Source organism: Odocoileus virginianus, chromosome 5 (genome assembly GCF_023699985.2).
Source record: "Odocoileus virginianus isolate 20LAN1187 ecotype Illinois chromosome 5, Ovbor_1.2, whole genome shotgun sequence".
NCBI classification, from domain to species: domain Eukaryota; kingdom Metazoa; phylum Chordata; class Mammalia; order Artiodactyla; family Cervidae; genus Odocoileus; species Odocoileus virginianus.
The window spans coordinates 40285198-40357286 of NC_069678.1; the positions used below are offsets into that span (position 1 = coordinate 40285198).

General features: G+C 40.5%; 1 protein-coding gene and 1 pseudogene across 1 annotated transcript; both read right to left on the bottom strand.

Moving 5' to 3' along the window:
- Nucleotides 1-23914: 23914 nt before the first annotated feature.
- Nucleotides 23915-53884, bottom strand: CLCA4 (chloride channel accessory 4). Its single transcript, XM_020877242.2, has 14 exons — nucleotides 53726-53884; nucleotides 48442-48582; nucleotides 48154-48301; nucleotides 43768-43876; nucleotides 41534-41714; nucleotides 40982-41200; nucleotides 38243-38470; nucleotides 32255-32432; nucleotides 30892-30998; nucleotides 29969-30184; nucleotides 28787-29054; nucleotides 25802-25972; nucleotides 24670-24906; nucleotides 23915-24330 (listed from the first exon to the last, which is right to left on the bottom strand). The coding sequence occupies exons 1-14, from the start codon at nucleotides 53882-53884 to the stop codon at nucleotides 23915-23917; spliced, it is 2778 nt and encodes a 925-aa protein (XP_020732901.2).
- Nucleotides 53885-54532: 648 nt separating this feature from the next.
- LOC110127164 (PHD finger protein 10 pseudogene) lies at nucleotides 54533-56055 on the bottom strand (annotated as a pseudogene).
- Between the last annotated feature and the right edge of the window lie 16034 nt (nucleotides 56056-72089).

Consider the following 72089-nt stretch of genomic DNA (forward strand, 5'->3'; position numbering starts at 1 on the left):
CAGAACAGACTTTTGGACTCTGTGGGAAAAGGCGAGGGTGGGATGTTTAGAGAGAACAGTATGTATATTTATCTATAGTGAAACAGATCACCAGCCCAGGTGGGATGCATGAGACAAGTGCTCGGGCCTGGTGCACTGGGAAGACCCAGAGGAATCAGGTGGAGAGGGAGGTGGGAGGGGGGATCGGGATGGGGAATACATGTAACTCCATGGCTGATTCATGTCAATGTATGACAAAACCCACTGCAATGTGGTGAAGTAATTAGCCTCTAATTAGCAACTAATAAAAAAAAGTAATAATAAAATAAAATCCTGTGTTGCCATGATGACACCTGGTTCCACCTGAACTTAACTTTTCTCAAACCTTGAGCTAATCAATGTGTTTTTCTTATGGAAATGTTTTTCTTAAGCTGTGTTAATGAACTATGTATTTACCCTAGATTCTATCTTTCTTCAAGTCAGTTTAACCTAAGACTCAGAACCAACTTGACAAACCAGTATGTTTTACTCATATAAATGTTCTCTTAAGCTGTGTTTATGAGACTGTATCTCTGCTTGCAAACCCACCTTTCTTCAAGATTGATATCAATTGTTTTATGGCTCTGAATGACTCCCATTGTGCCAATGTTATCTCAAAATGCATGTTGTGGGTGTGGGGCCTGGTGCCACTCTCTGAGTTCTGAGACATTTCCTTTCTCTTATTAGCAGCCTGCTGGTAGGTATATAACTTCCTGCTAAAGACTAGCGGCGGGGGGTGGAGGTGGGGGGGATCTTTCTGCCCCCTTCTGATGTCTATGTCAGAAGTTTTCTCTATCTCTTTTATACTTTAATAAAACTTTATTACACAGAAGCTCTGAGCAATCAAGTCTTGTCACTGGCCCCGGATTGAATTCCTCTCCTCAGGAGGCCAAGAATGCCAGTGTGTTTCATAGCTCAGCAACAACCTTCCAGTTTAGTTCAGTTGTCACTCAGTCGTGTCCAACTATTTGTGACCCCATGGACTGCAGAATGCCAGGCTTTCCTGTCCATCACCAACTCCTGGAGTTTACTCAAACTCATGTCCACTGAGTTGGTGATACCATCCAACTATCTCATCCTCTGTCTTCCCCTTCTTCTCCTGCCTTCAATCTTTCCCAGCATCAGAGTTTCTTCAAATGAGTCAGCTCTTTGCATCATGTGGCCAAAGTATTGGAATTTCAGCTTCAACATCAGTCCTTCCAATGAACACCCAGGACTGATTTCCTTTAGGATGGATTGGTTGGATTTCCTTGCAGCCCAAGGGACTCTCAAGAGTCTTTTCCAACACTACAGTTCAAAAGCATCAATTCTTTGGTGCTCAGCTTTCTTTATAATCCAACTCTCACATCCATCCATGACCACTGGAAAAACCACAGCCTTGACTAGATGGACCTTTGTTGGCACTGTAATGTCTCTACTTTTTAATATGTTGCCTATGTTGGTCATAACTTTTCTTCCAAGGAGTAAGTGTCTTTTTATTTCATGGCTGCAATCACCATCTGCAGTGATTTTGGAGCCCACAAAATAAAGTCAGTCACTATTTCCACTGTTTCCCCATCTATTTCCCATGAAGTGATGGGACCGGATGCCAGGATCTTAGTTTCCTGAATATTGAGCTTTAAGCTGACTTTTTCACTCTCCTCTTTCACTTTCATCAAGAGGCTCTTTAGTTCTTCTTCACTTTCTGCCATAAGGGTGGTGTCACCTGCATATCTGAGGTTGATATTTCTCCCAGCAATCTTGATTCCAGCTTGTGCTTCCTCCAGCCCAGCGTTTCTCATGATGTACTCTGCATATAGGTTAATAAGCAGGGAGACAATATATAGCCTTGACGTAGTCCTTTTCCTATTTGGAACCAGTCTGTTGTTCCATGCCCAGTTCTAACTGTTGCTTCCTGACCTGCATACAGGTTTCTCAAGAGGCAGGTCGGGTGGTCTGGTATGCCCATCTCTTTCAGAATTTTTCACAGTTTATTGTGATCTACACAGTCAAAGGTTTGGCATAGTCAATAAAGCAGAAATAGACGTTTTTCTAGAACTCTCTTGCTTTTTTGATGATCCAACAGATGTTGGCAATTTGATCCCTGGTTCCTCTGCCTTTTCTAAAACCAGCTTGAGTATCTGGAACAATATGGTTCATATATTGTTGAAGTCTGGTTTGGAGAATTTTGAACATTACTTTGCTGGCATGTGAGATGAGTGCAATTGTGTGGTAGTTTGAGCATTCTTTGGCTTTGCCTTTCTCAGGGATTGGGATGAAAACTGACCTCTTCCAATTGGACACAAAATAAGGAGTGCTCTACTCCTGCAAGAGGGTGAGGCAGCCAAGAAAGTTTGTAGGGTGGGATTTTAAAAGAAAGACATGATCAGAAGGCAGAAAAAGGAGCCTGAGGATGGTAGGGTTAGAAATGCAGAAGGATGAGGGATTATGGTGTTCCTGATAAACACCCAGAGATATAAAATCATGTGGAATTTTGGGAAGGCTGAAAGTCTGACAGATTAAAAATGTGAGATCACTGGGATGATACAATAAGAGATAAGGAAGTGGAGGCAAGAGCCCCATTGGCAGGCCTGGCACCAACCGATTTGATAAATATTTTGGTGCTTTTGTGTTAAATATCTTCCTGGCAAAAGTGATATATAGTCGCTGCCTTTGTGGCATGAAACTATTTTAAAATTAGCTTGAGAGCTATTTTGGTTTTGTGCATTACTTTGGGGGCAATGTGGTAGACATATTAGGGAGGGTAGAATGCAGATAATTTATTTTTGTGTATGGTGTTAAAGAATATTCTAATTTCATTTTTTACATGCAGCTGTCTAGTTTTCTCAGCACCATTTATTGAACAGATGGTATTTTTTCTATTGGATAGTTTGGTTTTTTTTCCAGAGCTTTTGGCCATTTTATTTTTTGCTTTATTTATTTTTACTTGAAGGATAATTGCTTACAGTTTTGAATTGGTGTTTCCCAAACATTGGGCTTCCTTTGTGGCTCAGCTAGTAAAGAATCCACCTGAAATGCCAGAGACCTGGGTTTGATCCCTTGGTTGGGAAGATCCCCTGGAGAAGGGAAAGACTACCCTTTCAACAGAAAATTGGTTTAAAGATTTACTGAACATGGCCCTGCCCATGAGAACAAGACACAGTTTCCCCCATAGTCTGTCTCTCCCATCAGGAAGCTTCCATAAGCCTCTTATTCTTATCGATCAGAGGGCAGACAGAATGAAATCACAATCACTTAAAACTAATGAAACTGATCACACAGACCAAAGTCCCATCTAACTCAATGAAACTATGAGCCATGCTGTGTAGGGTTACTCAAGACAGATGGGTCATGATGGAGAATTCTGACAAAGTGTGGTCCACTGGAGAAGGGAATGGGAAACCACTTCATATTCTTGCCTTGAGAACCCCATGTTCGGTATGAAGAGGCAAAAAGATATGACACTGGGAGATGAACTCCTCAGGTCAGTAGGTGCCCAATATGCTACTGGAAAAGAGTGGAGGAAAAAAACTCCAGAAAGAATGAAGACAGAGGCAAAGCAAAAACAACACCCACTGGTCTTGGAAGTAAAATCCAATGCTGTCAAGAACAATATTGCATAGGTACCTGGAATGTTAGGTCCTTGAATCAAGGCAAATTGGAAGTGGTCAAACAGGAGATGGCAAGAGTGAACGTCAACATTTTAGGAAACTGTGAGGTGAAATGGACTGGAATGGGTGAATTTAATTCAGATGACCATTATATCCACTACTGTGGGCAAGAATCCCTTAGAAGAAATGGAGTAGCCCTCATAGTCAACGCAAGAGTCCAAAATGCAGTACTTGGGTGCAATCTCAAAAATGATAGATGATCTCTGTTCATTTCCAAGGCAAACCATTCAACATCACAGTAATCCAAGTCTATGCCCCAACCAGTAATGTGAAGAAGGTGAAACTGAACATCTCCATGAAGACCCAAGAGAGCTTCTAGAACTAACACCCAAAAAAGATGTCCTTTTCGTCATAGGGGACTGGAATGCAAAAGTAGGAAGTCAGGAAAACCTGGAGTAACAGGCAAGTTTGGCCTTGGAGTACAAGATGAAGTAGGGAAAGGCTAACAGAGTTTTGCCAAGAGAATGCACTGGTCATAGCTAACACCCTCTTCCTACAACACAAGAGACGACTCTACACATGGACATCACTAGATGATCAATACTGAAATCAGAATGATTATATTCTTTGCAGCTGAAGATGGAGAAGTTCTATACAGTCAGAAAAAACAAGACTGGGAGCTGACTGTGGCTCAGATCATGGACTCCTTATTGAAAAATTCAGACTTAAATTGAAGAAAGTAGGGAAAAACACTAGACCATTCAGGTATGATCTAAATAAAATCCCTTATGATTATACAGTGGAAATGACAAATAGATTCAAGGGACTAGATCTGATAGACAGAGTGCCTGAAAAACTATGAACAGAGGTTTGTGACATTTTGCAGGAGACAGTGATCAAGACCATCCCAAGAAAAAGAAGTGCAAAAAACCAAAATGGCTGTCTGAGGAGGCGTTACAAATCTCTGTGAAAAGAAAAGAAGCAAAAGGCAAAGGAGAAAAGGAAAGATATACCCATCTGAATACAAAGTTCCAAAGAATAGCAAGGAGAGATAAGAAAGCCTTCCTCATGATCAGTGTTATAGAAATAACTCTGATGCTGGGAAAGGTTGAAGGCAGGAGAAGGGGATGACAGTCGATGAGATGGTTGGATGGCATCACTGGTTCGATGGACATGAATTTGAACAAGCTCCAGGGTTTTATGATGAACAGGGAAGCCTGGTATGCTGCAGTCCATGGAGTCACAAAGAGTCAGACATGGCTGAGCAACTGAACTAAACTGAACTGAACTACCAAACATTAAGCAGCCATAGGTTTACCCATATCCCCTTCCACTTGAACATCTGTCCCACCACACTCCTCTAGGTTGTTATCAAGCCCCAGTTTGAGTTCCCTGAGTCATAAAGCAAATTCCTGTTGGTTGTCTATTTTATATATGGTAATGTATGTTTTCATGTTGCTTTTCCATGCCTCCCAACCTCTCCTTCTCCCTCAACCAGCCATGTCCATAATTCTGTTCTCTATGTGTGTGCAATTGGATAGTTTTAAGATGCCGTCTTTGTTGTAGGGTAATTGAGCATAGGTAGGTGAGTTTATCTCTGGGCTTTCTTTCCTGTTCCATTGATCTGTATTTCTGTTTTTGGTTAACACCATATACAAAAATAAACTCAAAATGAATTAAAGGGCTGTATGTAGAACTGGATGCTATAAATCTCTTAGAGGAACCATAGAACATTCTTTGGCATAAATTGCAACAATTGATTTTAGGAGCAGTCTCCTCCTGTAATGGAAATAAAAATAGACAAATGAGACCTAATTAAACTCAAAAACTTTTGCCCAGTGAAGGAACCATAAACAGATTGAAAAGAAATCCCACAGAAGGGGAGAAAATATTTGCAAATGATGAGACCGACAAGGGTTTAATCTGTAAAATTTACAAATGGATCATGAGGCTCAATATAAAAAAACACAAACAACCCAACTAAAAATAGACAGAAGACCTATAGACATTTCTCCAAAGAAGACATAAAGATAGCCAAGAGGCACATCTAAATATTCTTAACATTGCTAATTACTAGAGAAATGCAAGTCAAATGTAATATCAAACACATTGTCAAATATCAATAAGATATTACCTCACACCAGTCAGAGTGGCCATCATCAAAAAATCTACAAACAATAAATTCTGGAGAGAGTGTTCTCTTCTGGCGAAATATGAATTGGTATAGCCACCATGGGGAATCTCCAAAGTATGGAGATTCCTTAAAAAACTAAAAATAGAGCTATCATATAATCTAGCAATCTACTCCTTAGAATATATCCAGAGAAAAAGGTGGTTCAAAAGATTCCATGAACTCCAGGTTTCATTGTAGTGCTGTTTACAATAGTCAGGACATGGAAGTAACTTACCTACATGTCCCCTGAGAGATGTATGGATAAAGAAGATGTGATACATATATACAATGGAATATTTCTCAAGCATTAGAAAGAGTGAAATAATGCCATTTACAGCAACATGGGTGGACCTAGAGAGTATCATCCTAAATGTGGTAAGTAAGAGAAAGATAAATATATGATATAGCTTATATGTGAAATCTGAAAATCTGATACAAATGAAATTACTTACAAAACAGAAACAGACTCACAGAGTTAAAAAAAGGAATTTATGATTGCCGGGGGTAAGGATGAGTTGAGGAGAGAGATAGATTGGGAGTTTGGGATTGACATGTATACACTACTGTATTTAAAATAGAAAACCAACAAGGACACTCTATAGCACAGGGAATTCTGCACAATATTCTGTAATATCCTAAATGGGAAAAGATTGAAAAAGAATAGATGCATGTAAAATGTGTAACTGAATCATTTTTCTGTATGCTTGGAACTAACACAATATTGTAAATCAGTTTTGGTCCAGTGTTGGGGTCCTTTAATGGACTGGAACCTGGTGGTCTGGAGTTCATGATAAGAAAATGAAAGAAGGAAGGAGGCTAATATTCCCTGGGTTACACAGCCAGCCTTCACGTTCCAGGGAATCAGCCAGAAATAGAGAGATAGTGAGAGAGAGAGAGAAGAACACGGGGACCCAAGTCTCTGGTGGAGCAAGGGTGCCTTATTGAATTCTGTAAGAGTATATATACTGTAAAACAAGGTAGCTTCTTCAGATAAAGATCAAGAGACCAGAATTTACAAGTTACCAAGGAAGCAAGGAGCAATAGAGGCCATAACGCCAAAAGGTGATCCATATAAAAAGAGGGTCGTAAATAATCACTTTCACCAAATGGAAAAGCTAATGAAGGAAATCCTATAAAATCATCCCATCTCTTTGATCTCCATCCTGGGAGCAGCTTGCCTGCTCCTCTCGCCCCTGACAGGGACTAATAAGGAACAGAGGGCTCAAGAGAAAGAGGAAACAGCACACAGGAATCCTCTTGTTAAACATTCCCTGACAGTCCAGTACAAAATTAAATTGAAAAAGATAGAGACAAGGTAGGGAGCATCTGCACCCAGGAGATGATGATGGATGCTGAACTGAGGCAGCATCACTGATGGTGAGATGGGGAGAGACAAAGATGAGATGGGGAGATGTCTGTGACAGGACCTGTTAACTGATGGGAGGCAAAATGTGAGGAAATTGGCAGGTCAAGGTTTGGCTTGCTGGTCTCCAATTTGAATGCCTGGGTGGTAAGATATTTCTTTCTCTGAGAAAAAGAAGTTCAGATGGAGGTGTGGGTGAAGATAATATTTAAGTTTTATGGAATTGTTTCATTTCCTTATCAAAATTGACAAACCTTTATCCAGAAAGCTCTCTAAACTACCCACATTTTAAATGTTGTCTTAAAATGTGTGTTTGTGAGTATGTGTGTATGTGTGACGATCATGGTGTGGGAGCAAAAGTTGGAGATGGAATTGCCATTCAATAGCAGGATTTCCTCTGATGGCTTTAGCCCTTGACTTTAGATTCTCTGGAATCTGGAGAGCCCTGTTTTCTTTCCTAGGAAAAAAAGTTTGATTAAAGGTCAAAATATATTTGAGAAACTGCTCTGTATGAATTTACATTTGGAGAAAAGCACCAGATTTTGATCGTTGCTACTTCTAAGTCCAATCTGATATTCAAATTATGGAATGAGTGATGGTGCTACTTCCATATCACAACATTGTTACTTTTCAGTTTCTCATATGCCTCTGTCACAATTTTGTGTAAATGCCCTCCTTTATTTCTTATACTGTGTGAGGACAGATAGCAGGAAACATAGTGTTTAGCACTTTGCTTATATTCCCCTTGAGGTCAGACATACCACAAATTAATGTGTGGGTCATCACATAGTTTTTAAAAGAACATAGAGCACTGGGATCATAATTCATATAGTTGTTTTGCAAAAAGTGTTACTTGAATTGAGGTATAATGGGCTATTGTAGTACTAAAGCTATAGGACCGCTTAATGGTGCATTTACAACCTTTCACAAAGACTACATATTTTTCATGTGTCAGTCCTATGTGGTGAACGAGGCCACCACATGACAACCCTGAGATTGTGCTTTGCTAAACTCCAGTAAGGCCATTAACATATGATTTAAATGGATCCCTTTGGAGTCATATATGTGATGGTCCTAGATAAGAATTGAGATTATAAGGAAACAGAAGACAGAAATAGAGGGAAATGGAGCCAATCCAAGGGATGAAGCCATGCTCAGCACCAGAAGTAGTGGGCAATGCTAGGAAGGCTCACTGGAAATGAAGACAAGGACTTGTCAGGAAATCCAGCATAGAAAATGACTGGACCTATGCCTGCAGAAGGAAGAATGGATGATGATGAGGAGAACACAAATCTTATCTACGGGGGGCGGAGGAAGGAAGTGGAAGACAGTAGGAGTTTGGTGTCCAGAAAGTTGTCTGTATATCAATTGCTTTGTCACCATAATTTTGTACAACAATATTGTTGACTATGATCACTATGAAATCAATTTATTGAGTGGTATTATCTCTTTACCATCTGAGCCATATCTCTTTGGTGTATAAGCCTGGAAGAATATTGTTCTTCCATGTCTACAATGAACTGTGCTCCAGAGCTCTCCTATTTGATTGGGTACCAATGTCTCTTACTTACTTACTTACAAGACACTCTAATTCCATTGTATGCATGTGTGCATGTGTGTGTGTGTGCAAGTGTGTGTGTGTGTATGTGTGTGTGTTAGTCGCTCAGTTGTATCCAACTCTTTGCAACCCCATGGACTATAGCCTGCCAGGCTTCTCTGTCCATGAAATTCTCCAGGCAAAAATACTGGAGTAGGTAGCCATTCCCTTCTCCAGGGGATCTTCCTGACCCACTGATTGAACCCTGGTCTCCCTCATTCCAGGCAGATTCTATACTGTCCAGGCAGATTCTATACTGTCTGAGATATCAGGGAAGACCAAATTCCATTAGTATTATCAATTTTGGCTCTCATGTTTAGTTTGATGGTTAAATCCCAATCCTATTCAGATATGCCTACACTTGAGTTGGATTTCCCGGGTAGCTCAGATTGTAAAGAATCTGCCTGCAATGCAGGATACCCGGGTTCGATCCCTGGGTCAATAAGATCCCCTGGAGAAGGGAATGGTAACCCAATCCATTATTCTTGCCTGGAGAATTCCATGGACAGAGGAGCCTGGCAGGCTACAGTCCATGGGGTCACAAACAGTCGGACACGACTGAGTTACTAGCACTTCATACTTGAATTGCAGCTTTCCTCTTTCTCTTCCTCTAATTCAAGCCAGACTTATGGCTATGACTTAAAGTAGGGGAGGATGGAGTATAATACCTCAGTCTGTATATCTTCTCCCTTTTCCTAGAGGTATTCTGCTTGGATCTTGGTGAGGATGAATAGGAGAGGCCTCCTCATGAGCCTGTCCCACTATTGTGTAGTTTCAGATGTCACTCAGTGGTAGGTGTTCCAAATGTTCCCTAGCAGTTTCTTTGATGGGTCCTATAAAGCTCTTCTCTTTATACAGTCTCTTGACAGGGAGATCCCAAGTGGATTAAGCCCAGTCACAATCTGCAATTCTACTCTAAGAAACTCTATACTCCTTGATGTATCAAACATGCACAAAATACTTGATGCCTTCCACTTTCTCTCTCCTGTTCATTTCTTCCATGTCAGCAGCATCAGGAACTCTGCCCTTCCAGAGGCTCAACAATGTTGATGTTAGTGGATTACCCTCCTGACTTATGTGGCTTCCTGAGATTTACACTTCGTTCAGGAGTGTCTTTTCAGAACACTGCATTCTCCAGAAGGACAACCTCTTTCTCTCTTTCCTTATCTTCTTGTATTGGGCAGTGTTTAGAGTAGTAGAATTAGTGGGTGATCGTCATGTTTGGCTGACTTAGTACCTTTCACTTTCTGTAAGAAGATGTGGCTTGCTGTATTCTAAGTTTGTAATCTGGTGTACATTGATAATTTTTGTTCTCTGTTTGGGGCCTGCATAGTTGATTTTTGGAAATGATATCCCGATGGGTAGTAAATACTCCCTTGTTCTTATAGTGAAGGTCATATTGTGGGCAAAACCTTGTGCTCCTAAAAATCTGAATATGAATGGAAGGTCAGTGGTGTCAATAGTGAGGATTTTACTTGCTTGGAGCCTTGATAAGTATCATGAGAGATACAATTACTGATGAAACCTCAGACCACTTTGAAAACATAATTATTTGTGTCTTGTGATTTGTTTAATATCTATCTTTCTGTGAGACTCTAACCTCCATGAAGACTCAGGGTAGTATTTTCATTCACCATTCTACTCACAACATTTAGCTGCAAAGTGTTGATAAATAGGAATTTAATATCCTGGCTGACTGACTGACGAGCAATTTGCCCTCAGTGCTGAGATACCTGAATTTAGGGTATGGCAGTACAAACCTGCTTAGCATGAGAGCTGCTATGAATTGAACCCTAAGTATGTGCAGAAATGAGGCTGAGGACTGCCATTATCTTGAGATTTATACAACACTTGCGGGAGACCTGGGTTTGATCAGTGGGTTGGGAAGATCCCTTGGAGAAGGGAATGGCCACCCATTCCAGTATTCTGGCCTGGAGAATTCCATGGACAAAGGAGCCTGGCAGGTTATAGTCTATGGGATTGCAAAGAGTTGGGCATGCCTCAACAACTTTCCCTTTCACTTTTCTGAGGGTGGATATTAGTATTTTCACAGATTTTTACAGATGAGAAAATTAAAGCATAGTTTCTGTTGCTTTTATATCAATCTCTAATTACAAAGAACTTTTAAAGTTTTATTTTTTATCAGTTCATTATGTAGAGAGAGTTTAAAATATAAAATAGCTCTGAAACATTAAAAAAAAAAATCTTACAATTGTAGTACAGATTAAATCTCTTTGGACCACATATTACTTTTCCCAATTTCTACTCCTTTTCTCAGCTCTACTTCCAAGTTAAAATCTTGAAAGAATTGTGTGCATACAGTTTCTGGATTTATTCACTTCCTGTTTTTCTTAAGCAAGATTTCTCTTATTAAGGTCACTAATAACTGTGTTGTTATATTCATCGACCACATTTTAGCATTAATCAGAAGTGCTTGAATGCTTCTTCCTTCTTGAATCATTCTTATCTTTTCTTGATCTCACACACTTGAGTTTCTCAACTGTATTCATAAGCTCTTTCTCCCTGCCGCCCGCCCCCCCCCCACCCCCAGCAGTTTATGCTTTTCTATTCAATGTCAAAACTATTTGTGTCATTTGGAAATTGATAATATTTCTTAATTGTTTATTACTGAATAACAAGGTTTATTACTGAATTTGCAAAGAAACAATACAAATGGTTTACAGAATATGGACATAAATATATTAGTGGGCTCAGTACAACATGCCTCCACAGTTCCTCATGGGAGTGGGCCAGAAATTCTGCAGTCCATGAAGCTGTTTTGGAGGGAGTAATCTCCCAGGTCACAGGAGCTCAGAGCTTCCTGTTTCCTTCCGTTTTCTTATTACATTAAGGACAGGGTACACTTACTACCACGTAAGGAAATTCCTTGCTGTGCTACAGATCATCATTACATACTTCCCTATTTGAATTTGCTTTGCTGAGGCCACTTGGAGAAAATAGAAGTACATTTCACAGAAACTGTGTGGTTTGGGTTAGAGTGTTATGCCCGCTGTCCGAATCCCCCAGCAGGAAAAGAGAAGACCTCCATGACAATGCAACACGCAAAGGAAGGGAAATTTATTGCTGACTCGAGCCAGGGCCCCTGCTGCATACAACGCAGTGGTGCAAAGTCAGAGAGCCCTGAGCCCCAGTTTCCACGCACATTTATAGGGTGCTCGATTTCAAACATAAGCAGTGGGTAGTGGGCACAAGCAGATTGGTTACATGTTTGCAAAGCAATTTTATTGGTACAAACTTTTGCACGCGCGGGACTTTCCAGGGAAACTTCCCGGAGGTTTACTGGGAGCGTACTGATTAGCTGGTCTCTGGTGGCCTGTTGAGGGCAGATAATTACCCTACCCTTGGAAGAAAATGAAACTTAGGCCTACTCTTAGTTCAGGGCACCTGTCATGGTGCTAGTCTTGACAGTCTCACATTTCCCTCTGTCTTATTGTTCCTGTAGAGGAATCTTTCTCTTCACCGTCTTGGGCCACTGGATGATATTGCTGTCTCAACACCATAATCTGAATGGTGTTTATATGTTCTTTAATAAATGACACTAGCCGGTTTAAGATACAAGGGCCAAATGTCAGCATCAATATCAACACTATGAGTGGGCCCAGGAGGGTGGAGACCAAGGTGGTCAGCCATGGGGAGTGTTGAAACCAAGATTCAAACCAGCCCTGTTGGGCCTCTCGTTCCCTCTTTCACTGTGCAAGTCCCTCTCTTACTTTTGCCATAGGTTCTCTAACCACTCCTGTGTGGTCTGCATAGAAACAACATTCTTCTCCCAGAGCAGTGCAGACCCCACCCTGTTGGAGAAAGATTAAGTCTAACCCTCTCCTATTTTGCAATACCACTTCAGATAAGGATGTCAAAGACTTTTCTAAGTGACTAATTGATTCTTCTGTGCGGACTGTGTCTTCATCTATAGCGGCCCGCAGGGAGGAGAGCCCTTGGCCCTGCAAAGATAATGAAGCTATTCCTGTCCCTGCTCCTGCCAGTCCGAGGCTGAACAGGGCTGCCACAGTGATTGCACTAATCGGCTCTCGTTTCTGTCTTAGTACTTTCTGGTCCCAATGTGAGTACATTACCTCCTCAGAATGATATAGGATCTTTGGCATCACAGTCAGAATTCTTGGCTCGGGTTAAAAACCTTCATATTTAAACATGGTGTTAGCCCCATGTGTGAACAAACCCACCATCCCCCGACTTCTGGCACTAGCCAATTTTTGCCAGGTAAGCTGATATTACCAATAGTCTGAGCACAAAGAGAGGTCTTATCCCTTGGTACTGTGCCCAAACAGACCCCCTGTCCCCATACCTCTTCCATCGTGAGGCCTATCTCACCCTCTTCCCACCGGCATTGAGGGAGATTGGGGTCTGAAGACAAGCTGTAGGAGACATTGAGGCCTACGGCCTCATGGGGGGGGGGGGGGGGGGGGCGGAGGTTCTAACAGAGCCAGCAGGATTGGGTCGCATTTGGGTCAGTGTGGTTTAGAGCCATAAAAGTGGCATTTACTATGGCCCATGGGGGGTCTTGAGTTACTGAGCTAGCAGTTACGGTTAGATGGCCCGGGGTGTTTGTCAGATTACCTCCAGTGCCTGGGGTAGAGGAGGTGCTGTTTGACCTCGGCGGTTCTGGCCCAGAGGTGGTCGTCTTAGGGGTCGTCTTGTGCCCCGGTGCCGTTTTGACCAGGTTGGGACCCAGACTATGTACCTGTACCGGCTCAATCACCTGTTTAATGGTCAAGAGCTCTCCTGGGTAAGAAGCCACATGAAGCTGTAAGCCCCAAGTTAGCCCTGCGGTCCAGCGGCTTTCCTTTTTTGCTCGGTCCTGGTTGAACTGTACCCGTACAAAAGGCCCTTGGTGTTTAGAATCACTAAAGGTGAATGTAACTAAATCTCTGTTCCCGACATCCCACCTCCGGGGCCCATCACACGAAGTTACACAGCCCCAGCTTGCACAGTAATAGCTTTCCATACCCCCACAAGTTTTCCAGTTACCTCTAATGTTGCCTGGGCAAGTGAAAAACCCAGGAAGGTCCCCCACTCCATAAGTGTGGGCGTATGCGTCCCCCATATGTCCACCCAGGCTTCCATATAGCGGAGTGTGTAGCCCGACCTGGCGTACAAAGAGTCTCCTGAGGTTAAAGTACTGGTCTGGCCACCAGGTGTTGAGAGGGTGGATTCCTGAGGTTTCGTTGATTACCTCGTGGGTCTGTCCGTCGCTGAGCTTCCAGGTGATCTTGAATGGTTGGTGTGGGTTGGATATTCCTGGGTTGATGAGAATTGCCACCGGTAGGAGACTCAGGAGGCCTCTCATCGGACGAGTTTCAGTTTCAAAGGATTTGACGGGTGAGGACTTGCCTTCCATTCTGTTCGCGCTCTTTCCTGTTCCTCCGGAGTAGCTTGCCGCACGTGATTGCAGTGAACCCAGGGTCCGATCCTGTCAACCTTAACGGCAGTAGGGGTGGTAAGGAGAACAACATAAGGGCCTTTCCATCTAGGTTCTAATACTTTAGATTGGTGCTGTTTTACCCAAACCCAGTCTCCTGGGCCAATATTATGTGCGGGGATGGCCACCTTGCTTTGACCCTCATGTATCTCTCGAGTCAATTTCCAAACATGGTTATGCACCTTACTTAATGCCATCAGAGTTTGCTGGAATTGTCCCAAAGTAGGGGGTGGCAGGCACTTTCCCTTGAAAATAGGACACACAGGAGGGGGTCTTCCATACAGAATTTCAGAAGGGGTAAGATTCAGCTTATAAGGGGTGTTACACGCCGGAAAGAGTGCGAAGGGAAGGAGGGTCACCCAGTCCCCGCCAGTCTCTATTGCCAACTTTGTCAAAGTTTCTTTTAGGGTCCGATTCATTCTCTCAACCTGTCCTGAGCTCTGGGGATTATATTCACAATGTAATTTCCATTTTATCCCCAGAGCTTGGGCCAGCCCTTGTACAATCTGACTCACAAAGGCAGGTCCATTATCAGAGTCCATAGTCACTGGCCTTACCGCAGTGAAATCTATCTCCCAGTGTTGCCCTGGCTCTTCCCCTTGGTACCTCGTTCCCATGTGCTGCTTTTTTCCTGTCCTCATCACCTAGCACGCTTTGCAAGCCTGGATTATCTCTCATACAGTTGCATTTTGTCGAGTGAACCTCAGGCAGGCTGTCTGGAGAAGTGTTAAGGTCTTTTTCTCTCCCAGGTGTGTAGTTGTGTGCAGGTGTTCACACAAGTGACGACTCAGGGTGGCAGGCAATATCAGGTTGTTGTTTTGGTGTCAGTACCATCCATCTTTGTCATCCTTCTGGAGGGTGGTATCCTCGTTGATCCAGGTGAGATCAGGGAGGGAATATTCGGGAATTGGTGGCAAGGCCCCCATACCAGGAGGTGGAAGTCCCATGGCTAATATGGGGGGGCCATAGTCCCGGCCAGCCGCTTCTCGAGCGGCCGCATCAGCAGCACGATTTCCCCGTGCCTTAGGGTCTTCTCCTTTCTGGTGACCTGGTACATGTACCATTGCTACTGCCCAGGGCAGTTGGACAGCTTCCAGGAGCCTGCGAATCTCGGGCAGATTTTTGACTTCCTTTCCCTCAGCTGTCCGAAATCCCCTTTCTTGGTATATGGGACCTTGAATATGGGCAATGCTGAAAGCATATCGGCTGTCAGTGAAAATGGTGACTCTCTTCCCTTTGGCTTGCTCCAAGGCCTGTATTAGGGTAATTAATTCTGCTTTTTGCGCAGAAGTGTTTGGGGGAAGTGTCTTAGCCCATATCGTCTGTCCTGAATCATCATCTATGGCGGCTCCCACCTTCCTTTGCCCATCTTTTACATAACTGCTCCCATTGGTGAACCATACTAGCTCACTGTTGTTTAGGGGTACATCAGTTAAGTCTTTTCGTGCCGCCAGGGCCTCAGCCAGTATCTCACTGCAATCACGGAGAGGGTGGTCTTTCTCTGGGTTAGGTAGGAGCGTGGCTGGATTCAGGAAGCAAGGGGTCTGAAAACGCACCCGTGGGGCATTAAGCAGCAAGGCCTGGTAATGTGTCAAGTGGGCAATGGAGATCCACTTACCCAGTGGCTGCTTTAAAACCCCTTCAATGGCGTGGGGGGTGTAAACCAAAAGTTGCTGTCCATACGTCAACTTGTCAGCCTCGCAGATGAGGAGGGCAGTGGCTGCAATGACGCGAAGGCAAGGGGGCCACCCAGCTGCCACTGGGTCTAATCGCTTCAAAAGATATGCCACCGACCGCTTCCATGGTCCCCATTGTTGCATCAAGACCCCCTTTCCTATTCCTTGCTTTTCATCTACAAACAGCTGAAATGGCTTATTTGGGTTAGGCAGGGCAAGGGCTGGGGCTTCTAGTAGGGCCCGTCTGAGTGTCTGGAAAGCCTGCTTCATTGGCTCAGTCCAAGTCCAGTTTGGGGTCTCTTTACTTCCCTCATACAAGGGCCGGGCCTTCTCAGAAGACCCCAGGATCCACAGTCTGCAATACCCAATAGTCCCCAGAAACTCTCTCATCTGGTGGGAGGTCTTGGGCTCTGGTATCTGCAATATTTTCCTCATGGCCTGAGTTATCCACCTTTTCCCCTGCCTGATCTTATACCCCTTATATATAGGTATAAGATTGCAAATTGCCGGGCTATTTGCATCTTCTTTGCCCTAGCACGATACTCTAAGGCGCCTAGAGTCTGTAAGAGGTCACCGGTGGCACGGCTGCATGCCTCCTCTGTAGTTCCAGCCAACATAAGGTCATCTACATATTGCAGCAGGATGACCTCTGGGTGGCGAGTCCGATATTTGTAGAGGTCCTCACTCAAAGCCTCATTAAGTCCTCACAAGGTAGGGGAGTTCTTGAACCCCTGTGGGAGGCGGGTCCAAGTTAATTGTACTACTCTTTGGCCTTCCCCCTCAGTCCGTTCAAAGGCAAATATCTCCTGGCTCTGGGCCACCAGAGGTAGGCTGAAAAAAGCATCTTTCAAGTCCAGCACAGTGTACCAAGTGTACTCAGGCAGTAAGCTGCTCAGGAGGGTATACGGGTTAGGAACAGTAGGGTCTATGTCACTCACCCGCTTGTTGACTTCTTGCAGGTCTTGGTCAGGTCTGTAATCTGTCCCCCCTGGCTTCTTCACTGGCAGTAGGGGGGTGTTCCAAGGGGATTGGCACCGCTTGAGAATTCCGGCATCCATGAGCCGTTGAATGTGGGGAGTGATCCCCCACCGAGCTTCCTGGCTCATAGGGTACTATCTCACCCTCACAGGAATTGCCTCGGCCTTTAGCTTGATGACGATTAGATGTCTCTGTTTGGCCAGTCCCATTCCTGCCATTTCTGCCCAGGCCAATGGGTATTTCTGCACCCACGGTTGTACATCTGGTGTTATGACCTCTGAGGGTTTAGGCACAAAAAGTCTGTATTCATCTCTTAAGGCTAGGGATAAGACATGTATCGGCTGTCCAAGTCCATCCATGACTGACATTCCCCCAGGGTCAAAATGGATCTGAGCATTAACTTTAGTCAACAAGTCTCTTCCAAGTAGAGGGGCTGGGCATTCTGGTATCACCAAAAACGAATGGGACACCTGGTGGGTCCCCAGATTTACTTTCCGTTCTGTGGTCCAACAATATCTTTTTGTCCCCGTGGCTCCTTGCACTAAGCTGGTTTTCTTAGACATTGGTCCCAGTGTTTTATTTAAAACAGAGTGTTGGGCGCCAGTATCTACCATGAAGCCAACGGGTTTCCCCTCCACGTGTATGATTACCCAGGACTCGGGGAGGGGTGCCAAGTCTTGACTCCCCTAGTCACTGTCTTCCCCCGCATATAGAACTCGAGTTCCAGGGGAGATTCTCTCTCTTTGGGTCGTTCCTCTCCTCGGGTCCCTCTTAGGGCACTCGTTTTTCCAATGCCCCTGTTCTTTGCAGTAGGAGCACTGATCCTTCTTTAGGGCCTGCCTTTTTGGTTTCTCTTTTTCTCCCGTCTGGGGGTTTCGAGGCTCCCTCAATTCTGTTCTGGCCTTCAACCCTGCAAAAAGAATCTGGGCTAGCTCCCTCTGGTTCTTCCAGTTTTCCTTCGCCCTATGTTCCCTATTTTCCTTCCTGATCTTCTCAGCTAATTCCCTTTCCTCCCGTCGAATTCGCTCTTCCCTTTCTTCTGGGGTCTCTCTATTATTAAATACCTTTTCAGCTGCTTTCAGTAAATCTTGTATTGTCTGTTCTCCCAATCCCTCTATCTTTTGTAATTTCCTCCTAATATCTGGGTCTGCCTGATTTACAAACGCTAACAGAACTGCAGCATGTGACTCCTCAGCCTGGGGGTCCATATTGTATATTGCCTGAAAGCTTCCATCAGCCTCTCTAGGAAGGCTGCCGGGCTCTCAGTGGGCTCTTGCCTTACTAAATTTACCTTCGCCAGATTTGTTGGCTTCCTAGCTGCGGCCCGCAGGCCAGCCATTAGAGTCTGGCGGTACACTCAGAGACGCTCCCTACCTTCCACTCGCTCAAAATCCCAGTTAGGCCGCAACAGAGGAAACCCCTCGTCCACGAGATGAGGCTGGGCGGTTGGTCTCCCATCGACCCCCGGGACCCGTTTCCGTGCCTCTGCCAGGATTCGCTCCCGTTCTTCTGTGGTGAAGAGCACCTGCAACAGCTGTTGACAATCATCCCAGTGGGGTTGTGAGTGAACAAAATGGAATCTAAGAGGTGAATGAGGCCTTGGGGTTTCTCTGAGAAAGGAGGGTTCTGGGTTTTCCAACTGTACAGGTTACTCGTGGAAAAGTGCCAGTACTGATATGTTCGCTCTCCGTCTGCATTAGCTGGTCCCACTCAGATGGGGAGCACCTGAACAGTGGATGAGGGTAACTCTGGGTCCCCAGGGTCTTGTCCACCCCTATCACCCCATCACTCCTAATTCTCCTCCGGGTCCCCAATGCGGGTCCCCCCCTCATGGTCAATTCCCGCGGGCCCTCCCAACCCTCTTGATTCCCCCCGGGGGAGTTCCTCCCCTCAGAGGGAATTGCAATGGGGGGGGGGGGGCATACGGCGGAGGCCTTATCCCTGTTTCTAAATCTATCAGGTTCAGATAAGGTGATTCCTGAAGGACTGGTTTTGGGTCCTCTTTCTTTTTAGTTTCTTCCAGGGGGGTCTCCATCACCAGGACCTGTGAATTAGAAGAACTAGGAAGTTTGTGAACGAAAGGTTTTAACCATTTGGGCAGATTTTCCACCAGATCCCGCCAGACCATGACATAAGGAACCTGATCTGGATGGCCCCAGGGATCAGGAGCCATAATCCTTTTTTTTACAGCCTGTATAATGGCCGGTTGAAAGGTCCCTTCCGGAGGCCATCCAACTTGGAAGGCAGGCCACTCTGCAGAGCAAAAGATTATTAATTTACTTTTCTTGACTAGCAAAGACAAGTTATGTGCCCTGGCCCTGACATCTGAGAAATGGTCAGTCATGAGAGAGAGAGTGGGGTAGATTCCCCCTGACCCATGGCTAGAGTGTAAATGGTAGGGAAGAGAGAAGAAGTCACTGAGAACAGCCACCAAAAATCCTACCGGGAGTGGTGGCGACCAAGAGGTTGGGCTTATGGTATGCTTTTGGTACTGTTTATGTGCCTGTTGTTGCACAGAAGTTTTCTTGCTGGGGGCGGGCACCCTAGAGGTTTCTAGCCCGTTCCGTGACCCCCTTATCCTCTCAAGGGAGTCTTCAAGTGGCAGGCGCCCTAATGGCCTTTAAGTGCCTGTCCCGTGCCCACACAAGGAATTTTAGGCCACGTCCTTAGTTAGGGATGTTGAAAGAGAATTTCACCTGATCGGGCTGCCGTTACTGAGGCTCACTTATTGTAAGGCCTTCAGAGCCCACCAGAGTGTAGCCCTGGCTGGGACTCATCAGTTGCCCCCACAACTGTTCGCCTGTTCACTGAAACTCTTGAAGAGAGTAGGAGTCGAAGGCAGATCAGAGAAGAAGGGGAGAAGGAGAATAAGTCAGAAGAGAGAGTAGAGAACGATACACCAGAAGACAATGAGACCAGAGACAATGCCGGCACACACACAAACACGGAGGGGTGTAGACAAACACACAGAGACAAATGTCGGCCGACAACACAGCGCTGGGTTTTTGGGCCCCCTGAGTCCTCTTGCCTCCTGGTACAAGGTTCACCTTACCGAATGGCATCCACTGCTCACCAGACTCGGGATCAGGAGAGGAACTCTCCTTCCCTCAGAGCCGGCTGCCTTCCAGCACACTCACTGGCTGCGGTCCTGCGCCGGCTGGAACGTCCAATCCGTTCCCCCTTTATAGAAAGCTTTCTCCTGTGCCAGATACCTTCCTGCTTCTCAGCAGGGCCTCGGATTTACACTGGACTTTCCTGTCCTGCCTGAGCACCAGTGCTATATCTATCCTTCCCCTCTGTCCTGGAAGTGTTATCTTTCCCTGGTCAAGGGATCCCGGACAAGCCCCCAAATGTTATGCCCTCTGTCTGCATCCCCCAGCAGGAAAAGAGACCTCCATGACAATGCAACACGCAAAGGAAGGGAAATTTATTGCTGACTCGAGCCAGGGCCCCTGCTGCAAACAAAGCAGTGGTGCAAAGTCAGAGAGCCCCGAGCCCCAGTTTCCACGCACATTTATAGGGTGCTCGATTTCAAACATAAGCAGTGGGTAGTGGGCACAAGCGGATTGGTTACATGTTTGCAAAGCAATTTTATTGGTACAAACTTTCGCGTGCGCGGGACTTTCCGGGGAACATTCCCGGAGGTTTACTGGGCGCGTACTGATTAGCTGGTCTCTGGTGGCCTGTTGAGGGCAGATAATTACCCTACCCTCGGAAGAAACTGAAACTTAGGCCTACTCTTAGTTCAGGGCGCCTGTCATGGTTCTAGTCTTGACAGTCTCACAAGAGTTGGTGACAAGAGACATTTGCTTGAAAGTTCAAAGGTCTAAAAGAGCTGCCATAACTATCTGAAGCTGGGGTGATAGGAGGCAATAAGAAAGATGGAAATGGGCTAGTGTCCTTACTCTTTCCCTACTCCATGTGCAACTCCTCTTCTTTAATGCTGGCTTTGCTGACCTATCATGATCCCAGACCCACAATGAGATACTTGGCAACTGTCTTACAGGGGTGGTAGAGGAGCAGAGGCAATAGACTTCTACAGCAAACAACAAACTTCTACGGTTCCATGCTAGTTCCTGGCCTTGCTTAACTTCCAACACCCAATGCCAAGAGCTAACTCCAGGGTTTCAGGGAGGTTTGTTATTAATATTTATATATTTTTTTCTGATTCTACAGTTTTTTGTTCAGTTCTTTAGTGTCCCAGTTAATCCCTATAATAAATTCTCAATTCCATAATGTTAACAGTGGTTCTGATACCCAGATGGAACACCGACTAATACTGTTATTGGTTGTTTCAGTAATTTAGATTTATGGAACAAACTAGTTGAAAACTTGGTGGCTAAAACAACTACCTATTTATCTCCTCCATGATTGTGTTGGCTTACTGATCTTAAAGGGGAGATTCTTTTGCTAGTTATGCTTGAAGTCTAATGACTGCAAATAGAATAATCTTGAGGTATGACTGGGAAGCAGGGATAGTTAGGTCTCTTTCATTCTCTGTATAGTCTTGGAACCTCTGTAGTGATCTCTGTCACTATAACTGAATTTTGTAAATGACAGTTATCAAGAACACAAAAATGTTGTGTCCATCATTTCTGCTGCTTTCTAATTGTTAAATAAGTCACTGGGGCCATCCTATACCCTAATGTGGGAGGCAACTACATAAGGCCATGAACAATAGGAGCTGTGGCTCTTTGGAAATCCTTTTGGAGACTAGCAACCATACTTTACTGTTAAATCTATAGCAGTCCTGACTCACTTCATAGTTACTTTGAACTGTGCTATTCTGAGTTCCATTTTATGCTAGTGTCATCAGACACTGTGGTTTGGGTCTGGCCATTTACCCATGCTGTATTAGGTCACTCTGACCTGTAACATCAGCCAACACCAAGTAGCATGCATTATAACATGGGAAAGTGGTTCTCTCAGCTGAGATGGTAAATGGATGGTAAATGGATACCATCTCTTGGTCCTATAGCTTGGACTGACCTCTCCAGGTGGGTCATTAGCTTGTGACACTGCCAGCTGCCCATCTTTAGGGACAGCAGCCAGTTGGATGGCTGCTGGGTGGTTTTTCTCTTCAGGAATCCTGTAGTCATTTGAACCTTTGTGGTTGGTAATGGGCTACTCTTCCCCACTTACGGCTGCCTCTCTTCCTTTACTGGGATAGCGTAGAATTTTTTCCTGCAGCTAGATTTCCTACCAGATGGTAATGGCCCCAAGGTTTCATTTCTATACCTGGTACATTTTATAAATAAATGATTAGATCATAACAATGCTATAGGAATGTAATGGAAATCCCATGTAGAGACTTTATACTGCAGATTTTCTCACTAGGTTAGCCTGTACTATAGTCAGGGCTAGCTTTGTGGGGTGAGACTTGTACATTTGCATGGTGTCTCATGCTTGGACACATGTCCAAGTACTTGGTTTAATGCTTTGCTGTTACCATCTTGAAATCCTTATAAATTATCAAGCAGGAGCTCTTCATTTTCATTTTTTACTGAGTCCTATAAATTTTGTAGCTTATTAAGAATATAAAAATGGTAATCATTCTGTTATTTTTCTGATTCTTACCAATTCATATTCAGTTACTGATGTAGTTCTGGAAATAGATCTAAATCAAAGCCTGACCTGAAAGTGGAGAGTCTTCAACTGAGACTCATCAGAGCAAAGCTGTTGCCCCAGAGAATCAGGAAGAGTACTAACCAGGCTGGTAGGCTTTGCCTCCAGGGCTACTGGGTTGATAGGTTGGAAGGACATAGGGAAAGTCTGGCTATTTCACATTATTTCTGTCACTATTAGAGAATTTCAGGCTTTTATTCCCCTCCTGGTAAAAAGTCAGTTGTCTTATGCTAGCCCCTTTGGAGAAGGAAAAGGCAACTCACTCCAGTATTTTTGTCTGGAGAATCCCATGGACAGAGGAGCCTGGTGGACTACTATAGTTCATGGGGTCGCAAAGAGTTGGATATGACAGAGCAACTAACACTTCCACTTTCAACCCCTTTCCTACATTTTCTCCATGTCCACCTCTATGTATATAGCTTCCAGCAATGCTTGAGTAGGTGCCAGTCCACCAGAGGAATTAAATGTGCTAATAGACCTTCTACCTCAATAGCACAGTCCCCAAATGCCCTACTACACAGCTTGTTTTCCAATGAATGCTATAAGAGTAAAACCAACATTTCTAGTTATCAGGCATCCCCCACTTATTTCCTTTCCCCTAGCTTCTTTAATATTATCTTACATATCAATGAAGTACAGTAAACATGCCCTTATTTATATTGTATATACTATTTTATTGTTGGAGAAGACTCTTGAGAGTCCCTTGGACTGCAAGGAGATCCAATCAGTCCATCTTAAAGGAAACCAGTCCTGAATATTCACTGGGAAGACTGATGCTGAAGTTGAAACTCCAGTACTTTGGCCACTGATGCAAAAGACTGATTCGTTTGAAAAGACCCTGATGCTGGGAAAGATTGGAGGTGGGAGGAGAAGGGGATGACAGAGGCTGAGATGGTTGGATGGCATCACTGACTGAATGGACCTGAATTTGAGTAAACTCCAGGAGTTGGTGATGGACAGGGAGACCTGGCTTGTTGCAGTCCGTGGGGTTGCAAAGAGTTAGACATGACTGAGCAACTGAACTGAACTGATACAAGTATATAATTAAAGACCTTCAGTGAATACAATAAAATCAATTTATACCAAAAAATACTGAGACCAAATTATTTCTTGAAAATATTGTTTATTTGCCGCCTTACATTTGTATTTTGACCACTCCAGTAGACAGTTTTAACTTCTCAATGAAATTTGAGTTTTTATAGAGAACTTTTGTGTCAGATAATATGTAACCAGGTATGAATATGAAAAAGATCTTTATCACCTTTTGATAAATTAATAAATAAAAATTGTTTAATTTAATGCTGATTTACAATTTTTCAAATATCTCTGCATGTTTATATTTAGTCAAAGGGTCCCTTGTAAAACTTAAAATTATCTTCACACATGATAAATTTAAAAATTCTGAAACATCCTTTAATTTTGTTGTTGATATATTCTTAAAACCCTGTTCTAGGTCTGCTAGGATTTCTTCTCTTGTTTAAGATATAAATGGTGATGCTTAAAATCAGACTAACAATTACCACAGAGCCAACCACTAACAACACCAAGGCAGAAATGCTGAGTCCGGACTTAGGGGGATTTTTATCAGGAATGTAATCTTCTTGAGGAACAAACAAAGCTACTTGCACAATGTTGGATACTTTTGATGTCAAATTGCTTTTATCCACACTTTGAATGGCAATGAAAATGTGGGTTTCATTTTCTTCTGAGATATTTCCTGGTTTGAACGTGAAGGTTTCCTTGGAGTTGGCCTCATTTGGTAACAGAGCAGTAGTGTTTACTTGCAGAGCATCATCAAAATTATCCCTTAAGTCCAGGATGCTTTCACTTATTCTTATGATATATTCTTGAACTAAGAGAAAAAGTTATATGTAGTTTAGAATCTAGAGCATACCATATGAAATCTTTTTTCATTCTCCTCTGAAATGCTGTTAGTCATGCCAAAGTTATGCTCACATCCAGAGCATTATTTATTTTCCCATAAAAGCTGGATTCTGATTTTTAAACTCTGTAAATGATACATGGCAGGTTATAATGTGCCACATTTGATGATACATAACATGAGATTATAAAATTAATACTTCACTGAGCTATTAATTATAAATTATTTTCCTCTCACACACCCTTAGACACTTGCTTTTGCAACAAGCAACTTAAACTTAATCAACAGTGAATGACACATAGTCCTTACCTTTTCCAACATCAAAATCATCTCCTGGTGCTGTCCACGTTAGACTGATCTCATCCTCATGTGATGTGGCCTCAAGATCTGTGATTTGACTTGGCGGGAAAAGGTCAAGGGATGAGGGAGACTGTGGGACATTGGAAACCACAAATGCACCTCCTGTTGCTGTTCTGGTGAAACTCTCCACATTTGTCTGAGTGTCCTCATCATTTTCAGGTCTTGATGGATTCCTTTCAATGTTGCCTGCATTACAAATTCCTGGTATTTAATGGACAAATCTGCACTAATATTTTCAGAACTAACTGAATTGTATTTCTTATCCTACATTCCCCCCCGCCCCTTTTTTTCCATATACACAGTTTCATTTTATTAATTTTGATTACAAGATCATAAGGATGCAGTTGGTAGAATTCTTTCTTTAGCACCCTGACCAGAGTATTGTAGGGTAGAATTGGATAATAAATTGCTTTGGAATTAAGACTGTCCTGAGTGGAAATATTGTTATATAGTTAATATATGCTTTAAAAATAAAGGAATTGCTTTATTTCTTAAATTACCTTTAAGATGGGAATAAATCTGGGGGAATTTCTACTGGTTCCCTTTCAGTCACTTGTGTCAGGTTTCACACTTCCTCCCTGTTGCAAGTGCTAGTGAATACTATTCAGATTATATTGCAACAGAAAGCCCCTAGAAAGGTGACATAAGGGACAAAACAAAGGAAAGCGAACAAAAATGCATTCTTATTATTTGTCATCGCTTTCCTCTACACATTTTTTCTGTACTTTGCAAATAAAAGCATATGTAATCAGATGGATAAATTCTAATTGGTTTCTAGTTAAGTACATAACATATTAGCCTCTTTACTTCATCCTGAACTGAAAATGTGGCAAATTTTTGTTGATATAGGTCAGATGCTCCAAACAAATATAATAATGGCTGGCTTTCATTGAAATGTCTATACCAAAGACACTGTACCAAAGCTTAGGTTAATTTGGAGGCAAACTGTCATATGACTGAGAATTCATTCCAGAAATGGGAGAAGCCATACTCTGAAGTTATAAAATATTTGTAGCCTTAATCATACAAACTCACAATTATTCAAGCCACCATTGAGTTTCAGATATTATGAAGTACTCACCATCTACTACCCAGCCTGGTATGTATGCAGCTCTATTCAGTGGATGCCTTAAGCTCCTTGTGACAGTATTTTCTCCTCCATGAGCCCGTACTTTTAAGTTATACATGCCATTTTCTTTATAAGTTGTAAAGTATCTAGAGTAGACTCCATCATTCTTGAAAGAATCAGCACCTTGTTAAGGAAGTGAAGGAATAAATTATTAATGTAAAGAAAATGAAAAACTTAAGTATTTTCTAAGTCAAGTGTATGGGCTTTATAAACATATTGCTTTTATAGATCTCCCTATTTTGTGATTGACCCCTTCGGGAATATTTCCATTTTGCTCTGTCAACCAGTATCTCGTTGGATGGATATCCTTGTGGTACTGTGTTTGTGTGTGTACATATGCATGCATACTAAGTCACTTTAGTCATGTCAGACTCTGCAACCCTGTAGACTATAGCCTACCAATGTCCTCTGTCTATGGGATTCTTCAGGCAAGCATACTGGGGTGGGTTTCCATGCCCTCCTCCAGGAGATTTTCCTGACCCAGGGATCAAACCTGAGCCTCTTATGTCTCCTGCACTGGCAGGTGGGCTCTTTACCACTGGTGCCATCTGGGAAGCCCGTGTGTGTGTGTGTGTGTGTGTGTGTGTGTGTGTGTGTATTATTTTTGTTGTGATTGTTGTTCAGTCACTAAGTTGTGTTTGACTTTTTGTGACCCCATGAACTGCAGCACGCCAAGCCTTCTTGTCCTCTGCTATCTCCCAGAGTTTGCTGAAATTCATGTCCATTGAGTCAATGGTGCTATCTAACCATCTAATCTTCAGCCTTCTCCTTTTGCCTTCAGTCTTTCCCAGCATCAGGGTCTTTTCTAATGAATCAGCTCTTTGCATCAGGTGACCAAAGTATTAGAGCTTCAGCAACAGTCCTTCCAATGAATATTCAGGGTTTATTTCCTTTAGGATTGAATGGTTTAATATCCTTGCTGTTCAAGGGACTCTCAAGAGTCTTCTTCAGCATCACAGTGCAAAAACATCAATTCTTTGGCACTCAGCCTTCTTTGTGGTCCAACTTTTACATCTGTACATGACTACTGGAAAAACCATAGCTTTGACTATTCAGACCTTTGTCAGCAAAGTGATGTCTCTGCTTTTTAATATGCTGCCTAGGTTTGTCATAGCTTTTCTTCCAAGGAGCAAGAGTTTTTTTAATTTAATGGCTGCAATCACTGCAGTGATTTTGGAGACCAAGAAAATAAAATCTTTCACTGCTTCCATTTTTTACCTTTCTATTTGTAATAATATATTATTACATAGACATACTGGTATATATACTGATACCTATGCATGTGTATTTAATGCCTTCATTTTATGAACTCATATGAAGATAATCATAGCATTCTTCTTACCATTTCTCAGCTAGATAGTCTGTTTGCAGCTCATGCTTTAAGCACAATTATGTTGTCTCTCTCTCCGAATCAAAGGATCCCCACTAAAGAAATATTTTCTTTGCATACGATTGAATTCTCATTGCTATCACCTACAAATTACTTATTTTAACTTATCTTCAATCTCTAATTTTTCATTTTAATCCCAACCACTTATACTATGATCGATTAATTTTCTGGTCTAACAGTGGAAAACCCCATCTATTTTTAGAATAAAGGTTTAGGAGAGCTTAGGAATACTGTATCATAAGGATATTTCTTCATATCACCACTACTAGAGAGTTTTGTTAACTTGCAAACACATTTCTTGGGAGGGTTAGGACTCTAAGAGAGAGATTCTTAAAATGAAATCCTTAGACCAACAGCATCTGCATTTCTCTGGGTCATATTAGGAATGAAAGTTTTTCCAGTGTTCCCATTCTGTGTTATGAAACAAGCTCTTCAGGAGTTTTGCTTTTATGTTAAAATTTGAGAATCCCTGCTCCAAGTCATTGTTAATTACCACTGCTTTCTTAGGTAAAGTCATTCTTAATCACCTATGCTTTCTTAGGGAAAGGTGTCCCAAATTATTTGAGTTTTATTTGAGAAATTTTATTTCTCCTTGAGAAATGAAACAAGATATAGGAGTTTTGATGTAGCATGGAAGGGGTTGGGAGAAAGAGAGTCACAGGATACTTTAAGAAAATATTGTTATATTAGATGAAGGCACTGATAAAGCAAAGACTTTTGCCTTCTAAACTTTTCACAGGGCCAACTCTAGTTGATGATAGGTTATAAGCTGGCTGATTTAACTGCACTGAAAAGAAGCTAATTGAAAATTCTGACAACTTAGAAGTTTACTGAGATAGTCATTTCTTTACTAAATGACCTCTCTCAAGAAGTTTTAGTTCCCAGAATAATTCAGAATTGGGAAAAGGTTTTAAAATACGGTACCACTCACCCATGCAGACCAAGGAGATATTGAGTGATCAACACTCTATTTTGATACCTTCCAGTCAGATCTGGTATCTGATGATGACCCCGTGATGTCCCCTTCTCTCTGATGGCTTCCTTGGTCCAGCTTCCTTTGGTCTCAATTCCCAAGATTATATGTGAACTTTTATCCAGCTGTTGGGAATTTCTCATGACTGTCATCCCCTCCCTGCCAGGGACCCAAATTGTACTGCTTCATTCCATACAACTACTTGTGTTTCACTGTCTCTGGCCAGACTTTCTTGATTATATACCCCCAAGAATCACTTATTCAGAATTCTTGATGCTGTCCTCAATCTCAGCAATGACACTATCCTATTTATTGGAAGACATTGGTTGTCTAAATGAGAGATAGAACAATAATGACAGTAAATAAAATTCATTGAGTGCTCTACCATCTGTGAGACACTGGCAAATCACTTTGGAGTTGTTACCTGGATAGATTTTCACCCTGGTCCAGTTGTGCATCCACAATCTGCATCAATTTTCTGATGCCTGTCCCTCTGCCCCACACTTCCTCAGGGACTCATAACATATCCTGAGGTATGAAAATTTAGACTGGTTCAGAGAAATCTGTGATTTACCTGCACCATTATCCAAAAGTTCCAAAACTTCTGTTTCTCCAAATTTCGATTCAATGAAAGCAGTCACATTGGCTCCAAGAATGGGTAAATACCCTTGTACAATTTCTGCATAAACAATCAGTGGGTTGGGATAGCTGTTTGTATCTTTATTCATTTTAGCATTCACTGTGATTGGAGGCACAAAAGAGTTTGCTGCCCGAGAATTTACTGTTATAGTCAATGTTTCTTGGCTTGCTTTTGCTTGAATGTTGTAAGTCCACACACCCACCTAAAAATGCAATAAAAATGGAGTAAGTATCCAACAGCAAGCTATTTTCTGTTTTCCATTATCTAACTCTAAACTATTAAGCGTGTTACTTAAATAAACAGTTTTGAGAGCTTTAAGAGTTTTGAGGGTAAAGAGGTAAGAGTTGAGGCAGTTTGGAAAGAATATCCTATTATCATGCCTGGTATCCAAAGTTTATGAAATCTCCATTGCTAAAAATAAGTTTTGGAAAGTTTGCCTTGATCTTGGACTTATCCTCAGATCTCAGAGTCTACAGGCTCTATGACCTGGTGAAAAGTGAAAGTGAAAGTCACTCAGTGGTGTCTGACTCTTTGTGACCCCACAGACAATAGTCTGTGGAATTCTCTAGGCCACAATATTGGAGTGGGTAGCCTTTCCCTTCTCTAGGGAGTCTTCCCAACCCAGGGATCAAACCCAGGTCTCCTACATTGCAGATGGATTCTTTATCTGCTGAGCCACAAGAGAAGCCTAAGAATACTGGAGAGGGTAGCCTATCCCTTCTCCAGCAGATCTTCCCGAGCCAGGAATCAAACTGGGGTCTCCTGCATTGTAGGCGGATTCTTTACCAACCGAGTTATCAGGGAAGCTCTCCTATGACCTGGTAGTACTAAGAAATAGCTCTGTAGCTATCTACACAGCAAGCTGCATAGACTTACTATATTGTCTCCTCAAAGTTATCCTTAGCCTACTTATTTTTTTCCCTTCTCTTGCTTTCTTCTAAATGCTTAAGTTCTTTTTTTTTTCCTCTGTCACCAAAATTTTCAGGACCATACAGTCATACCAAGTACATTCTACTTTATCTTAGAAATGATACAAGTATTGGCATTCATATTTATGATATCAAATGATGTATTTTCACCTGTAAAATTTGGGAGGTCTAAAAATGAATTGCTTACCTTTGTAGTTCCTGGAATATTGAGATAGGCCATTTTGGAAGCTGAATCCACTATGAAAGTCCCCATTGATATTCCACTGGGATCAAAGAGATAAATAGAGGGAAGTTGCTGGTTCCACGTGATGAGAAAGAATGTGTCCTTTCCCACAGTGCTATCAATTATTACAGTGCCATTCATCCAGTCATTACTGTTGAGTTTTAATCCCTTGCTTTCAAGCTGTTTAAACATATAAAAAATTAATAACTGTAGAAGACAGTAATTTTATGCTTTTTTCCTGTTTTACATATTTTTAAATTTCTGCCTTGAGAACAAACTTAAATATGGCATACCACCTTAGGCTTGCAATCTCTTTGAAAGCTAATTGAGATGTGACAGTTGTCAGTCAGAAAGTGTGGAAATATAGCTACTGAGGAGAGAACAGGGTATAATAAAAGCATTAGAGCAGGACAATAGGATTTACAGTTGGAGATATGGCCCTGGGAGATTATTTTCCCAGTTGTTTTGGTGAGCACCTACACTAGGATTTAGCATTAAAGTGGAAACTACTTCTGAGAAAATTAGTTCTCTCTCTCTCTGTGTGTGTGTGTGTGTGTGTGTGTGTGTGTGCATGTATTGCCCTCAGTTTACCATTTTCTTGATGACTTAAAATAAAGTGCTCTTTGTGACCCCATGGACTATAGCCCTACAGTCTGCTCTGTGCATGGAATTCTCCAGGCAAGAATACTGGAATGGATTGCCATTTCCTCCTCCAGGGGATCTTCCCCACCCAGGGATCCACCCAGCATCTCCTAAATTGGCAGGCAGATTCTTAACCACTGAGCCAACTGGTGATGATATAGAACTCAAAACTTGTAACAACCAGATTATTTTTCTTGGTTAGGTCTAAATCCAAACATAAATACTCAAGGACCAAGAACTCTGACCTGAAGAGGTTGCTGGGAGGCATCGATGTTCCCTGATGCAAGGGCCGCAAAAGCATCAATAAGGCCATTGTTCTGGCCTTCATCAGAAGCATAAACATATATTCCTCCTAAAATGTAAATACATTAACTAGGTTGCTTTTCAGAAAATAAGTGCTTTTCACATTTTAGTGATTAAGACGATATCAGGGTAAACAAAACCATAGTTTCAGTATGTATTGTAAAAATAAACCCAAATCGGATAGGTATAAAGATTATCTCTGAAATGTTACCTTAAAAATGTCATAACTGGGAGGTAAGCTACCTTTAAACTCCACTAATAGAAATCTTTCTGACTTAAATGCATCAACTAACTAAAGAATATGAAAGGAGATGCTCTAACTTCATGAACTAAAGCTCACAGGATCACATAACCTTTAGGAAAATTATTCACTTTAGTGATTATTTAAGATACATTCTAACCGTATCAGCTTTCAAGTTTTCCTGCCAGAGTAGATCAGAATCAGAAAGGTTAAAGAGATTTCATATTGAAGCACCCTGACGAAATTTGGCAATGAGCAGATAAAAAAATGGTAAGTAATAGAGACAAGTTTAAAAACAATACTTTTGGAGGGATATTTAGGACAGAAATACTTTACAATGGCTATAAAATTACTTCAAAATGATGGGAGTTTGTACAATTAAGCATTAAAAAGCAAGTGTTTGGTAACATTAGAGGTCAATTCAATACAATAATTGATTTTTATAATGCTATAAATTATGTATTCTCTACTATGTTTAAGAAGGCACTGAACACATGTAGTCCATTTTCTTCACATGTCTCTGTCTGTAAGATAATAGCTGTTTTATGTTTAATCTAGAAACCTTGTTATTACTAAATTTATAGCCTGAGCTTCTGTTAAACCCATCCTTAACTTCCAGTCTATTATCTAGTCTCACGTATTTCTCACTATCCTTCAATATGGCTTCCATTGTTACCCCAACATGCTTTATATTCTCTGTCATCCTTTTTCTTCCAGAGAAAGCAAACAAATTGATAAATGTCTAGCTCCTCATCTCTCATGTCTTGTTTCCCTGACTCTATTCAATGCTGAGAGAATCAATGACTCCATCTGCTCACATGGTGTTTGACATCTATGTATGTCTCTTGGTATGGAGGAGTGTTATCTGACTATGCTTTTCTGATTAGCAGTGTTATTTGTCTCTCGGGTCAACTGGACTATTGGCACCTTGAGATCATGTCTGGTTTAACTCTGATCTCAAGCTCCTGGCACAGCACCTGCAGAGTAGGAGCTTAAGAGAACTTGTTGAATTGTCAGCCTCTACATTTATGTATTGCTATCAAAGGATGTATGTCATATTTTACCTGTTGCAGCTGTCATCTCTCTGACTTCTGGTGCAGCATCTGGTCCAAGAGCAATAAAATGAATGATGGCCCCATTCTGTTTCACTTCCTCAATACAAGTCTTTGCAGTGTTATCCTCCCCGTCTGTCAGCAGCACTATTTCAGATCCATCTATTTGGAAGTTAACGTTTCTAATTGCCTACAAATATAACCAGAGCATTATTACAGGTGATTCTAGGTCAACTAGGCCTGAAAGAGATTAGGATAAAAATGGACATAGAAAATAGTGTGCAGAAAAGAGGAGACAGCTTCATTTTTAAATCAAAGGCTCTGTAATCACAATGCTGAGGGAATTTAAACAGGACTTTTTATTCTGTCCACCCACTGTAGGAAATGTTTGCTCAGATGAAATTGTGTGGGAGTAGCGGTATGGAAAATCCTACTTGAGTTCAATGACTATGACATCACACTCTATGGCACTCAGGAAAACCAGACATCAAGCATATAATGGCATTAAATATTCTTCTGCTTCTTTGGTTCTGTATGAAGCTAGATGTATTAAGAGTTCACCTCAACATTTTTAAAAAAGCTGTTGGTCCCAAATTAGGGTATCCTCAGTATGCTAATAAACAAAAGATATGGAAAGTTCTACACAGGTTAAAAATCTTGTTATATAATTTTTAATTAATCTCTAATAGTAACAAGAACATAACTAAGCATATTAACGGTGCTAAGAGAATATAAGAGTTGACTCATTGGAAAAGACCCTGATGCTGGGAGGGATTGGGGGCAAGAGGAGAAGGGGATGACAGAGGATGAGATGGATAGATGGCATCACCGACTCGATGGACATGAGTTTGAGTAAACTCTGGGAGTTGGTGATGGACAGGGAGGCCTGGTGTGCTGCGATTCATGGGGTTGCAAAGAGTCGGACATGACTGAGCGACTGAACTGAACTGAACTGAACTGAAGAGAATATATGACTTGCTGATAATGTGTCCTATTTATGGCTTGAACCATTTCCTATAAAGCTAAACAGTTTGAAATACAGAATTTTGAATCTAGGCACCCATAAGAAAGGATAAAGAGAATTTATCTCAGGAAGGAAACTATTTCATCTTCTTTGACAGCTTTATTGGAAGTGACTTCTTGACACATCATTTTGAGAAACCGAGTCCAGTCCAAGAGGAGAAAAAATGATGGGCTATCGGTGGTTTTCCTGAACTTATAGGGGAGATGTGTATAGGTTTACAAAGAAGGGTTTACAATGTAAAAAGTCTTACTAATGCTGGTGTCAGGATACAATGTGACCAGTCTTGTTTCAATTTTTGCAGGTTTTGAGGCAAAGAATGACTGTTATATATATTTTCAGTTCAGTCAGTTCAGTTGCTCAGTTGTGTCAGACTCTTTGTGACCCCATGGACTATAGCACACCAGGCTTCCCTGTCCATCACTAACTCTTGGAGCTTATGTCCATCAAGTCGGTGATATCATCCAACCATCTCATCCTCTGTTGTCCCCTTCTCCCGCCTTCAATCTTTCCCAGCATCAGGGTCTTTTCAGTTCTTCCCATCAGGTGGCCAAAGTGTTGGAGCTTCAGCATCAGCGTCAGTCCTTCCAATTAATATTCAGGACAGATTTCCTTTAGGATTAACTGGTTTGATCTCCTTGAAGTCCAAGGGACTTCAATTCTTAAGTGCTTAACTTTCTTTATAGTCCAACTCTCTCATCCATAAATGACTACTGGAAAACCATAGCTTTGACTAGATGGACCTTCTTTGGAAAAGTAATGTCTCGGCTTTTTAATATGCTGTCTAGGTTAGTTATAGCTTTTCTTCCAAGGAGCAAGCGTCTTTTAATTTCATGGCTGCAGTCACCATCTGCAGTGATTTTGGAGCCCCCAAATATAAAGTCTCTCACTGTTTCCATTGTTTCCCTATTTACTTGCCATGGAGCAATGGGACCAGATGCCATGGTCTGAATATATATTTTTAATATATGTGAAATGGCTCAATGTACACTAGAACCAAATTAAAATTTAGGAAATGCTTTCAGGTATTATAGCATTTATACAGCATCCCCATCACATCCCCCCTACACATTTGGGAACAAATGAAGATTCAAAGATGAAGCAGAGTTCTCTGTCCTTCATGTCTCCCTTGTATTATTTTATTCACTGAACACTTGCAGTGTGTTATTCACTGTACTGACTTCTGAGGATTCAGCAGGAACTACATGGATTTTGTATTCATGGAAATAATTACACTTAAAGATATTTATTGGGAGTTGGGTGAGAGACTGGGGAAATATAGAGATGACCGGCAAAGGCAAAACTAATATATTCAATAAAAAGAAATTATAATATTATAATGCTACCATTTACTGAAATTTGCTGTGAATTAAATGTGTTTTACACATTTTGTAATTTAATCCAACTCCAAAATCCCAACCTGTCTCTAGATTACTACTCTACTACCAGTCTTAATCCTTACATTTTATTTGATAAAGGGTAACAAGAGTCATCTTTGCAAACTATGAATTAATTATGTCTTTTATGGCACTCAATATGCCAGCAAATTTGGAAAACTCAGTAGTGGCCACAGGACTGGAAAAGGTCAGTTTTCATTCCAATCCTAAAGAAAGGCAATCCCAAAGAATGCTCAAACTACCACACAATTGCACTCATCTCACACGCTAGTAAAGTAATGCTCAAAATTCTCCAAGCCAGGCTTCAGCAATACGTGAACCGTGAACTTCCAGATGTTCAAGCTGGTTTTAGAAAAGGCAGAGGAACCAGAGATCAAATTGCCAACATCCACTGGATCATCGAAAAAGCAAGAGAGTTCCAGAAAAACATCTATTTCTGCTTCATTGACTATGCCAAAGCCTTTGACTGTGTTGGTCACAATAAACTGTGGAAAATTCTGAAGGAGATGGGAATACCAGACCACCTGACCCACCTCTTGAGAAACCTATATGCAGGTCAGGAAGCAACAGTTAGAACTGGACATGGACCAACAGACTGGTTCCAAATAGGAAAAGGAGTACGTCAAGGCTGTATATTGTCACCCTGCTTATTTAACTTATATGCAGAGTACATCATGAGAAATGCTGCGCTGGAAGAAGCACAAGCTGGAATCAAGATTTCTGGGAGAAATATCAATAACCTCAGATATGCAGATGATACCACCCTTATGGCAGAAAGTGAAGAGGAACTAAAAAGCCTCTTGATGAAAGTGAAAGAGGAGAGTGAAAAAGTTGGCTTAAATGTCAACATTCAGAAAACTAATATCATGGCATCCAGTCCCATCACTTCATGGTAAATAAATGGGGAAACAGTGGCTGACTTTATTTTTTGGGGCTCCAAAATCACTGCAGATGATGACTGCAGCCATGAAATTCAAAGACACTTACTCCTTGGAAGGAAAGTTATGACCAACCTAGAGAGCATATTAAAAAGCAGAGACATTACTTTGCCAACAAAGGTTCATCTGGTCAAGGCTATGGTTTTTCCAGTGGTCATGTATGGATGTGAGAGTTGGACTGTGAAGAAAGATGAGCACAGAAGAGTTGATACTTTTGAACTGTGGTGTTGGAAAAGACTCTTGAGAGTCCCTTGGACTGCAAGGAGATCCAACCAGTCCATCCTAAAGGAGATCAGTCCTGGGTGTTCATTGGAAGGACTGATGCTGAAGCTGAAACTCCAATACTTTGGCCACCTCATGTGAAGAGTTGACTCATTGGAAAAGACCCTGATGCTGGGAGGGATTGGGGGCAGGAGGAGAAGGGGACGACAGAGGATGAGATGGCTGGATGGCATCACTGACTCGATGGACATGAGTTTGAGTAAACTCTGGGAGTTTGTGATGGACAAGGAGGCCTGGCATGCTGCAATTCATGGGGTCACAAAGAGTCAGATATGACTGAGCGACTGAACTGAACTGAACTGAACTGAACCAGAGTCATCTTCCCAAAATATGAATTAATTATGTCTTTTGTGCTTAAAGCCCTTCTGTTGTATTTAAAATACAAACCTCATCATATTTTTTTGAGGATTTGAAGAATATCACCATTTTCTACCTGGCAATTACATTTCATTCCCCTTACTTGCCAAATTCCAGTGTCACTGGCTTCTATTATTTCTTAAATAATTCAGTTTTTGTTCACCTCATTCCCAAGGGACTTTGCCCTTTTCTTTCTACCTGAATGATTGGCTCCTTCTCATCCTTCAAATCTTAGCTTAGCCATCACCCTTCAGATAGATCCTCTCTTCTAAAGTAGGCTTTGTCCCTCTTTTCCCTCTTACTTAATCACATCATATTTGTTTGGTCACTTCACAAGACTATCTCTACAACCTTCAATTAAAAAAAATTATTGATACATTTATCTGTTCCCCAATAAATGAACATGTGAGATTTTCTTCTTACATAAATATGTGTTAATAAATTATCATATATTATGGTTACTCCCTACAGTAAATATGTATTGAATAAATTAAACATGAACAACCCTACAGACTAACATTCATACTCAATTTTATTGATGAGGTAATTAAAAGCTAGTGAGGTGAGGAATGCTTAGGGTAAGAAATCTGGTAAGTGATCATTGGAGTATGAACCCAGACTTCATGCTAGAAAACTATACTAAAATGCCATTAATTCATAAAAGAGGGACATTCGATAGAGTTGGAAGTATCAGGAAAAGCTGCATGAAGAAGCAAGGATTTTGAAGAATGGATAAAATTTTGGCATTCAAAGACAAAAAAGAAGCATTTTAGACTGGGGAATTACATGTATGGAGGCTGTTAGTACATAGGGGCTTGGAGAACAATGTGTGCAGTAAATTGGTTGAGGCATAGAGTATTAGTACGGGAGAAGTGAATAAAAAGGTTGGCAAGAGAGGTGAGGGCAAGTTTATTATAGAATGAAAAGCTTTTAAATAACATCACACTGAGGAATTCAGACTTTATCTTATGGACTGTGAAGGGACACATTTTCTAAGCAGGAAAATGATGCAATTGATATTAATTTTGAGCTCAAGATGACCATTTGGATAAAAATAAGATTTGTAATAATAATTAATGTGAATTATATGTTTACTATGTAGTATAATGACTATTTTCCTAAGTACAAACATGTATCATTTTGCTTAAGTCTCATAATAATCCTATGAGTTAAGAGTTCTTATTTTCCTATATTTTATACATAAGGCATTGGAGGCTAATTTCCAAGGAGGCTGAAGACTGTGCCTAGATCACATGGCTAGTAAGTAGTATAGCCAGTACTCTGATGATGTCACAACTCATGTTATGACCAGTATTCCTTACCCTAAGTATGATTAACAGTTCTTGCTACATCTGGAACTTTGACAGATAAACATTAGTTTCCCTAACTGAATATAACAGAAGCTAAAATGAGGATTGCTTTGAAGGAGAATCATGCCATATAACTTGCTTCATTGCTTAAAATTGGATGACTCTTGCTGCTCAAGCCCTCTTATTTAATTAACATTCCTTGAGCACTGACTGCTGTTGCTGCTGCTAAGTCGCTTCAGTCGTGTCCGACTCTGTGCGACCCCATAGATAGCAGCCCACCAGGCTCCCCCGTCCCTGGGATTCTCCAGGCAAGAACACTGGAGTGGGTTGCCATTTCCTTCTCCAATGCATGAAAGTGAAAAGTGAAAGTGAAGTCGCTCAGTCATGTCCGACTCTTAGCGACCCCATGGACCGCAGCCTACCAGGCTCCTCCATCCATGAGATTTTCCAGGCAAGAGTACTGGAGTGGGGTGACATTATATGACAAAGTCTCTGACCTCATTGGGCTTACATTACACTCCAGTGAAACTCTAATAGTCATTTATTTACCCATTACTTTGCTCATTGATCTCTTTTAATGAACAATGGAAAAGTGGATTCTGTTATGTTAAAACTAGGGAGCAAGTATGAAGAGCATCACTTAACATAAAAATGTTCTAGTAATAAACAAAGTATATTTGAAGTATGATTTTCACCTGAAATCCTGATTTAATTCCACTGCAGATGGAAGTTCCTCCGCTAGCAACTGTAGGTAAACTTTCCAAGAGCTTTCTTCTTTCACTGCTGCTTATGATTTGGATTGGATTACTTTTGATGGAGGCAGAACTATCAAAGTGCACCATCCCCACCCAAGATCCATTTTCGACAATCTGCAGCAGGAAATGTTGAGCCGCTTGGTTCATTCGATTTAGACGATGAGAAGCCTGAATAAAAATGGTAATAAAAACAAGTAATTTTTGACAGGAAAGTAATAGAAGATCACATAAAATGAGTGAACAGACTTTGTTGTTAAAGGTTTTCTATCAATAGTAATTGATGTTATAAAAAAAAGCACATTTTTTTCAATTGATAAAATTAAAAATACAGTTTTGTTTATTGTGTAATACATGGGGGTTTGGTTGCTAAGTTGTGTTCAACTCTTTTGCAACTCCATGAACTGTAGCCTGCCAGACTCTTCTGTCCATGGGATTCTCCAGGAAAGAACACTGGAGTGGTTTGCCATTTCCTTCTCCAGGGGATCTTCCTAACCCAGGGACTGAACCCGCATCTCTTGTATTGCAGGCGATCTCCTGCATTACAGGTGGATTCTTTACCCTCTGAGCCACCTGGGAAGCCTTATGTAATACATATGTATTGTATATTAAGGAACCTGGGTTTTTAACTAGAGCTGATTCTTGACTTCTAAGCACCTCAATTAGAGGTATAGAGTACTGTGGAGGTTGGGTTGGAATTGGAGGGTGATGACTCAAATGTTACAGACTGCCTGATTACACCTGGGATCCTCTGTTCTGGTGGTATCAAGATGAAACTACTCCCCAGGTCCCATAATATCAATATCAAACCAGATCATCATGGACTCCAACTAGAGACTGAAATCTCTCTATCCCCTGGCCACCTGACTAACCAAAAGATGAAATTTACTGTAAATCCCACCTCACCCATTTCTGCTTCTACACCTAACCACACCCCACCACATTTCCACTAATGGATTAACTGTAATTGGTTCTTTGGTAACTGATTAGGATTCAAGTCCTTATTTTCTAGGTGAATACCCTGGGATGTACACCTTTTCATGCACTGGTCTTGTCCAGTTCCTCAGTACCAATTGAACTGTGGCACCTGTTCCCAACACATGCCCAAATTTCCCTCTGGACTGCCTAGAAACAAATCACAGTGAGGAACTTCTTCTATAATACATCCCCGTCTTAGAGGGTTGTGTCTGCCATTTTGCTTTACCTCTAAACTTGACTATGCCTGCCTTCTGTCTAGGGAAAACTGCTCATCTTCTCTCCCAATTAAGAATCTCATGTCTCCCCAGGGACTCTTCCTAAAACACTGTTATGTGGTGAGGTCTAGCACTCTGATGCTCTTTCTGAAACCTTGTAGTACTGTGGATTATTTCAGCCAGCTATATCACCCTCTGCCATTTCCACTAACTAAGCAACCCCGATTTGTTGAATGCATTATTCCTAATCTTCAGCATGCTTTATTCTGCTTCAAATGTGCCATCCTTTTGACACATTCCATCTGCTCATTTATAGTTCATTCATTTCAACAATTATTTATTGAATGCCTACATGTGATAAACCATATTCTAGACAAAAGGACACAAAGATGAATAAGACTACTTTAAGTCCTAGAAGACCTGGTTCCTAGATAAGATGGTTTCAAGTCTGAGAGGTATTCATAGAACAGTGGGAGAAAAATGTGTAATTTCAATGTAATATATAGTAATGAGGGGAACCCTGATGATTCAGCAGGTAAAGAATTTGCCTGCAATGCATGAGACACAGGAGACATGGGTTCAATCCCTAGGTCAAGAAGATCCCTTAGAGGAGAAAATGGCACTCCAGTATTCTTGCCTGGAAAAGCCCATGGACGAAGGATTCAGTTCATGGGGTCACAAAGAGTCAGACATGACTGAGTGACTAAACACGCACCCAGGTCCCTGTGAAAGAACTACAGAAATGCCCTTAGCCCAGCCTGGAAGACCAGCCCATGTCCTAGACAAAGTGGATACCTATGCCAAATATTGAAATATATTTCAGGATTAAATCATGATGGGGAAGAGAGTGAAAATTTTTTTTATTCATCTATGAACTTTTCAAGGATATGGATCTCTATTCCTAAAGCCTAGTACCAGCCTAGTACCATTCTCTTAATATGGTAGAAGGAATGAATGACTGAATCTGGCCATATCTTCTTTATAGTGATACTTTTTGTCTGTGTCTTTGAGCATAAGGAGGTCATTCCTATAGAGAGTTTAAATAAGAGAAACATGTTAAGAATCCTCCTGGTTGATCGTGTTCCTTGATTTGGAATATAGTTTGGAAGCTCTGAATCAACTCTTTCTTCATGCCTGTCAAGTATTTTCAATAGATAAAGGGAGTAAGATTAGGAAATAATTACACATTTCAATCTCCAGTTCTGATCCTGGAACAAAAGTTTTACTAAAGACTTAAAAGTTCTCCTCAATAAACTCTCCATTTTCTGGGAAAGAAAATTCTTTGATTAGGTCCTTCTAACTCTTATCATCATCCTTCTTTCATTGTAATGTTCATTGCCCCTCTTGAGGTCAAAATCACAGGAGGTGACAGTAGTTATGCCACCATACATTTTAGAAGAACCCAGGTGCAGGGAGCAGTCAGAATGTTCTTAGACATTCAGTCACTGCCCTGTCCCTACATCCAGGAAAAATGGGTCCATGAACTCACCGCCATGCTTCCAGACTTGTCAAGTACTAAGCACACAATTCTCTCACTGATCTTTAGCAATGAGAAGACAGGTGGCGGGGGTGGTGCCATCATAGCCGTTGTGTTTTTAAAATCCTCAGAATTGCTGATCACCTCCCATGTGCTTCTATAATTGCACATTTTGTTTTGTAGATTTGGAGCTTCTCGGTTATGGGTTTTTTCATTACAGAATTCAGTGACCTAAAAGGTTAATATTATAAAATAAAAAAAATTATATGAGGTGAATTTAAAAACTCACTAACAGATCTGAAAATATTAAAAACCTTTTCTTTAAAAATGCTTATTGAATGAAATATGATTCAAGGGAGGAAACGTTTTAGTAAGGCAAATTTTCAATAATAATAGGTAACACTACTTGAGTGCTTACTATGTGCCAGCCAGTGTTCAAAGAATTCTATAATATTACATCTAATCCCTCAGGTCACCTTTAGATAACTTATAAACATGATAACAAGTCCTCTGATTATAAGTGTATCAACACAAACTAAAGTAATGATTGATTGGTATACTTACAGAATCAATACCTTGCATAAACATTATGGATGTCTTTTCAGTTTGATCTTTATCAGGGAAGAATTGACAGTCTTTTTCATACAACTTTGTCTTGGAATCCATTCTGCATTCCCTATTTGTTACACAGCTGTCTCCTTGACATATATACACTTTATTTAAACCAGTAATACCTGAGGAACACCTGAAAATATGTGACAGTTAGTCTTTGAGGCCATCTGATCATTAAAATTTTTATAAAATATTAAGTGGTCTTCTTGTCAAGGTTGTTAATCATGATCTTTATCATTATTTTTGTCTTATTTGTATACCACACACATCCTATTTTGACAGCAAAGTTTAAGGGTTCCCACCAGGTAGCTTATCTATTTTACAAGAAATTTTTGAAGGAAATTTGAAGTAGAATCTCCTATCTATGCAAAGGGTGAGTCCTCTGGAATTAAATCTTCTGTTGTCCCACTTATACTAGTGACTGTAGGCTCCCCTTTTCCAAACATCTCTCCCAGTAACCTTGTGATGGTAAATACATTGCAGGAATCTGGAAAAGGCATCTTGTGAAATCATTTACTCTTGGTACCACTTTAGCCTAAGACTTTTTGTGTATTCCTCACTCAAAGAAATTTTCTTCAAAAGAATGAAATGTTGCATAGCTACAAGTGTTTTGATTATTCAAGGAGCATTTTTATGCAAAGTGAAATGTGGCTAGAAGGAAAGACTGGGGTTCTGCCAAGGCCAGTAAAGAATAGTAGAGGAATTTTAGACATATGTCTTACTGCATGGAATTTGCAGCAAGTGACAGTGATTGCAGCAAATATGTTGTAATGTTAGTGTAGCTCATCTTTTCAGTGTGTTCCAATCCAAATTAAAGAAACAAAGACTAGATTTTATTCAGTAATTTCGTAAGTCTTCTAAATATGTCTATGCCTCTATTGCCCCCAAATTCAGCAAACTTAATAGCATTACCTATGTTAACAACTGATAACTCAATTGGCAAAGAATCCACCTGCAATGCAGGAGACCCTGGTTCAATTCCTGGATCGGGAAGATCCAGTGGAGAAGGGATGGCCTACCCACTACAGTCTTCTTGGGTTTCCCCTGTGGCTCAGCTGGTAAAGAATCCGCCTGCAATGCGGGAGACCTGGGTTAGGTCCCTGGGTCGGAAAGATCCCCTGGAGAAGGGAGAGGCTACCCACTCCAGTATTCTGGACGGGAGAATTCCATGGACAAGTCAGACATGACTGAGCAGCTTTTACTTTCACATGTTAACAACCATGATGAATAGTCTGTAGCAGAGACTAGGATTTTAGGGGAATATGACCTAAACAAAGAACTTCCCAAGTGGCACTAGTGGTAAAGAACCCGCCTGCCAAAGCAGGAGACATAAGAGACACGGATTCTATCCCTGGATTGGGAAGATCCCCTAGAGAAAGAAGGGCACGACAACACATTCCAGTATTCTTCGCTGGAGAATCCCATGGACAGAGGAACCTGGCAAGCTACCGTCCATAGTCTGGCAAAGGGTTGAACACAACTGAAGCGACTTAACATGCATGCATGATCTAAACAAATGTTATCAACATAATCATCTTTGAAATATGCATCCTAAAAGTTGTTGCTATGGTGCTGAGGAAGAATCTTCACTGAAATTTGTACATTTTTTAATAAGTCCCCATTCCCAGCAGGGCATCTAAGGTTGATTAAGCAGCTGGCACCCAATTTTATATTTATTACCCCACATATTCTGTTCTCTTGATCTCATAATTGAGAGGATTGTCTATTGTTAAGTGTGATGCTTCACAGATATTTTAATGTAAACTTTATTAATCTCAAGAAATTTCTCCTTGGCTCTTTGAAGCTGGTTGATTTCCTACTCAATTGGCATTCTCCACTACTTATTTTTTCATTCTTTTGTAGCGCGAATAATTTTTACCTCCTAGAACGTAGTACAACCCTTTACATAGAGCCTTAACTTCAGCAAAAATAAGTTCTGGCAGCTACCGTAGAGAAGTATAAAAATAAATCAACTTGACCGCCAGATGCTCTTGAATCTATGTGTATTTTAAATGGACAACCAGTTTCTTGAAGGCATATTTTCTTAAAAAACCAAAAAGCTCTGTTTTGTGATATGGCATTCATAATCTGCGTTGGGACAAAAACGAAAGAAAGGCTTTTAAAAAAATCAGTCTAAGGAAAGTAAGTTACTGCCAGCAGTAATTTAAAAGTGTAAATATTCATGCCTTGTTGCTTCAATTTTCTTTGACTTTGCCCTGTAGAAAGGCTCATCATCGTTGTACTCATCAAACACTCCCCAGCGGAGATGGGCCCACTCGTGGACAAGCAGTCTACCTGTGGGAAAATATTTCAAATCCATGATTATATTTTAAGTGACATAACTTGTCCCTCATATTTTAATAAAAAATTTAAAGTCCAGAATATTTAAATAGCTGCTAGCATTTGTATTTTGTTTCTAAAACACATATTGCATTATATTTCATTGCATTAATTATCTCGTTTCAGCATATTATTTTTTATTCCACATCTGTTAAGTCAACAAACCATTTACTATGTATATGCTGTGGGCAGAACAGTTTGAACTCTGAGTTTTGGTTCTTGGGGGGTCAAAAAGTCTTAGATATTACTGTGGTTTTTATCCCTACAAAAGTTACTTCTACCATAGCATAAACATATATAAAACACATCTATGGTATTAAAATTTCATGAAGGCACAACTAATTTAAAAATGTCTACATATGCTTGTTAAGGATTGATAATGAAAAAAAGGTTGAAAAACACTGCTGTAGACAAAATATAATTTGAGGATGTCTAATGAGGTGATAATGAAGAAGAACTAAAGAGCTTCTTGATGAAAGTGAAAGAGGAGAGTGAAAAGTTGGCTTAAAGCTCAACATTCAGAAGACTAAGATCATGGCATCCAGTCCCATCACTTCATGGCAAATAGATGGAGAAACAGTGGGAACAGTGGCAGACTGGTTTTTTGGGCTCCAGAATCACTGTAGATGGTGATTGCAGCCATGAAATGAAAAGATGCTTACTCCTTGGAAGGAAAGTTATGACCAACCTAGACAGCATATTAAAAAGCAGAGACATTACTTTGACAAAAAAGGTCTGTCTAGTCAAGGCTATGGTTTTCCCAGTGGTCATGTATGGATGTGAGAGTTGGACTATAAAGAAAGCTGAGCGCTGAAGAATTGATGGTTTTGGACTGTGGTGTTGGAGAAGACTCTTAAGAGTCCCTTGGACTGCAAGGAGATCCAACCAGTGCATCCTAAAGGAAATCAGTCCTCAATGTTCACTGGAAGGACTAATGTTGAAGCTGAAACTCCAATATTCGGCCACTTGCTGTGAAGAGCTGACTGATTTGTAAAGACCCTGATGCTGGAAAAGATTGAAGGCAGGAGGAGAAGGGGACGACAGAGGATGAGATGGTTGGATGGCATCACTGACTCAATGGACATGAGTTTGGGTAAACTCCGGGAGCTGGGGATGGACAGTGAGGCCTGGTGTACTGCAGTCCATGGGGTTGCAAAGAATCAGACACGACTGTGCGACTGAACTGAACTGAATAAGGTGATTAATTTATAGTACTTAGCACATATAAGCATTAATTAAATAAAAACAGTTATTTTTAATTATATATATTCAGCACTGTACTAGATACTAAGAAATATAGATATGAGTAAGATAGAGTCCTTGAGTAGGATAAGGTTCTAGAGTGAGTCAGAACTAAACTTTTTTTCCCTAGAGTTTCAGGATTAACAGAAGCATAAAGGTTAAATCGAAGCTTAAAATGCACAAAGAAGAATAAATACATTTTTGCTTTAGCAATATTAAGAAAAACCTTAGTGGAAATTGAAATAGAGAAATAGAATTTGAAAATATAGTCTGGTCCACTACAATGTGTGTTTCTCCAACTATAATGACCTCATGAGACATGAAAATAGGGGGAAAATATCGCCATTATGAAGAAGTCATGCTTCTTCTTTAAACCTTTGCTACTCAATATGTGTTCCTTGTACCAGCAGTGTCAGGATCACCTGGGAGCTGACAAGACACGTAGAATGTTGTGCCTACTCTAGACCTAATGACTCAGAATTTGGTCAAGACCCCTAAATTACTCCTCTACACATTAAAGTTTAAAAACACTGTTTTTAGGTTTCTTAGGCAAATGGTGCCAATGAGTGAGCATGAATTATTTATATCCTTCAGTGTGGGAGGAAAAAGCTCTCATATCAATGACTGTGATAGAAATTTGGTGAATTTTAAGAAATCTCATATCTTCTTGCAACTGTGGTTCCTTCTTTAGAACAGTCCACATCAGATTGACTTTTTTCCAGCTCATGGCTGGTTGCCTGGCTCCCATGGTTTCCTCAGTTTGTTGAAGGATAGAATTCAGGTACTCTGACCACACACATGCTGTGGAGGCTGTGCTTAGTCGCCCAGTTGTATCCGACTCTTTGCGACCCCATGGACTGTAGCCCGCCAGGCTCCTCTGTCCATGGGGATTCTCCAGACAAGAATACTGGAGTGGGTTGCCATGTCTTCCTCCAGGGGATCTTCCCAACCCAGGGATTGAACCCAGGTCTCCCACATTGCAGGTGGATTCTTTACTGTTTGAATCAGCAGGGAAGCCCAAGAATACTGGAATGGGTAACCTATCTCTTTTCCAGGGCACCACATATACAAAAGGGTAACTATGTGAGGAGATGATATGTTAATTAGCTCAACCATGGTAATCATTTTACTATGTACAGGTATGTGAAATCATTGTGTTATACATCTCAATTATATATAATTGTTATTAAAAAGCAGTTCCTCTGACTTAGAATTTCATTCTTATCTCAATTATTGGCTCAGCTCCTACTAGTCCTGTTCTTACTTCCAATAGTATTTCACTGTATGTGTGTGTGTGTGTGGGGGGGGGGTATACTTCTAGTATTTGCTTTGGAGGCAGCTTTCAGACATGCTAAACTGCTGCTTGAGGGTCCCAAAACTCTTTCCAGGGAACTATTGCTTTGCTGTTATCATTTTTATTACAAATTGCATAGATTTTGAAGAGTTTCTTCTTAATCTTATTTCCTCCCAAAGCCCTGTTGTTAAGGCATTGTTTTCCAGAATTTGAGTTTTCCCACAAACATATGTATCACATTATGGGAGAAATACTTGTCTAAGAAAGAGGGGGAAACTGTCAGTTATGGGATGGGATAATCTGAGAAGTGTGGGAAAAGAATAAGAGCTCCAGTGGGGGCATTGTTTTTAAAAACTGAAGAAAATCTTCCTCTTCTAAGACAGGTGGAGATGGAGGGAGATGACATGGACATGAGTTTGGAAGTAAAAAGGTAGAAGGTAGGGGCTTCTTCTTTCTCAATCAAGGCATTCATTAACTTATAAGGTGGAAAAGATTGGTTATTGGTCTTAAGAAAAGTGATAGATATTTAGGACAACTGTTAGGGGGAATGAGCGAGATGATAGGAAGCAAGTCCAATCATTGTTGAGTAGATTTGAGAGCTTCACTGATCTTGTGAAGTGTGTTTTTTAAAACAATGCCAATTAGTTTTATAATTTTCTTTCACAATCTTGGAAAGATACTACAGAAGTCAAAAGAAACTGTCTAGAAATTCAATATGGAGAAATGGCAGTTGAATAAAACATAAAGATAAAAGTGGTAAGGGAGTTGTGCTATTTACACTAGTATGTGACATGACCGACTTCACTGGACATGTCAAGTAGAAAAGAAACTACATCTAGAAAGGCACAAGGGGCTAAAGGTGCCAAGTACAACAAACATGGTCAGATCAAAGTGAGGGGGAGAGGTAAGGCTGGGATGGGATGGGATGATGGGGCTTTAGGATTGAGGTGGAGAACAGGTCCAGAAAATGTTGAGGATGAGGACTGACTTGTTTGACAAAGATAAAAGACTAAATAATATTCATTGAAGGGGCAGTGCAAGAGGAAAAGTTGGTTCTGGGGAGTGCGAATTTAAGAAGTCTTTTATTGATTAGTGATGAATTGGACATGCTTTGACAATGATTTTCATCTGAAATATAATGTGCTTTAGTTCATTTCAAACAATGATCTCAACTCTTAGATTGAACTAGACGAAACTGTCATTTTCATAGGTAAAAATGATCACTTATAAACAAGTTCATCTGGTTCAAAGAATGGGTTGAATAATAATAGCAGCTACCAGCCTATTAGTGTTTTCTCTTGACCCTTTTCATTTTGCCTTGCATCTGCCTTTCATGGAGATGGCATGTGATTAATATCCAGCAATGGAGAACTGAAAAATTAAAATCTAAAATGTGTTCCTAAAGCAAAAAATTTATCATGGCTGTCCCATATTCAAATGTCTGTAGGGACCATACTGAGTACATTTACAAGGATTATCTAGTTTAATGTTTCCAACAATTCTATAAGGCAGGAGCAGCTCCTCTATTCATCATTTTTAAAGGAAATAAGCACAGAAAGTCTTGGTCACTTGTCCAAGATCACACACAATCATAGGGGAGTCAGGATTTAAGCCTACGAGGCTTGTATACTAAACATGGATACAAATCTACATGTTGGAATCATTGCAAAGTATTTGTTTTAACCAAAATTCCTACCTGATGGTCCAAATTCATTTCGCTTGTTTCCATGTACAAAGTCAGGAGTGAAATGAATATATTCTCCTTTTTCTTCACAGGCTGTGAATTGCTTAGTATATGGTTCATATCTACCTGGGAGTGTAGGTGGAGCAACTCTAACATCTGCCTGAGAACATTTAAAAAGGTGTTTAAAAAATCAGAATGGAAATTATAACATTTATGTGAAAAATTCTGAAATGATTAATTAACATCAAATTTGAGAAGCAACAGAGAAAATATTTTTAAGAGATGCTTTTTGATTCTTACATGTTTGTAGCTTTCATGTTTTGGCCTCTTGTATTGATTGATGTTCTTCCAGTTCTCTGGAATTAATATTGATACATTTTTGAAAAAAAATCTGTTTTCTGTGGCTTCAAACAGGTAAGTAGATGCATCAATTACCATGTTCTGTTGTTACAGGAAAAAAGAGAAGTTAGGCTGGCCAAGGGAGAGTAGACTAAATGAACAGGCATTCATCACAGGCATTTCTCACCGTTAGTCATTAATAAAAAAGCAACTGACTGGTGAGTAGGGTTTCTGATTCAAAAATCAAAATCTGTCATCTGTCAGTTCAAAATTATGACTTAATTTGCACATTTAACAACTTTCAGTCTTCTGTAATTCTACATCAAAAGGCAAATACTTATGTTTGCATTATGAGGAATTGATTAATATGATAAGGGGCATGGACTTTGGAAGCAGCTAGACTTGGTTTTAATACTAGCTTAAGCCTCTTGTTATTAAAATTTGACTGGTTTATGTGACTGCTTTGAATCTCAGCCTTCTTATCTATTTAATATACTCTTATAACCTATCTTTAAGGATGGCATAAACATGAAATGAGTTATAAAAAGTATTCTACACAAGGTAGTCATAAAACTCATTGATATCATCACTATTACTAGTGAGGAACAGCCTTATCTGATGCAAACCGAGAAAAACAATTAATATGAATGGGTCATAGAAGAAGTTTTCACTACCTCTCAGGAGAGGCAGTTGGGTTGGGAGCACAGGGAGTGGAGTAATGGAAATGTTTACAGGCGAGGCAGAGCTTTTTTAGGCAGAACTTCTTGCTCTGCCATCAAGGTGAAAATAATATATATTTTATTATTAGTATCCCAAACCCCAAAATGTTAGGATTAATAGGAGAAATAGTTCCTCAAAAGAGCTTATTATCTAGTGGAGGAGATATATGGTTGAAAAGTTCTTTGGTGATCTATTCTACATGACCAAATCCACTGAAAAATTGAGGAATACTGAGTGCTGGATGATGATGTCACCCTCTTCATGTTGCTGGCAAACAGCACAGTCTACAGTATTTTTTATTTGAAAATATCTCCTCCTTTTTAATTCTTCCTGACCTAAGACCAGAATATAACTCTTCTTCAGAAACTCCAAGGATGTCTTTCCTTTTCTCTGGAAGATGGTCTAGTGTGCTCTTAGTGTATTGAAGAGATCATTAAAGTGATTAGGCTCAGGGCAGGGATTAGCCAGAAGCCAGAGTACAGAGAACTGAAGACCAGAGGACTGGCTGTCAGTATGACAAGGGCTTTACAGAACTCCCACAGTAGGTTGGAGGTTACTTCTCAGTTGATTATAATTGTATTTTTCCAAGTATTCGAGCAAAAACCTGTGAAGTTTCTGACTCCTACTTTCCCTCAACCCTTCTCTATCCCACACATCTAAACTATCAGCAAATTTCTCCATAATACTCTCAGAAAATGTCCAGGATCACACCACATTAATGATCGAGAGATCATTATCTCCCACAATATCTCCATTCCTATTCACCATCACTTTTCATGTGCTGCAGCTTCCTACTAATGTCCCTTGACACCTCTATGCTCACAACTTACACAGGATGGGTGATAAGTGGAAGCCCTGTAGAGAGTGTCCTCAACACTGCCGTCAGAGTGATCTCAGAATAAGCAAGATAGGGCACACCTGACCTCTGCTCAGATCCTTCTATGGATTTTATCTCACTCGAAGTAAAAGCCCAGATCTTTCCAGTGGTCTGGGCTCTGCTACCTCTCCACCTTCAGCTCTCCTCAGTCTTCTTCCTGCTCATTCACAGCTGTTTCCTTGGTCACATCAAACATGCTGTCATCTCCATGCCACTGCAACCGCTGTCCCCTCCCCAGATTTTCAGTGGGTCTTCCCTCACTAATCTCAGGCCTCTGCCCAGATATCACATCTAGTGAGACATTTCCTGACCACCCTGCCTGAAACAGTAACCCACATTCTCTCCCTACCCCAGCTCTACAATGACTGCCATCTCCCTTTGCTGATTTATTTTACTGCATAGCAACTTACTACTACAGACTTGTTTACACTGATTTTTTTAAAATTATCTGTATCATCTGAAGAGAGTATATACTGAAAAAGATCAGGAGCTTTAAGAAAATTCACTGCTTTCTCACCTGGAATGCCATAAGCAAGTATTCAATAAATCATTGTTTAAAGAACAGACAAGTCCAATTTACAGATAGGAAAGAGGATCACATGTGCTGATGACCAGCAAGCAGACTGAGTTCTGAGCCAAGGATCAGTCAGAAGGTAGGGTACAGAAAACAGAAGACCCAGAGGACTAGCTAGGAGTTTGGAAGAGGACTTCAGAGATCTCCTAAATTAGACCAAACATTACTTCGTCACTGGCCTAAAGCAGATGAAATAATTTTCTACCTAAGTATGTTCCCTAAGAATGTCTCTCCTCACTTTTTGTTTTGGAATATTTAGATCTCAATCAGTTGTTTTCTGCTTAAAGTGATGACTCTCTCTGTTCCTTTGCGTGTATATTGCATATAGTAAATTTAATTGTAGTACAGTTTGGGAAAATAGGATCACTGCATACAGTTTTGTGGGCTGGGAATTGTGCAAGTCCATGAGATTCAATTTATTTTGTAGTCTTGTAACACTATAAAGCTGTCTTGGGTAATGGTATGTTTATAAAGTCATGGAGAGATTTCAAATACCCTATATCAGATGACTGTGATATCTTGGGGCCTGCTGGGGTAGCTAAAAATGGTTCTCAGAGGCTTCCATGCAGAATTTCATAATATTCCATCTAAATTCCTTCTCATAACTCCTATAATATCCTAGTTGGATCAAAGAAGATTAAGATATTAATGTTTCCAAAAAAAGTTCTCTTAAACCCAAAAGACCCGAGAATAAAAGGAATAAGGAAAGTTGACAATTGAAACTCAGGTTATAAATTATGAATCAATTCAATATATCTTACTATGGTCAGATAGTATCCCAAGAATAACAGTATATTCACTGTTCACCCTTTACAAAAAGAGTGATTTTTGTTATCTTATATAAACTGGATTTCAAATCCAGATCTATCAACCTTCAAAACCCATGTGCAGGATCTCAGCTCTGATTGTACTATTTAACTTGACCTTGGAAAAATTATTTCCTTTTCCAAATTGCAGTTTTCCCTTCTATATAATGTGGATGAGAGTATTTCACAAGGTTGTCTGAAAATATCAATGTAAGGACTTTGTAGATGACTCAGAGAATGCCAGAAAACATTCTTCTTATCTGGGAATGTCTGCTAAACACTGAACTTTTACATTCAATAGAGGACCATTTTAACAAATGTTTTGCCCCTACAAACAATTCTTCCGAATGCTGTTTCCTGAGCTTCAGTTAGTTTTGATACTGATCAGCTAGCTGGATACTAAAAAAGCCACCATTCAGAATCAACTATATTAACTGCTACTCAAGCCTGTGTTCATCGGTAAATTAATCTTTGTATTTTCCCGGAATTCAAAATGTACCAGTAAGTAAATACTGCTGTGCTTAAGATTATAATGACAGCCACAATATCACCTGCTCACCTTTCAGGTCAAGCCCATCAGCTTTTGATGGGTAACAACACCCATGGGGAAAGCAGAAAGTGAGAGCTTAAGGAAACAACAGTGAAGGAGTTAAATATAAGGAGTTAGTAAATGCTGAGGTGAGTGACAGGGAGAATTAATTTATATGGCTGTAACACCAATCTCTTTATTATATGGAATGTTACAGTTGGATGAAACAATAGATATGAGTCTTTGGTTCAGTCCTGGAAACTTTCTCTGGTCTATCCACACTTCCGAGTGAACTCAATTACTCTCAACGGCTTGAAATCTCATCTACACACTGATGACTCCCAAGTTTTTATCTCTCCCTAGATTTCTTCCTTGAATTCAGATTCATATCTCCAACCATATAGATATCTAATGGACTTCCCAGGTGGCGCTAGTGGTAAAGAACCTGTCTGTCAATACAGGAGACATAAAAGACTCAGGTTAGATCCCTGGGTCAGGAAGACTCCTAGAGAAAGAAATGGCAAAAGTATCTCAAATTCAAAATTTTGCAAACTAACTTCTGATCTCCCAGCCACCAAATTTTCTCCACTTAAGTCTTTTCCTTCTCCATCAATGATAATTCCACCCTTCCAAGTGTTCAGGCCAAAACCCTTGAAGTCTTCTATGACTTTTATTTTTCCCTCTTCTCTTCCCCTACCCCACACATCTAAATCATTAGCAGACTTGTCTATGATAAGCTCATGGTAAATAACTCGTTCAGGATCACACCACATTAATGATGTCTACCACAATATCCCTGTTCATAGTCACTGTCATTTCTCACTTCCAACAGCTCCCTCCACAGTTCTAACAGAGCTTATACAAGATGAGTGTCGTGGGAAAACCCTCTACAGTGTTTCCTCAACACTGCAGACAGAATGACTCCAGCGCAAGTACAAGAGAGCACACCTTTCCTCTTCTGTGGATTCTGATTTCACTCAGAGTGAAAGTCCAAATCTCTCCAATGGTCTGGGCCCTGCTACCTGTCCACCTTCAGCTGTCCCCCACTCTTCCTCCTGCTCATTCACAGTTGTTTCCTTGGTCACATCAAGCACATTGCCATCTCCATTCTGCTCACCTAGTGTCCATTCCAAGGTTTTCAGTGGACTCTCCTCACTCATCTCAGGTCTCCAACCAGATGTTACATCTAGTGAGATTCCCTGACTACCCTGCATGAAACAGTAACCTACATTCTCCCCTTATCCTAGCTCCACCATCACTGCCTATCCCCTCTGCCAGTTTATTTTACTGCATAGCAACTTACTACCATGAACCTGCTATACATTGACATGTTTTTATTATCTGTGTCATCTGAAGAAAATATATACTTCATGAGATCAAGAGTTCTAAAAAAATCTACTGCTCTCTCTCCTGTCATGCCATAGCAAGCATTTGGTAAATCATTGTTTAAAGAACATACAAGTCCAGTTGCTAACTTACAGATGGAGAAATGGAGGATCAGGGAGGTCCCATGGCTTGTCTTTGATCTTATGGTGGGACAGGGTAGAACCTTGTGTGGAACCTTCAATTCCCACTGCCCATTCCAGTGTTATTTTATTTTCTTTTTTTACTGCACCTTGGTGCTTTTAAACTTCCTGAATTTTAAAAGTTTCCTGAGAAGTTTCCATTGCAGTTATTAACTACTATATATATATTTTTTCTCATCAATTCAAATAGAAAAAATCCCATTACTTTCTTACCTGTATCTTTTCAATTAGTGTTTCATCTTCTGGCACAGCGGGGTCTATAGCAATGATAATGCCCTCGTAGCCATTGTTATTCAGCTGAACAAGGGAAGCATTGGACCCCTGCAGCAGGTATAGCATTAAGAGGAAAACAAAACTTCTGAATAACCCCATTGTTCCTCTTGAGTTGGTCCAGACCCCAGTGTTGTTCAAGGGGCATTTCTTTCACCTTTAATCTCTCCATATATATACTCCTGAACATTATCAATGTTGGACAGTTATGGGACTTTGACTGTATAAAGGTCAAAGTTACATATGTGGGAAAATATTTGACTTCAGGTTACACAATTGTTTTATTGTATGTTACTGTAAAATGACCTGAATCATAGATGAGTTCAGAACTTTTTATAAAATACATTGCACATATTCCTTTTGGGACATATTTTCTATGCTTTCTAATTCTGGCTAATTTCCTCAGTTTAGACATATACTTTGCATTTTCTGAAGAGTACAATGTGAAAATAAATAAAATTTCATCATGATATTAATAGAAACAAAAATGCTAATTTTGTTATTCAATTTTACAGTGATTTAACTATTATTTATATTATTTACTAAAAGTAAAAATAATAGAAGAAAATGTTAAGATTACTAAATGTAAATAATGCCAAATTAGGTAAGATGGCTTTGAAATTAAATTAAGTATTTTATTTATTTATTTAATTTCAAAATCTTTTATTGGCATAAAAATGAGAATGTTGTAAATAAACTGGCACCAAATACTTCATTTAAATGCATATTATGGTATTGGGGTCAAAAAAACTATCCCTCTTTGTTGTTTTTCCCCCTTCTGCTCACTTTCCTGGGTGTTGGGGTGCTCACTGACAATAGTCACAAATCCAGCGACCTGATGGGATAGCACCAAGGCCCCCACAAAAAGCATGATAACCTCTGTCACACACATCACAGAACATCATTTCTTCTTCATGGTGGGGTTGTCCACATATAATGCAAGTCTTACACTCCATACACTGCCATGGGTAGGTCTTAATCATAGAAACAAGCTCCATGGTCATATCCAGGCAAGAAGGATGGCCACTGTTGTCACACTGGGAGCAGCGTACAAGTGACTCAGCCTTCCCTCTCTTGTTGGACTCCTTACCCTTCAGACAAATTCCACATAGAGCATTTAGAATGACCTTTGGCTTGTACCCAGGAACTGACTTGGACAGTACAGAACGTTTGGAAGCATCTTTGCGTTGAGGGGCAGCCTTGTCCCTGGACCTCTGTCTTCCTTGCAAAGGCTCCTCCTGGCCTTCGGGAAGGCCTTGCCCCTCTGACACGTTGCCAGAGTTGCCAGAGTTTTTCCCTTTCTCATCACCTCGACCATCTTCGGCATCATCGGAGTCACCATTGCTCTCAAGAGCAGGGAGCTCAGGGTCGAGGGGGGCTCGTAAAGCACTGTGTTTAGTGGCAAATACTGCAGCTCATCCGGTGAGTACCTTCTGGAGTATTCCTGGAACTGTCCGGGATCAGGGCCACCGGGTAAGAACTGACCTTGGTTCGCTCTGTTGGTAGAACTTTGTACTTCCCTTGAGGCACCTGGATAGCGTGTGTCTGTAAGTCAAAATAAGCTCTCTTCTCTTCCATTCGCTCCCGGCTTAAGTTGCTGTTAAATTCAGCTGCTTTTCTGGCAGCTTTCTTAATGTACTCAGGCACTTTGCTGGCTTCAGCTTTCTGAGTATTCTGTTGTTGCATTTGAGAATACTCTTTATAGTGATCTGTAATTCGTTGGCGTTCTTTTTCCTGTAGAATAACAGAATATTCAGCATGTTTGGCTGGATATTCTTTTATCATTAAATCGAGTACTTCATCACTGCGCAACGCTGTTAGACCTAAGAGTGCACCGTGTCTCTGTGATGACCTTCAGCGCGCTCAGGTACAGCTTCTGCTTATGAGACGAAGCTCGTCGCTCTAAATCTGGATATTTCCGTTTAAAGGAGGTCACACCCAAATGTTCGCTGACTTGTTCTTGAAGCATATAGTATTCTCCTGTTTCATCAGGTGGCCACTTGTACTCTATCAAATTTTCTGCTGGATAGTAGCTAAAGCCAAGATCCTGGCTGGAAGTGTCGCAGCTCCTGGAGCTGTCTCCAGAGCCCATTCGCCTCCTTTTGGACGGCTGGGTCCCATCATTTGAATTATCTTCATTATCATCCTTCGGGGACTGGGCTCCGGGGGTGGCCGGGTCGCTGTCGCACAGCCGCGGAGACAGCGCCGTCCCGGGGCCGCCCGCCGCCGCCATCAGCCCGAGCGCCCCGCGTCGCCGCCTCCGCCGCCGTTGCCGCCTCCTATATTAAGTATTTTAAAGACTGATAAATTAAGGGAAATTTAATAAAGTTATTAGAGTAAATTTTTAAAGCCCTGTCCAGTAAAGAATGAATAGAATTTGTTTTTAATCAAGTATATCAAAAAAGAATGGAATGTGTTGGTTATTATTGAGGCAGAGTGAATCATCTTAATAGTTAATATTTACTCAGTACTTACCAGGGCAGAGATTCTTTCACTTACTCCTTACTGCAACTCTGTAACATAAGTATGAATATTATTTTCATTTTATACTTGGGGAAACTGAGGCACACAATTTTAGTACCTTGCCAAGATCACATAGCAGAGTCAGTATTTGAACCCAATATTCTTATTCCAGAGTTTTATCATACTCCACAATAAGACAATATTGTCTTATAAGGCAAATAATATAATAAGATTTTTTAATGAAAAAAGGGGGTCAGGATAGGAATTATAATGATGAGTTAAGTATATATAGTCCTAAAGAAAAGGAGCCAGGACTCATCAGAAATCCAGAAGAAACTAAAAATAAAATAGTAAAAAAATCTTTAAGAGCTTAAGTAGGAGGATACCTGTGCTACATTCTGAACAAGCAAAAGATTTTTATCAAGATAGAAGTTTTATCATATGTGTCAGATTCCAACCTCTTAGGTAGCATCTCACACCCTCCTTCCATTCATTCAGGAATATTATGGAATAACTTTACATTCATAGAATTAATATTTTATGCAAGATACAGGGTGGAGTCACTATACTAGCCACTGCAGGTGAATTGTGATTACCTGGAGGGATTAGACTAGGTATTGACAAACATATACTAGGCAGTCTTTCTTGGTTTCCTCACTGACCTCACTTCCTACTTCCCTCTACCTCTCCCTAAACTCTCTTGAGTTTTTTCAAATGTAATTACTATGAATTTTTTTATATAATACTTTTATTATGCATGAAAAACTTTATTCAACTTCAAAATACAGGGTTTTATTAAGTTTAGTTTTCACATAATAACCCAAAGGGAAAATAGTTGGTAGAATTTGATTAATAATAGATTCCAATTGGTAACAGTTTCTATTGTATAGTATCAACGTTTGAGTGAGCATTTAGAGAACTTACATTTACTATGTTAATAATTCCCTATTCTACTCTCTTTCTGTCCTAAGTAGGCATTTTATTGGCTGCCATAAATCATGGTGGATTCACATTTGAATGAGTAACACTGTTTTCCAAGAGCCATAAAGCAAACAAACAAACATGTTTCTCCTTGCTATTCTACATCTATCAAAAACAGCAGAAGTCTCTTACACTCCTCATAGGGGGAATCAATATGCCAAGTTAAGAAAATGGGATATTAATTTTATGTTCTTTTTTCTTTTTAACATTCCATCCCAGCTTCTCCTCTTTTTGGGGAATTTAGGTGAGTAATACTGAATTCCCCAGGGACAGTCAGATTTCTGATTGCCATAGTGACACAGGATCTCTTATCAAGGGATTTTTAAATCATGAGTCAGTCACATGGTAAGACATTAACAGCCAGTTTCTTTCCTTATGAAAAGAGGACTTGGATTGGCAATACTGAGGCAGGCATACGGTCTGTGATTTCACTTTTGATTTCCTTGAAGGAATGATGTTTGTAATGTCTTCATTTTTAAAAAATGAAAAGAGTTTCTTTCTGAATTGTTAAACTGAGTTACTCCCCCTTATGAAATTCCCTGAAAGTAATGAGTTCTCCACTAAAAACACATAATTCAAGGTATAAATAGGTTGGAATTCCTCTTTGATATTTTTTCTTCCTCCTCCTTTTGTGGATCTTCCAATCTGCACTGTGTATATTGTGTTCTAGATTACTTGTGCTAAGCACACATTGGTCAGAATCCTTTCCTGCCTTCTAGAGCCGGATCTGGAAATCAATCTCTCTTTCTCTACTGCTAGTGCTCAATTTATGAGAGGTTGTGGTTCCCTATGTACCTAATTAGAAAAGTACCTGCTTTTCAAACTATGTTTTGGAGATAGTAGAGGGAATATGTTTCTTAGTTCTACACCTGGGGAGAAGCATTAGAAATCCCAACTGTGGCTTCAGTTCAGTTCAGTTCAGTAGCTCAGTAGTGTCTGATTCTTTGTGACCCCATGAACCACAGCACAACAGGCCTCCCTGTCCATCACCAACTCCCGGAGTTTACCCAAACTTATATCCATTGAGTTGGTGATGATATCTAACTGTCTCATCCTCTGTCATCCCCTTCTCCTCCTGCCTTCAATCTTTCCCAGCATCGGGGTCTTTTCACATGAGTCAGCTCTTTGCAGCAGGTGGCCAAAATATTATTGGAGTTTCAGCTTCAACATCAGTCCATCCAATGAACACCCAGGACTGATCTCCTTTAGGATGGACTGGTTGGATCTCCTTGCAGTCCAAGAGACTCTCAAGAGTCTTCACCAACACCACAGTTCAAAAGCATCAATTTTTTGGTGCTCAACTTTCTTCACAGTCCAACTCTCACATCCATACATTACCACTGGAAAAACCATAGCCTTGACTAGACAGACCTTTGTTGGCAAGATAATGTCTCTGCTTTTTAATATGCTGTCTAGGTTGGTCATAACTTTCCTTTCAAGGAGTAAGCATCTTTTAATTTCATGGCTGCAATCACCATCTGCAGTGATTTTGGAGCCCAAAAATAAAGTCAGCCACTGTTTCCAATGTTTCCCCATCTATTTGCCATGAAGTGATGGGACTGGATGCCATGATCTTAGTTTTCTGAATGTTGAGCTTTAAGCCAACTTTTCACTCTCCTCTTTTACTTTCATCAAGAGGCTCTTTCATTCTTCACTTTCTGCCATAAGGGTGGTATCATCTGCATATCTGAGGTTATTGACATTTTCCCCGGCAATCTTGATTCCAGCTGTGCTTCCTCCAGCCCAGCATTTCTTATGATATGCTCTGCATATAATTAAATAAGCAGGGTGACAATATACAGCCTTGATGTACTCCTTTTCCTATTTGGAACCAGTCTGTTGTTCCATGTCCAGTTCTAACTGTTGCTTCTTGACCTGCATACAGGTTTCTCAAGCAGCAGGTCAGGAGGCCTGGTATTCCCATCTCTTTCAGAATTTTCCACAGTTTATTGTGATCCACACAGTCAAAGGCTTTGGCATAGTCAATAAAGCAGAAATAGATGCTATTCTGGAACTCTCTTGCTTTTTCGATGATCCAATGAATGTTGGCAATTTGACCTTTGGTTCCTCTGCCTTTTCTAAAACCAGCTTGAATATGTGGAAGTTCACGGTTCACGTATTGCTGAAGCCTGGCTTGGAGAATTTTGCGCATTACTTTACTAGGGTGTGAGATGAGTTCAACTGTGTGGTAGTTTGAGCATTCTTTGGTATTGCCTTTCTTAGGGATTGGAATGAAAACTGACCTTTTCCAGTCCTGTGACCGCTGTTGAGTTTTCCAAATTTGTTGGCATATTGAGTGCAGCACTTTCACAGCGTCATCTTTCAGGATTTGAAATAGCTCAATTGGAATTCCATCACCTCCAATAGCTTTGTTTGTAGTGATGCTTCCCAAGGCCCACTTGACATCACATTCCAGGATGTCTGGCTCTGGTGAGTGATCACACCATCGTGATTATCTGGGTCATGAAGATCTTTTTTGTACAGTTCTTCTGTGTATTTTTGCCACCTCTTCTTAATATCTTCTGCTTCTGTTAGTTCCATACCATTTCGGTCCTTTATTGAGCCCATCTTTGCATGAAATGTTCCCTTGGTATTTCTAATTTTCTTGAAGAGATCTCTAGTCTTTCGCATTCTATTGTTTTCCTCTATTTCTTTGCACTGATCACTGAGGAAGGCTTTCTTATCTCTCCTTGCTATTCTTTGGAACTCTACATTCAAATGGGTATATCTTTCCTTTTCTCCTTTGCTTTTCACTTCCCTTCTTTTTACAGCTATTTGTAAAGCCTCCTCAGACAGCCATTTTGCTTTTTTTCATCTCTTTTTCTTGGGGATGACCTTGATTCCTGTCTCCTGAACAATGTCATGAACCTCTGTCCATAGTTCATCAGGAACTCTGTCTATCAGATCTAGTCCCTTAAATCTATTTCTCGCTTCCAGTATATAGTCATAAGGGATTTGATTTAGGTCATATCTGAATGATCTAGTGGTTTTCTCCACTTTCTTCATTTTAATTCTGAATTTGGCAATAAGGAGTTCATGATTGGAGCCACAGTCAGCTCCTGGTCTTGTTTTTGCTGACTGTATAGAACTTCTCCATCTTTGTCTGCAAAGAATATAATCAATCTGATTTCAGTGTTGACCATCTGGTGATGTCCATGTGTAGAGTCTTCTCTTGTGTTGTTGGAAAAGGGTGTTTGCTATGACCAGTGTATTCTCTTGGCAGAACTCTATTAGCCTTTGTCCTGCTTCATTCTGTACTCCAAGGCCAAATTTGCCTGTTACTCCACGTGTTTCTTGACTTCTTACTTTTGCATTTCAGTCCCCTATAATGAAGAGGACATCTTTTTTGGGTGTTAGTTCCAGAAGGTCTTGTAGGTCTTCATAGAACTGTTCAACTTCAGCTTCTTCATTGTTACTGGTTGCGGCATAGACTTGAATTACCGTGGTTTTGAATGGTCTGCCTTGGAAACGAACAGAGCTCATTCTGTCATTTTTGAGATTGCATCCAAGTACTGCATTTCAGACTCTTTTGTTGACCATGATGGCTCCTCCATTTCTTCTAAGGGATTCCTGCCCACAGTAGTAGATATAATGGTCATCTGAGTTAAATTTACCCTTTCCAGTCCATCTTAGTTAGCTGATTCCTAGAATGTTGACATTCACTTTTGCCATCTCCTGTTTGACCACTTCCAATTTGCCTTGATCCATAGACCTAACATTCCAGGTTCCTATGTAATATTGCTGTTTACAGCATCAGACCTTGCTTCTATCACCAGTCCCATCCACTGGTGTTGTTTTTGTTTTGGCTCCATCCCTTCATTCTCTCAGGAGTTATTTCTCCACTGATCTGCAGTAACATATTGGGCACCTACCGACCTGGGAAGTTCATCTTTCAATGTCCTATCATTTTGCCTTTTCATATTGTTCATGGCGTTCTCAAGGCAAGAATACTGAAGTGGTTTACCATTCCCTTCTGTGGTGGACCACATTCTGTCAGACCTCTCCACCGTGACTCACCTATCTTGGGTGGCCCCACACGGCATGGCTTAGTTTCATTGAGTTAGACAAAGCTGTGGTCTATGTGATCAGATTGGCTAGTTGTCTGTGATTGTGGTTTCAGTCTGTCTGCCCTCTGATGCCCTCTCTCAGTGCCTACCATCTTACTTGGTTTTCCCTTACCTTGGATGTGGGGTATCTCTTCAAGGCTGCTCCAGCAAAGTGCAGCCACTGCTCCTTACCTTGGACGTGGACTGTGGCTTCAGGTCAAATCATATTTCTTAGTCCACTTTTGCCATTGATCTAGCCAATATTTTGATTTTCTAACTCCTATACTCATTTCCAAATTAGTTCCAACTTCTGAAAATGAAATGGCTGGGGCTTTTGTATATGTGTCTGTGATTTAAAAGCCCAAAGTATTACTTAAATAGGAAACAGTATAAAATCACATATTTATAGTTTCTTGGAATATCCCACTAATAATGGTTTCCTATTGGCCCTTCTTCCTACTTGGTGACCAGCTTTCCCCTTTCTTTTCTCATTCTCTGCTTATTCTCACTTATTCCTTTCAGGACTGTTAAATTCCTGGAACTGCAAACACTTTTCTCTGTTCTACAAAGTAGTACTTTAGCTCTCTCCTGCTGCTGCTCCCAAACTTGCACATTGAAGCCTGTTAAAGATGAGTGAGTGAGTGATAGTCACTCACTCAGTCACATCTGACACTTTGCAATTCCATGGACTGTAGCTTACCAGTCTTCTCTGTCCATGGAATTCTCCAGGTAAGAATACTGGAGTGGGTTTCCATGTAAGAGGTATATAGTCTTATATAAATGAAACAAAGTCTACTTTCCAACAGGTTCTTCATGTGGGGATAGACAGAAAGTGAAAGTGAAGTCGCTCAGTCCTGTCTGACTCTTTTCGACACCATGGACTATAGCTTGCCAGGCTCCTCTGTCAATGGAATTTTCCAGGCAAGAGTACTGGAGTGGTTTGCCAGTTCCTTCTCCAGGGGATCTTCCTGACGCAGCGATCGAACCCTCTCCCACGTTGCAGGCAGATGCTTTACCATCTGAGCCACCAGGGAAGCCCTTGGACAGTCAGAGGTGGTTTCATTTTCTCTCATTGTCAGAGGAACGATACCTTGTTCAACTAGTCTTTATAGTGCTAGCCGTATGGTGTAAAACCCTATTTTCAAAGAGTTTTAATTTTGTAATCAAGCAGTTAGGCAGCCTTCTTACTGAATCCTTAGTCCCCAGATTTTCTGGCTCCTGTTCCTCTTGCACATCAGTTGCCTCACATACAATGTCATCTTTCCCTTCTCCAGTTCTTCAAGAGAATATCATTACCTTCAGATTGGCACAAACCTTGACTTGCTGTTTAGAATATGTCAGACTCTGGTCAATTTACAGTTTCAATTTTGTCTTTTAATACCACCTACAGTAATAAATATTTCTCTTTCATACTTTGTGAAAAATCACCTTTACTTTCCACTATGGTATCCTTGACCGTATTCATTTTTCTAATTATTCAATATCTAGGCTAAATTCTGCTTCCTATGAGGGTTTCACTGACCAACACCTCCTGTCATTTCCCTTCTCTGAACTTCTGTACCCTTTGATTAATAACACAGTTTTCTACACAGAAAATCCTTTCAATTTCAGGATTTAGGGGTTGAGGTTTTGAATAGCTTCATAATACAATTTTAGTGCTGGGAGACCTGAGAGACCTGATAGACCATCTAGTCCAACCACTGATATTATGGATGACAACACATGTCCTAGGAAAAGTGACTTAGTAGCAAAACTTCAACCAGAACATCTGACTTTTGCCCAGTGTGACCTCTTCCCATGGCTTCCTGCTCCCAACACTGAGCCAGTACCTCCTTACTCCCCCTGGCTGCCACTGCTCTGGCTGTTTGTTACACCAGCTGTACCCTGAACTCAAGGTACCTGTTTCTTTTTAGGAGTTGTAAAGTTGACAGATGCTACAGAAATTTTGTAACATATGATTCCTAAGTTAAAGACTTTTTCATTGTGTAATCAGAATTGGACAAGTCATAAGGAGAAAAAAAAATCCTTTGAGCAAAATTGCTTCAAACTGAACGTTTGTCCAAAGAATTTTGTGCCAGGAGCAAGTACTCACAGATTCATCTATTCATAGTGATCTCTATAATCCATTCTTATATATATATGGGATCCTATAAGGATCAGGGAGAACTAATATTTATTGAGCATCCATGTCAGATACTCTTATTGTTACTTTACACTAACTCATTTAGTTTTTATAATCACTAACTTTAAATTTTTATTTTTAAAAAATATTTTGTTGTAGTATAGTTGATTTAAAATGTTGTGTTATTTTCTGCTGTATAGCAAATTGAGTCAAGAGATAAGTATCCTATTATCTTCCTCCTTCTGCAAATGGTGAAACAGAGATCAGAGATGTCAAGTAAATGTTCTGAATAATAAGCCCATAGAAGGAAGAACATGGGATTTGAACTTATGTCTTTTGTCTCTACATCATGTCATGGGTAGCTATATTTTGCCCGTTTGGTTACACGTTGGACTGTGGTGGTGGACACTGTTAGTGCTGTGCCCCATCTCCTCTTGCCTTTTTACTGTTCCTCTATACCTCTTCTCTCTGTGTCAGGGGACTTTTCTCTCAGTGGCTCACACTGGCAACTCTTCTCTGGAGGATGGTCCTCAGACTAGGGGAGCTGCTTAGTCTGTTTATGCAGAGAGCCAGTGGTAGCTTACATCCCCCAGGTAGTCCTTAGCCAGTGACTGACAAGTGCAAGGAATGTGAAATCTTAGTGTCTTTGCTTCAAGTTGGGACAAGTTCTAAGATGTAACTTAGATATTAGATCTCCCTGTGGAAACAACCTTAAAAAAATCTCCACAGGACTGTAATCAACATCCTACTTGACTTAATCTTTCCTTGTTTTGTTTTCTTTCCTCCGTTGCCACTTTTTTCTTTGAGAACTTCCTTAATAAATTGCTTGTATGTAAAGTCTTGTCTCAGGGTTTAATTTTGGTGAATCCATTCTATGATAGAGTAGCATGTCTTAATTTCTCAACTATTATTTATTAAGCACTTACTATATGCCAAGCACTATGTGATATTCTTTAAATCTACTAAATCATTGAATCCTCACAAGAACCACATGAATAGATGTCATTTTTCATTTTTTCTCTTACAAATGAGAAAGCTGAGTCTTAATATCACCCTCAAGGTCACGCAGCCAGCAGGTGTCAGAACCAAGCTGAAACCCTGCTCTGACTCCCAAGGCATATTCATAACCCCTATGCTGTACTCCTCAAGGATACATAAAGTCCCCTGGTAAGGAAGCCAACTCATAGTCAGCCCCTCCATCTGTGGGAGAATACAAAAACAAATGATAAAAATTCTAGTGCAAAACACAAATTATCATATATCTTACAGTTTTCTTCTCCTAATCCAGAAGATCTACATTTCTGTGACTGGGGAGAGCGATTCTGAAAATATCTGGGGGATGATTTCCTAAAGTCTGAGATGGTCCCAAGGTGAAAAAGGACGACAGAGGATGAGATGGTTAGATATCATTACCAACTCAATGGACATGAGTGTGGGTAAACTCCAGGAGTTGGTGATGGACAGGGAGGCCTGGCATGCTGCTATTCATGGGATCACAAAGAGTCGGACACAACTGAGTGACTGAACTGAACTGAACTGAACTGAATATGGTAATCTGTTATGGGAAAAGAGAGAGAAGAAAGCTCATTTGCTGTGTGTGTGTGCATCGCTCAGTCATGTCCAACTCTTTGGAACCCCATGGACTGTAGCCTGCCAGGCTCCTCTGTCCATGGGGATTCTTCAGGAAAGAATACTGGAATGGGTTGCCATGCCCTCCTCCAGGGGATCTTCCCAACCCAGGGTTCAAATCCAACCCACATTGCAAGTGGATTCTTTACCATCTGAGCTACCAGGGATAGAAGAAAGCTCATTTCCTTGTCCTCTTTGAGTGTGTTTGGGCTTGCCTTTCTGTGACATCTATGTCATATCAGAATTAGTTTAGTTGCACACTCAGGACCATCATTCTGTAGATCAACTTTGGGCACCACTCTGGAGACCAGTACAAGGTTCTTGGAAATTTGCTAATCTCTGTAGAATTGTGTGCAGTGGCCAGAAGTGAAAGCACTGCTGAGATATTGTCCATATACAGCAGAACTGTATATTCTCCATTTTCCTCATTTCATATGTATATATGTTCTCAATTTTTCAATTTTGTAAACCTTTAAAAATTAGATATACTATGAGCATTCTACCAAAAGACTGTTTTGGAATGAGAATGAAGATGATAATGTAGCTGATGAGATAACCAATGTTGACTTAGTGATTCTTCTGTACTGGACCCTGTTCTAACCACCCTTCTTATAGTCATTCAGTTAATCTTCACATCAGTCCTATGATGTGAAGTCCTATGTTTTCATTTTATACCACATATAAAGAAGCTTTAGTACAGAGAGATAACTTGGCCAATGTTTCACAACTAGTGGAAGGATATGTATTTTTAAAGCATTTTTATATCAATATTTCATAAACCAAAATGAATGAGTAAAATTTCATCACAAGAATACAATAAAATTTACTATTACATTGATTTACTATTATATTGTACTGATATTACAAAGATACCCAATTTGGGTATCTTTCAGAGAATGCTGCTGTGAATAACTTTGTTGGCAAGTTTATTTATCTCCATATGATAGATACTGTTTCTGAACTAATGTGTCAAGGGGAGATTTTTATGGCTTTTGACATTGCCAATTGCTTTCTAGAAAGTCAGTGCCTATTTATAGTTCATTAAATGGTATATAAGTGTATATACCTCATTACACTTTACAAATAATATGTATATATAAATACTATATATATGTATATTTAATTTAATAACAATTATTTTATTGTTTTTTTGTTGCTGATCAATGGGGTTGCTCACAGCACTTCTCTAACCTCGTTCTCATATGAGGAAATTGAGTGAACCATACTCTTGGTTACCTTTGTCACTGTTTATTATTCAGGATTACTGATTCACTACCAGGTATGTGTATTTGCATCTATTCACATAGATCTTATACTACCTGGTAATAAAACAGAAAGCTAACTAGACAACTAGGTCATGCTATATTAGCAAATTTGATCCACATACTATCCATCATTAAAACAAAAAAAAACTAAAACAAACAAGGAAGCTAGGCAATAAACTCTGTACATTGATAGCAAATTTGATTGTTGCTCAATTCTGAAGTTAATAGCCATGTTGACAACTGTACCGTCTAACAATTTTGTTAGTCATCAGGATTTTCTCCTTATTTCCTGGTTCCTGGCCTTACTTTCAGTGTAGATAAGGAAGGTATATGGGATATTGAATTAAATACAAAATGTTTCCTGCATATGAAATCTTGCCTACATGATGAAAAAAACTAGATCTAAAATGGAAACTTAAAAAAAAACTTTCTGAAAAGTAAAATGGAAAACTAATTAATGTAGGATTTTAGTTATGTCTGATAAATGGAAATGCTATTAACATTCCCTGTACTGTTATTCAAAAAATATTTATTGATCACCTTGTCTTGGTCAGTAGGCTTAGTTCTACCTGTCTGTAAGTAGACTTCATTAATATAGGGATGGATGTGTGTGTGTGTGTGTGTGTGTGTGTGTAGAGAGAGAGAGAATGGCTATCAACAAGTCTACAAATAGTAAATACTGGAGAAAGTATGGAGAAAAAGGAACACTCTTACACTGTTGATGGGAATGTAAATTGGTACAGTCACTATGGAGAACAGTATGGAGATTCCTTAAGAAACTAAAAATAGTCTTACCATATGATCCTGCTTGGAGAAGGCAATGGCACCCCACTCCAGTCCTCTTGCCTGGAGAATCCCATGGATGGAGGGGCCTGGTAGGCTGCAGTCCATGGGGTCGCGAAGAGTCAGACACGACTGAGTGACTTCACTTTCACTTTTCACTTTCATGCATTGGAGAAGGAAATGGCAACCCACTCCAGTGTTCTTGCCTGGAGAATCCCAGGGGCGGAGGAGCCTGGTGGGCTGCCGTCTCTGGGGTCGCACAGAGTCGGACACAACTGAAGCGACTTAGCAGCAGCAGCAGCAGCAGCAGCATGATCCTGCAGTCCTACTCCTGTGCATATATCTGGAGGAAAGCATAATTCAAAAAGATACTTGCACCTCAATGCTCATGGCAGCACTGTTTACAATAGCCAAGATATGGAAGTCACATAAATGTCCACCAAGAAAAGACTGGATAAAGAAGATATGGTATATATATACAAAGGAATATTACTCAGCCATAAGAAAGAATAAAGTAATGCCATCTGGATGGATCTAGAGATTATCATATTATGTGAAGCAAATCATAAAAAGATAAGTATCATATGATATCACATTTGTGTGGAATCTAAAAAAAATTATTTAAATGAACTTATTTACAAATCTAAAATAGGCTCACAGACATAGCAAATTTATGGTTACCAAAGGAGAGGAGGTAAATTAGGAATTTCAAATTAACATATACACACTAATATATGAAAAATAGAAACAATAAACCTGCTGTATTCAATACAATGTGCTATATTCAATATCTTATAATAACCTATAATAGAAAAAATTGGCTTAAAGCTCAACATTCAGAAAACTAAGATCATGGCAGCCAGTCCCATCACTTCATGGCAAGTAGATGGGGAAACAGTGGAAACAGTGGCTGACTTTATTTTTGGGGGGTCCAAAATCACTGCAGATGGTGATTGCAGCCATGAAATGAAAAGACGCTTACTCCTTGGAAGGAAAGTTATGACCAACCTAGAGAGCATATTAAAAAGCAGAGACATTACTTTGCCAACAAAGGTCGATCTAGTCAAGGCTGTGGTTTTTCCAGTGGTCATGTATGGATGTGAGAGTTGGACTCTAAAGAAAGCTGAGCACTGAAGATTTAATTCTTTTGAACTGTGGTGTTGGAGAAGACTCTTGAGAGTCCCTTGGACTGCAAGGAGATCCAACCAGTCCATCCTAAAGGGGATCAGTCTTTAGTGTTCATTGGAAGAACTGATGTTGAAGCTGAAACTCCAATACTTTGGCCACCTGATGCGAAGAGCTCACTTGTTTGAAAAGACCCTGGTGCTGGGAAAGATTGAGGGCAGGAGGAGAAGGGATTGACAGAGAATGAGATGGTTGGATGGCAGCACTGACTCAATGGACATGAGTTTGGGTAGACTCCGGGAGTTGGGGATGGACAGGGAGGCCTGGAGTGCTGCAGTTCATGGGGTCACAAAGAGTTGGGCATGACTGAGCAACTGAATTGAATTGAACTGAGGAAAGAATCTGAAAAAGAATACATATATATTTGTGTGTGTGGGGGGGTGTGTGTGTATACATATATATATATATATGTTTAAATATTGTTTTTGCTTAAAAGTTTTTTCAGTTAGTGAATATGTTGTTCAGTGCAGTTCTTGGTGAAAATGAAAAATGTCTTTTATTTTTATTTAAAACCAAACTTTTAAGCCAGCCCATTTTATATATATATATATATATATATTCAGTTATATATATATAATTGAACCACTTTGCTATACACCCAAAACTAATACAATATTGTAAATTAACCATGCTTCAATAAAAGGCCACACCATATTAATGTAGTCAATTTGAATATGAATAAACTTTATATTTTCCCTATTTATAGTCAAAAAACACAGGAAACAAGCAATTCTGGGTTCAAACTGCCGATTCTTATCTCTAATCAGTTGCGTGATCTTACTAAATTTGTTGGAATCTCTTTACCTCAGTTTTCTCATTTGTAAAATATGAATAATAATATTACCAAACTTAAAGGTTTTCTGTGAAATAAAAATGAGAAAATATAGCAGAAGCTCTGAGAGCAGTACCTGGACACTTAGTAAGTGCTATCCCTGGTAGCCTAGTCAGTAAAGAATCTGTCTACAATGCAGGAGACTTGGGTTTGATCCCTGGGTTGGGAAAGATCCCCTGGAGAAGGGAACGGCAACCCACTCCAGTATTCTTGCCTGGAGAATTCCATAGACAGAGGAGCCTGGCAGGTTACAGTCCAAGGGGTCACAAAGAGTTGGACACCGCTGAGCTACTTTAACACACACACACAAATATATGTTAGCTATTCTTTTTGTTAGTATTATATAATAATAATTTTTCTCGCTATGCTTATTAGTCGATATATTCTAATTATTACTACTAAGAAAAATTGCTTGCATCTTCTCTTTTCATCAGGCTAATGTTTTATGAATAGTATTATTACAAATTCAGTTATGTTTCTATCAGCCTGCCAAAGGATTCACCTGGAAATGCTTCTTGGCTATGGGAAAAAGAATACCTGAAAATCTGAGGCTTGTACACTACTGGCCCAGTTTATGCAACTGGTCTTCTTTTTCAGGAGGAAGTGCAGTAAACTTATTTAAGAGATTACTGTCCAGGTTTTGACTATGACTTAAATATTACTTAAATCACTTACCAGCTGAGACTGCAGGCAGATTGCTGAGCTCTTAGGCCCTAGTTGCTTGTCTGTACTGCCTTTGATATAACATCATTTCTCTTTAGAGGGCCCTGCACTTGCCCTGTGCTGGCTGTGCCCCCCCAGGCTAGCTTCATGGGTGTGAGACTTATGTAGTCATCACATATGGCCCTGGATTCAGAAAAGCCCTACACTTGACTCAATGCTCTGCTGTAGTTGTCCTAAAATCCTTAGTTTTTTTTTTTTCTTTGAATTTATTTTTTATAAGTAGAGTCTGATGGGAAGATGGATGTGTGCCCACCATTTCTTGCCATTTTCTTTACATATAGCATTCATGAGGTCCATGAGCACAAATTCAGGTGAGCTCACAAAGTGTTGGATTTCAGTGAGACTCAAAGTGAATACAGGATAAACATATTTTATCTAAGTAGACAGTGCCCTGACAGCCTGGAAAGGCTGTTCTTTCAGTTTAATCCAGAACTTTGAATGCAGAAAGAAGGCAATGACATTCCAAGAAACACAAGCAACCAAGAAACTATCATATCCTTTCTTATTCATGTTATTTCCCTTTGTTGCTTCTCAGTCACTAAGTCATGTCCAACTCTTTTTGACCCCATGGACTATATCCACCTGGCTCCTCTGTCCATGGGATTCTCCAGGCAAGAATACTGGAGTGGATTGCCATTTCCTTCTCCATTTTCCTTTGTTAATTAACTACTTATATTGATAATGATGATATAGAAGGAAAAGGAAAAATGGAACAACCCATAGTTCCTTTTCCTTTCAGTCCTTCCTTACTCACCAGTGAATACGAATTGTGTATTCTACATACAAGTTAAATGTTCTTACATGTGCATTTAGAACTAGCATTGCACAATGTAAAGAGGATTGGTAAAAGTCACATGAATACTTTATAATTGTAATTTTTCGAATTTAGAACAACTTTAAATTACAAATAAAATTACCATGACAACCGAAGAAAGGCTATGGAAGAAAGAAAAAAGCTTTATATTTTAGTAGCTTTAATAATAATACTTTTTACTTCTGCTTAAACAAGGGATCCTGCATTTTCATTTTGTACTTGATTCTCCAAATTATGTAGCTGGTCCTTTCTATGGTGTAAGGAGTCCACAAGCCCAGGAGGTTGTGCCCATCCAGTGATCCTTCCCTTCTCCTTCTAGAACACATTACACAGGCCTGGACCTGAAATCTCCTGAATAAGTAACTGATCCTCCTTCCACAGTCTGCGTTGGCTAGAACTAACTGGGGTGCCAGGATCAGGTCTCCCCAAGACAGGTTGCATCAAATCAAGCGTGTGTGCATTTCTAGGCTTGAGAGTGCAAAGGACAGCTATTGATGTGTTGTATGGGTTGAGGGGGCCACACACATGTACATGAGGTCCCTCAAGTGAGGACTGGAGTTGGGGACAATAGGAAGAAAAATGGGTGCCCCATGGCCCATCTGTTCTTGAGCAGCCATGTATCAGCATGACATTAAGAGGGGTCTAATAATTGCAAATTTGAATCTGGGCTTTCAAGTCATTATGAAAGTGTTATTTGTCTAGACAGGAGATAAACACATTTAATAGCTTGTTGGCCTGATTTATATTTGCATATTTAGAGACATGGTATGTTGATCTCCACTTTTAATTTTGCCTCAGGCCTCTTAAATATTAGGGAAGGTTCTGGACGTGAATAAGTAAACACTTAACGCTGAAACATAGTAAAAGCCCAGTGTGTGCTTAGTCACTTTAATCATGTCCGACTCTTCACAGCTCTGTGGGCTGTAGCCCACCAGGCTCCTCCGTCCGTGATATTCTCCAGGCAAGAATACTGGAGTGGGTTGCCGTGCCCTTCTCCAGGGCATCTTCTGGTTCCAGGAATCGAACTCCTGTCTCGTGTCTCCTGTGTTGGCAGGCAGGTTCTTTACCACTAGCACCACTAATGATGTTATTAAGGTAGCATCGTTCCCTCCTTGGACAAGGTCCTGCTTACCCCTGCCTGCCCTACACCTCTACCTCTTCTTTAACCCCCTGGTAGGAAGAGTGATAGTGTTAGTGGTGGTATTCGCTTTCTATCCCCAGATACTAAGGCCTTGCTCTAAATAGACTGATTGCCTGGATCCCGAAAGTGCTGCCTTGGGTCCCACAGCCATGCCCTGTGAGTTAGATAAGCTGAGGTTCGGTGACTGCCAGATTATGCATGAGCTTGGTGCGCCCTCTGCAGTTTGAACTGTGCTATCCATTCTGCAGTTCCTCATATGCCTTTTGTCTTTTTCCCTAATGAATTTGGAATTACTTTAAAATTTAGGACAGTGTTTATCTCTA

What these genes read in the sequence shown, in the direction of transcription:
- CLCA4 (XM_020877242.2), bottom strand. Translation starts at nt 53,884, where the DNA reads ATGGGGTTATTCAGAAGTTTTGTTTTCCTCTTAATGCTATACCTGCTG. An exon ending in ACAAGTCTGGAAGCATGGCG is followed by an intron (nt 38,471 to 40,981) that starts GTGAGTTCATGG and finishes ATTTTTATTCAG; the next exon opens with GCTTCTCATCGTCTAAATCG. An exon ending in GAATTAAATCAGGATTTCAG is followed by an intron (nt 32,433 to 38,242) that starts GTGAAAATCATA and finishes TTATATTTGTAG; the next exon opens with GCAATTAGAAACGTTAACTT.